The sequence below is a fragment of the Balearica regulorum genome, chromosome 2, assembly GCF_011004875.1.
Source record: "Balearica regulorum gibbericeps isolate bBalReg1 chromosome 2, bBalReg1.pri, whole genome shotgun sequence".
Classification (NCBI taxonomy): domain Eukaryota; kingdom Metazoa; phylum Chordata; class Aves; order Gruiformes; family Gruidae; genus Balearica; species Balearica regulorum.
This window is the reverse complement of record NC_046185.1, coordinates 65,645,552-65,717,640: the sequence shown is the minus strand read 5'-3', so window position 1 is coordinate 65,717,640 and position 72,089 is coordinate 65,645,552. Positions and strand designations below refer to the sequence as shown.

The window sequence follows — 72,089 nt, the reverse complement described above, 5'->3', positions numbered from 1 at the left end:
TCAATAGTTTACATTTGTTTTTCAGGACATTTCTAAAAAGTTTATTAGTAAGCTTAATACCATAAGCTGGGAAGTTGCAGGAAAGGAGTGTTTTGTTTCCCCAAAGCATTTGCTACTGATGACTGATGGATACAGGTTACTGATTTAGATTATGTTATTTTCCTCATACCTGATCCTGACCTGTTCTTGATTTTCAAATAAATTATTAGCTTGTACATAGTCCTCTAATAATTTAGACAAGTTAATGGATTCCATCTACTGTTTTCAAATTATTTAATTGATTACCTGTCGATAGCCAATTGTGGGAGGAAGCGAGGGTCTTTGTCAAATACAACACCCAATATTTTCTTCTTTGATGATTTAACAGAATGGTGGAATAATGAATTACTTTCAGTGAAGGAATAATGCGTAACATTCTTCCAATCCCATTGGCATCCATACTGAAACCCCTTGGATTTAGCATTGCAGGTATTTTCACCAGTGTTTCAGAGTATTCTGCTCACTTAATCATAATTATGACCACGCAAACCACGGCTATCTTACTCCTCTGCATCTTTCTAACCAATTGTTGGCTGGCTTTCCCTGCTCACTACGCCAAAGCTGGTGCTACTTCAGCTACTGCTAGTTTTTAATGGTTACACACAATGCCAGTATTTTTACAATCTCATTGCAAATACTGATGGATTCTGAAGCCCTTTACATAGGTATCATACAGGTACAGGCATGGCCAATAGTAACGGTCCAGTATTTATTTACCCCAGGTTTATGAGTCTCTTGCACAGTCACTTTTTCCTCTCTCTTGAATGGGTCAGTGCCCTACTCCAGAATGAGACCATGGGACACAAATAAAGCAAACTCATTCTCAAAGAAGGTATTTGATGTGGAACAGTCTGCTGCAGTTCAGAGATGCCACTGGAAAGACAGTGAAAAGGTCCACGAAAGTACACAGAATTAACTCACCAGAGAAGGTGACTGCTAAGTCATTAAATTTTTTTTCCAAAGATTTACAGCTAACAGTATTTGGGAGGAGTTAATTGGAGCAGCTAAAGGCAGAGGTTAGTTAAATTGATCTTCCAAATCTCATTTGAAACAGGAGAAGACCAGAGGGTCTTAGGAAAAGTTGACCCACTTTTACATGTTTTTTACAAAGTAATTTAGCTCTGAAAGAGCAGCTCAAATGTTTAAAATCTGCCAAAATCACAGTCTTACAGGGGAGAGTGATTGCCAGCTTTAGAAGCAAGTGTTTCCATCTACCTGTAATGATGAAAAAGCTACAGAAGGGAAAAAAGTCCATAAATCCGTAGCTGCTTCTGCAATGTAGTCAAAAAGTCCTTTTAGATTCTCTGAAACTAAAAGTAAAATCCGGCAGTTGTTTTAGATTTTTAATTTTCACTCCTACTGAAAGATAATACTTAGCTTTTATAGTATTTTTATGCACTTCAAGGTCTCTCTAGTGCCGTGAAGTACTAAATTAGAAAATCTCTCAAATAGTCACTAATGAAATAGTAGTGGAATGTTTCACGGAATAACCTTTGGTGCAGTTTATATCTAAATTAGAGAAGGCTCCAAGAAAGGACGGGGGATGTACCTTACGTTTTCCTCAAGTTATAAGGTCACATACAAACACTGCAGAGCAGCTGGTTACAGGGGTAAACAGCTTTTCTAGTAGTAGTTTGTTTATGTACCATACTCTTACTCACATCAGTCTCAGCGAGTATCTCCTAGATAGCTTAGCAGCTCAGGTTTCGATCTTTTGTGATGTGGTAATTCTACTCGATCTTCATCCTTGCATCTGCTCTGTTCCTTTCACTACTGACATATTTTGTTTCTCTAACCAGTCAATTCCCTTTTCAAGAGCCATCGTTCCATAAAGCTAAGCTTTGCCAGTTTGCAAATGTCATTGTAAGTTCCTAGATTTATTTTTTTAGACTATCCTACAAAACTCACCTTCATCCTAAGAATAATTAAGCTGTTCTCTGTCACCTGTGAATCATAACTTAGACAAACTGTATTTCTCTCTCACTCTTGAGACATTTCTTTCAACTTGCTAGTGACCCTTGCTGCTGCTTTCTGAAATGTCTCCGATTTGATTAAACCTCTTTTTTTAGCAGTTAATTTGACTTATCTCAGCATTTGACTTTTTTGCTGTAAAAGTCGCTGTCTGTAGTTATCTTTCTATTCTTTGTCTTAAAACAGCTATGTTTGTATCTTAAATGTCTATTGGTGACTTTTCCTGCAGTAAGCTTGATGACATGTATAAATAACATTTATTTCAACACCTTCTCCTTTCTTTGTGATTAGTGCCCAGTGTTCCCCCAGTGAATCCCTGCTGTTGGTATTCTTTTCATTTCCCTGATTTAAAAAAAAGTTCATCAGACACCCTCTCTGGGCTGCTTCCCAACATCCCGGGTGAGCCCGTGGCAGCAAGCCGGGATGAATATTCCTTACGCTTCCCATTTGGATGCAGTAGCTCTGGCCACCGTGAGGCAAAGGCAGTTTTCTTCATAGAAACCCTCGGTTGCAAGTTTAATTAGCTCACTGCAGTAATCCTAGTCCCCCCTGCTTTCCCCCTGACACGTTCCCTCATCTGGGTCAGCAGTAGGGACTCCAGACCCATACAAAGATGCAGCATGAGAATTTCCGGTGAAGAAACAAAGGATCAAGCCTCCCACACCAAGTCTTAGATCTCCTCTCCTCCAAAAAATGTTTCTCCCCAAACAATGGGGTTTTGTTCCCATTTTACTTCATTTTTACAGGGTACTTTTATCTGGTCTGCCTTAATGAGGCTTCACTGACTTGTTTCCCATAGTAGTTCCCTGAGTACAGCTGAAGTTTTCTACTGATTAGGTTATTTAATACTTTTATCATACCAAAATCCATTTTATGCCTGAGATGGATGATAAAAAATTTCCAAGGCACAGATAAAAAAATGTAAGTCTTTGCACAGATTTTGCTTAGATAATAAAATATAACATGGATTATGTTTAATATTTGACATGATTCTTTCGAGATCTATTAAAGCATTTTCGTATGACATGAGGAAAAGCAGGAGAGGTTGGTATTTGCAGCTTCTCTTTTTGGATGTAATTCCCAGGTACAGCTGTAACCAGAGTACAAAGAAGTAGGTTAATACTGCAAAAGCTATAAAATTGCTAATGATACTGAGAAGAACCCTGCTTGTTTCAGCCTCGTCAGTAGATATTCAGCAAGAAAACTGCATTTGCATTTCTAAAAGATTGCCTGCTTTCACAAATGATTTCCTGTTGGTAGCGTATTAAATTATAGCCCGGCGTTGTCCTTCCCCATCTGTATACAGAACTTCCCTGGGTAGACAAGCAGCACGTCCAACTCCAGGCAGAGGAAAACACGAGAACTGGGTGAGTTATGCAGGACGCAGAGCGTCCCACTGCCCAACAAAGGAAAAGCATTTTCTCCAGTGCACGCCGTAAGAAGACTTTAACAAAACCAAACAGATGTACAGAGTCTCCCTTAGCAGTCTGAATGAGGATTTATGGAGCCCGAGACAGTTCTCGGCTGTGGGATCTATCGGGACAGTGCTGGCATTGCAGAGCAATGGAAAAGGACTGCTGGCAGCAGCGGGCGGTGGAGACGGGAGGGATCAGGGGATACTCCGATTTCTGCTCTCAGACTCTCCTCCCCCATTCCTCAGGCAAAACTCTGGATCTGAGCTGCTTGCTCAAAACAGCAGCTGAGACCATTTGTCATTGTGAAAGTGCTTTACGTGACTTGATTGGTCTTGGTCCTTGTCCTGGTTTCAGCTGAGAGGATTGATTTTTCTTCATAGTAGCTAGTGTGGTGATACGTTTTGGATTTGTGCTGGAGACAGCATTGATAATATAGAGATGTTTTTGTTCTATGGACTTATTGTTGAGCAGTGTTTACACGAGGCCAAGGCCTTTTCTGCTTCTTGCACTGCCCTGCCAGTGGGATGGCTGGGGGTGGACAAGAAGTTGGGAGGAGACACAGACAGGACAGGTGACCCAAACTGACCAAAGGGGTATTCCATACTATATGACGTCATGCTCAGTTTATAAGGAGCTTGGGGGAAGAGAGAGGGGGGGCGGCGGCGTTCGGAGCAATGGCGTTTGTCTTCCCAAGTAACCGTTACGCGTGACAGAGCCCTGCTTTCCTGGAGATGGCTGAACACCTGCCTGCCCATGGGAAGTGGTGAATGAATTCCTTGGTTTGCTTTGCTTGTGCGCGCGGCTTTTGCTTTACCTATTAAACTGTCTTTATCTCAACCCACGAGTTTTCTCACTTTAACTCTTCTGATTCTCTTTCCCATCCCGATGGGGGGGAGTGAACGAGCGGCTGCGTGGTACTCAGCTGCCGGCTGGGGTAAAACCACGACAGTCTTTTTGGCGCCCAACGTGGGGCTCGAAGGGTTCGAGATAATGACAGATTTGATCGGAATGTGCTAGATTGAATTTATAGCTGCTATTAGCTATTTAGTATTAGCTGTTTAGCTATTAATTGGCAGGCTCCTGTGCTTGCCATGGGGCTTGCTTGCCTTACTGTCTATTAGAGTCTAGTGCTCATTAGTGGCTGCTTTGTGCTTTCGCTGCTCACTGTACTGCTGTACTTCTTATCATTTTACTGTGCTGTGCCTGGGAACATTTTGATAACAGCAATGGCGATGCGCCTGGGCTGGCAGGTGGCCAGGGCATCGCTGCTGTTTTTGTGCTGCTGTACTGGACAGGCTGGAACTCCTATGTGCACTCGAGTCGAAGGGACTGTGACCTGTGGATGATTCCACGTCGGAGCAGGACACCCCAAAGCGTCTGTGGCTGTGGTTGCATCTGTGCCGCAGCAGGTATATCTCGAAGTGTCTGGGGCCGTGGTTGCATCTGTGCCGCAGCAGGTATATCTCGAAGTGTCTGGGGCCGTGGTTGCATTTGTGCCGCAGCAGGTATATCTCGAAGTGTCTGGGGCCGTGGTTGCGTTTGTGCCGCAGCAGGTATACCTCTGGAAGGACTGTGAGCCAAGGATGAGTCCATGCTGGAGAGGGTACACCTCGGAGCATCTGTGGCAAGGATAAGTCCATGCTACAGCAGGTACACCTGGGAGCATCAGTGGCTGTGCATGGGTCATACTGGAACATTTCAAAGTGTGTGGCCATGGACGAGCCCATGATAGGGCAGGTTTATTTCTGAGAGGACTGAAGCGACTGTGACTGTGGGCAAGGCCACACTGGAGCAAGTGTATCTATGAAGGCATTGTGGCCCATGGAGAAGGCCACGCTGGAACAGGTGCACCTCGAAGTGACTGTGGCTGTGGATAAGTCTATGCCACAGCAGGTGTAACCCTGGAGAAACTGTGGCTCATGGATAAGGCTCCGCTTGGAGCAGGTAGACCCCTAAGGGACTGCAGTCTGAGGATAAGTTCAAGCCGGAGCAGGGGCAAGGGGAGGTGTTCATTGCAATGGTAAACTTGATGGTCTGACTCGAAGGGACCAGGGGTGGAGATTGTAATGGAAATACCTTTAAATTGTTGTAACCCATGATTTGAGTTGCATGTTACAGGAATTATTGTAGCAGAAATCACCTGAACCAATGGAGAACAAGCCTTACAGGGGGCAGCGCAAGTGCAGCAGTGGACCTGACCTGAGCTGGTTTTGGTGCCCAGTAACTCCACGTCAACCACCTCTCCTGTCCTGAGTGACCACCATGGTGGATGGAGCCCAAGGTTGTGGACCAAGTGAACCCAATGGACATTTTGTGGACATTTATGGACATTTTAAAAGGGTGGTCCACAGACTAAGGGAATGATATCAGCATATTATATCAAGGGATGAAAAGGGTGGTGGTGCTTAATGAGGATGTATTGAATTGTGTGGGACCTGAGCATGACGTAAATAGTATGGAATAAGGGGTGGATAATGTCCTGGTTTCAGCTGAGAGGATTGATTTTTCTTCATAGTAGCTAGTGTGGTGATACATTTTGGATTTGTGCTGGAGACAGCATTGATAATATAGAGATGTTTTTGTTCTATGGACTTATTGTTGAGCAGTGTTTACACGAGGCCAAGGCCTTTTCTGCTTCTTGCACTGCCCTGCCAGTGGGATGGCTGGGGGTGGACAAGAAGTTGGGAGGAGACACAGACAGGACAGGTGACCCAAACTGACCAAAGGGGTATTCCATACTATATGACGTCATGCTCAGTTTATAAGGAGCTTGGGGGAAGAGAGAGGGGGGGCGGCGGCGTTCGGAGCAATGGCGTTTGTCTTCCCAAGTAACCGTTACGCGTGACAGAGCCCTGCTTTCCTGGAGATGGCTGAACACCTGCCTGCCCATGGGAAGTGGTGAATGAATTCCTTGGTTTGCTTTGCTTGTGCGCGCGGCTTTTGCTTTACCTATTAAACTGTCTTTATCTCAACCCACGAGTTTTCTCACTTTAACTCTTCTGATTCTCTTTCCCATCCCGATGGGGGGGAGTGAACGAGCGGCTGCGTGGTACTCAGCTGCCGGCTGGGGTAAAACCACGACAGTCCTTCAGGAACTTTTTTCCTTGAACAACATAAGAGAGAATAGTTTATTTTAAGGAGAATAAATAGTTTATTTAGAAGCCAGATCGAGGCCAGATCAAAACTCAGTAATTCTCTGAATCCTTTGCTAAGGAGTTCCACAGTAACATTATGCCAATGGGAATAAAACGAAAGGAGGAGTGGTTTTCTGGTTATTTGAGTATGCGGCCACAAAATTCTAATGTTAATTGTCGGTATTGTGAGTAGTTTTATTTACAGCTGGAGTACTCTGCTTGCAGTTCCAGTTGCTCAATATGATGACCAAATACTGCTATCACAAAATAGTAAGGATAATTTAGCTCACCAAAGGAAGTATCTTTGGCTATCTAAACACCCCCCCCCCCCCAAACTAATGCTAATAAAAATTCTATTAAATTTGTTTATTACAGAGAAGAGACATCTAATTTTTCTTTGTTCTATGCTCTCTATGTATCTTTTTTGCTTCATGCTTTATAGTGAGAACACATCACTTGTTCCAAACGATTAACATCAAGACAGTATCTCCAGGTATTAAATATAAAGTATCTCCTATGTCACATAGGTAGGTCGGATTATCCAATTACCCATAAACATTGTTTTGGTTTCCATGGTTACTCAGGGGATGCTAGCGTTTTTCTTCCACACCATTGGTTGCCAAGGCTACAACAAGTTGTTAAAAAATATAGCAGTTACAAGTGAAGATTGCAGGGGTGTAGTCCTTCTGCATTCGGCAATTACTTGTAGTAAACCTCGCTTGATGCAGCGTTTGAATCCTGAAGGCATTCTCAGGCGGCATTCTTCTTTGGGCTAACCAAGTTACTAAGTTTGATCTAAAGGGGGAAAATGCTCACCGCAGCTATCAGACATACAAAGTGTACGAGGCGGGCATAGCTACATTGCCTGAAATAAAGCACTTGGATACCTCTGGCAAAAGATGGGAATGTGCTGATCCTAATTACGTTATTCTCAAATAGAATCCCAACCCAAATCAATGGAAATTGAATCACAGCAGAATGTCTTCTACACTTAGGGCCCATATTACCTTACCAACAGGAATAATCTCGTGCACTGTACAGTAGCTACTTGTTACAAAGAATTGCAAGTATTTGCAAATGTCTGCTGCATTATGCAAACTGACAAAATGAAACAAAACAGCCTATAAACACAAAAAGGGATAAAATAGGTTGTGCACTCAGCTAGGTTTATGTTTTCCACCCACAAAATGCTAAAGACAATTTTAGGTGGATGTTTGTATGTCTAAGTGTCTGAACTGCAGGCAGAATACACAGAAGTAACTGAACTGTGTTCAGAATCTGAACTCTTAATGATTTACATCTGATTGCATGTAAAAATAGATGCTAATTGTGATTTTTCACTTTAATATATTAAAAAATAAAATCCTATATTTTCATTACAAAAGTGTTGTCTAAGATCTAAGTTTTACACTTAGTTCAAATTGGAAGAAGAAAAGAATAGCTGTACTTTTCAGACACATGTAACCCCATAAAAACAAACAACTTGCTGAAAATAAATCAATTCATATTGTGTAAAAACTAAAAAAAATATTCAATGTGCTATAACACGATATGGCCCTAATACATATAATATTTATTTTTAAAAAAACAAAGCAAAATATAATTAAAAACTACTGGTTTTAATTGGGTTTTTTACTGTTTTCAGACAACTATACTGTTGTCTGAAATGACAGAGCACATTTCTCAGGCATAATATGACGCTGAAAAATCAAAAATAGCTTACCTCCCATGAAAGAAAATATTTTCTTTTTTTTTTTTTTTGCCTTTACAAAAAGTTCTAGAAAAGCTAAATATCAAGTAAAGTAAAGTAAAATCCTGAGTCATTTTTGTTCTGTGTTGAGATTTTTTTTGAAGTGTGCTTGTCAATGGACATCTCTTTATCTCCTTTGTAAGATACTTCATTTAAATTTGATGGGACAATCTTTTTCTTTTCAAACCCAGACAGGAAATTTTCAGTCATTTCTTCATATTAGTAACAATTTCTTATTGACAATAATTTTTTAAATGCACAAAATGTACACAAAAATTAGAAAAAAATAGAAATAGCTTTCTTGATTTCTGAAACACACACTATCCTCCTAAACTCAGGTACAGCTAACGTACAGCCTTACCATTGCTTTGAAGCTTAATACAAGAATAATTTCCAGAGACCAAGAATTTGCCTTCTAAAGTATTACATTGCAATTTTAAATGCTTGACTATTCTCATGCTAAGACATTACAGAATCTGTGACAGGAGTCTCATTATCTGCAGAACAAGAAAGGGTTTTGAAATATGGTTATGTATTTATTTTTCTTCTGTCCAGTTGCCTGCTTTCCTTCTTGTAAACTGATTTCATTGACCCACTACAGAGTTTGCATTTTCAGTTCATTAGTTGATAAAAAAGGCCAGTAGCCAGCTGATTAAACAACTGCATGAAGAGATTTGCAAATTCATAGTCATCATATTTTATTCACGACTAAATTCAATTTCAGTTGAAATTTAAGCAATATTTATATTGTATTAACTGTAGTTGGGGACTGACTTCTTACGCTACCAGTAGCCTGTAAACCTAAGGCATTAAAATAGCCTCTGGAATTCATTAGAAAGTTGCAAGCTTTTTGCGGGACCTGGTCCCCAACTGACCTTGAGCCGAGCAGAAAACGTTCTGATGACACTGTCAAACTTTTTAATACGAAGTATAGAGCTAAATCTTTGCTATCTCTAGGATTTTCCAGGACATGAAAATCAAATCTGAATGTTTAGCTGTGTCAGAACTGTGTTAGGATGCTTTTAAGTCCAGGATTTTACCGTGACCCATTATTCAAGGGCTGTCTGAAAAGAGCTTTGTGGAAGAGCTGCCCTCCAATTCATGAAACGCGCTTCAGTGCACCAGAAAATAGCGGCATAGACAATATTTGAGATACCGTAACAGAGATAAGGTACTGCAAAAATTCAGCAACACTGTAGAAAACTGCACAGAGCAGGAATACGCTGCACAGTGTGGGTGTTTAGGAAACCAGACTTTTCTAGACACCTTTTTTGAGCCATTTCTTTGAAAATGCAATGTTCCGACGCTTTCTATCAGCTCCCAAGTTGTGTGAGTTGGCAGCTATCGAGCTGTGCGCCTTCGTACCGATGGATTGTATGGAAACTAAGAGCTAACACAGGGTGAAAAGGAACCTGCGTATTCACGGACTATAAATACGTAGACACCACAATCAGCTCACGAGCCCTGGGCCAAAGGCGGCTGGATGCCAGGCGAATGTTAAGGCTATCACGTACACCTCTCCACTGCTGTCTGCTTTCGGCAACTATACGGGACGGGATGCTGCACTAGCTGCACTTCTGGTTTGACTGCGCCTTACGTAAGAAATATCTGAAATTTGATTCTAATAAGGAGCTCTCCAACATAAAGAAGGGTAAGAGTTTTCTATGAAAGATTCTGCTCAAGATAGGATTACACGGTGAGATATAAAACCCCTTGAAACTCTGGCTAATTGCAAATAGCTTGGATTTTGTGTTCTGGGCCCTCCATCACTCCCTATAACTATAAACAATACAGTGATATGGTTATAAAAATGAATCCTGGTGACATAAGCCTCTTTCACAAACCTCTATCTGCTTTAACGCCCTATCCCAGTTGGTTATTACTTTTTGCAAGGGTGGCCTACCAGGGTGATTTCTGGTAGAGTATCTATGTCTGCCTCCTTTAAGCCTGGACGGAAGCTCACGGAGCCAGCTGAGAAACCAGACAGGCAGGGGGGCCTGTCATTGCACTATAATTAAATACGTGTAAAGTGTGACAATGTGTTTAATTCCTCAGTTTCCAGAGGTGACTTATTTTTAAGGACTTTAATGCTATGGGAATTAACTATCGCAGGCCACGGAGGTGGATGACCACAACACAAGGAAAAAGCCTGCTGCAGAAGGGGACAGAGCCCCCATCCCGCCCCTGCCAGCGCTGCACACTCCTGTCACCCCCAGCTGCCTTGTGACCTCAACGGTCACCCAGGAGGGTGCTAGCACCCTGTCCTGCCCCCATGGCAGCCAGCACGCCGGGCAATGCGGCTTCCCACCGCTTCCCCTGCCCTCACCTGCACCGGGCATCGTGGCCAGGCTGGTACCACCACGCTTGGGGGGTCATGATGCTGGTGAAGCAAGGGGTACACAAGCCTCCTTGGCGGCATTTCATCAGACTTGGTCCCTGGGTGCCCACGCCACGCTGAGCAAGGGGCTGTGCCTTCCAGGTAGGGTGCGGCAGGTTATCATGCTCATGTCACAGGTTACCCATGCCTTAGGGCTGTGGGGCCGCATGCCTCTCTGCTGGCTGTGACAGGTAAGTGAATGTGTGAGGTCACTGACAACGTTCAGATTTAGTCAGGGTGAAGCAACTCTTGCTCTTACATCAGGAGCCCTGCTTCCCTCCTGGCCTCAACAAGGTACTCAAGCATAAAGAAAAGCCACATTTAAACACAGCTCTTCATTATTTTTGGCTTTTTGAAGGGCCACCATGATATGACAACATCTTAAAATATTGCCATAATATTTTAAAGGAACTATTCTCAGCATGCCCAAAAAGCTTCTCAGCAGTAATGCTGGGCTTAGAAACATCAACATGAACTCTCATGAAAGCTAAGCCAGAAAACTTACCACTTGATTTATTTAGTCATGTTTCCAAAAAGCTGAAAGCTCATAAAATCCTTAAGTTACATGTTGCTTTTTATGGAAAACTCTCAAGCATACCACCAGAAGAGAGTATCTGGGGTGAGTGTTGGTTTTTTTTGAAATTTGGAAATGTTTTTATGTTTGCCTAGACTCATAAGGGAAATGATGATAGAGAAAAGTGGGGTTTCACCTCTCTCATGGTTTCCCACTTTGCCATACCGGGTCTTTTTTTTTCTTTTTTTTTTTTTAAACATAGTGGTATTTTATACAATGGATCACACAGAGAATTAGCAAGAAGTATGTCTTTGACCTCTGCATGTTTTTACAAGGAGTGAATCTGAGGTTAAATTCAATTATTCCCCCAATTTTAAGTGATTGGGAACATTTCAGTGTTAAGTTGATTGGACTGAACTTTCTGGAAGGAACAATGTTTTCTTTCAGCAGCTAACAAATACTAACTCTGTAAAAAAGCTTGTTAAAAATGAACTAGATATGCCAGTACTGATCCTGTATCTCCAAGTTTGGGAGCGTTGAGATTCAGAACTTTCGTTTGTTGTAAAATTCAGTAGCCACACTTCTGAATTCGGAAATTCACACTTGCATCAACAGAATTCAGGTAATAGTACAAGTTTCCTTTCTCTCTTTCTTTCCAAAGCGCAGAAATTTCAAAAGATGAGAAGAGTTGGTTTAGTTTTATTTGTATGAAATATATGAAGTAATGGTGTGCAGACTCCTATTTCATTTAAAGTCATGACAAGGCATTGAGTTTATATCTTAATCGAAACATAATGCAAGTAGCTATTTTTGCTTAAAACAACAGATTTTTTTTAAAGGTTTCCCTTTTCCTCCAAATAAAATGATGCTATTAGCACCTGACTTTTTCCATTATTATGAGCTCTGTACACTTCCAATGATTAAATATTTAAGCAAATGTTTGTTATGTCTCAATCCAGTAATGTTTGCAAAGAGCTGCTTCTAGGATAGATGCACAAATAACAATTTAATTACAAAAATTACCACGTTGACATGTCAAACATATAATTCAGGAAAAACAAACAATTAGAACATCAGCATCAGTCATTAATACCATAGTGTTTAGTCCATTAATATCTTAATCCAGCAGAAGAAAAATGAATATCATTGAAGTAGTAAAAACTCAAGGGTCTTACCTACCTAACAGCATTGACTTAGCACTCGTCAGCAAAAAAGTGTTCTGGCACAGACAGTGCAAGGTGGTAGCACTGCCAGGACAGCATGCCTTCTGATTCTAAAGTTACCTGAGTATTTGTGCAATACTTTCTCTTACCTAATAACGATACAACCTTTATGTCCTTTGCTTCTGAAAGGTGCAAGCTTCCAGGATAAGGTTGTTTGATTCTTGTATTATCAGTTCTGTAATATTTCACAGTTTTTAAAAGATTTAATCATGGAATCACAGAATGGCTTGGGTTGGAAGGGAAGTAAAGATCTTCTAGTTCCAACCCCCCTGCTGCGGGCAGGGACACCCACGTTGCCCAAAGCCCCATCCAACCTGGCCTTGAACACTTCCAGGGAGGGGGCAGCCACAGCTTCTCTGGGCAACCTGCTCCACTGTCTCACCACCATCACAGTGAAGAATTTCTTCCTAACATCTAATCTAAATCGACCCTCTTTCAGTTTAAAGCCATTACCCCTTGTCCTATCACTCCATGCCCCTGTAAACAGTCCCTCACCATCTTTCCTCTCGGCCCCTTCAGGTACTGGTAAACCGTAATTAGATCTCCCCGGAGCCTCCTCTTCTCCAGGCTGAACAACCCCAACTCTCTCAGCCTGTCCTCACAGGAGAGGTGCTCCAGCCCTCTGATCAGCTTCGTGGCCCTCATCTGGACTTGCTCCAACAGCTCCATGTCCTTCTTATTTTGGGGACCCCCAGAGCTGGACACAGTACTCCAGATGCGGTCTCACCTCAAGAGCGGAGTAGAGGGGCAGGATCACCTCCCTTGACCTGCTGGTCACGCTTCTTTTGATGCAGCCCAGGACACGGTTGGCTTTCTGAGCTGCAAGCAAACATTGTCAGCTCATGTTGAGCTTCTCATCAACCAACACCACCAAGTTCTCCTCAGGGTTGGTCTCAATCCATTCTCTGCCCAGCCAGTAGTTGTGCTTGGGATTGCCGTGACTGATGTGCAGGACCTTGCATTTGACCTTGTTGAACTTCATGCCCTTTGCAAGGGCCCACCTCTCAAGCCTGTCAATGTCCCTCTGGACGGCATCCCTTCCCTCCAGCATGTTGACTGCACCACACAGCTTGGTGTCATCGGCAAACTTGCTGAGGGTGCACTTGATCCCACTGTCCATGTCACAGACAAAGATGTTGAAGAGTGCCGGTCCCACTACCAGCCCCTGAGGAACACCACTCGTCACTGATCTCCACTTGGACATTAAGCCGTTGACTGCAACTCTTTGAGTGCGACCATCCAGCAAATTCCTTATTCACCAAGTGGTCCATCTGTCAAAATGTCATTTAATACCATTTTCCTCTTTTTCTTTCCATATATATTCATAACTTTGAAATTTTTTTTTTAATGTTTGATTAAGGCCTTCTGTTGCCTTATTTCAAATAGTTTGGCCTTGAGTTACGATTCTCTCAGGGAGACGGGATTTCCTACAGTCGTATCAGAGGAGCAACAAATTTTGCGGGACAGTGCTTGATGGGTTTGTCTCTTCAAGGGACAAGCTTCTGAATAGCCCAAAACCTCCTACTTTTTTTCTTTGGGTTCCACGAATATACAAGTTTCACTTTTTTTGATGCATATGATCACTACATGAACTAGAAAAAGTTATTGTCTTTATCCAAGCTTGAAATTATTTTTCCATCGGTGTGGGACACACTATAAATAGATTGCATTTACTGCGAGTATATAGAATAACAATTACAAGGGATCTAGAGATTTTAGATGGCTTTGTGGACATATGGAGCCTATTTATTATTGGCTGTTTATCTGCTACTTTCATTGTCAAATATGTCCAAAACCACTCAAATTATAAATAGGTTATTTGAAAAGTTATTCCAAAATTCTGCAGAAAAGATTCTATTTCTGCTTTGTTAAGCAAACCTGCATTCCTGGTTGCTTTCTGTGCTTTTTCCTGATATTTATAACAAGACAACGTGGCTGGGAATAGATTCTTTCACTAAGAGAATTATACAGCACCTCAAAATACCTTTGTACTTTGCAAATTAACTATTTTGCAGTCATATTTTCTTTCATAGCCTACTATGAAATAAATCAGTTTCTTCATAGCTACTTGCTTATTATGTATGTTTTCTAGATTAATTATTTAGTCCCAGAACAGTTTCAAGTCTGGCTTTGTACAGCACAATACAATAAGCCTACAAGAAAAAAAGGAAATTACATTATCTGAACTTTTATTATAGCTCATCATCTCTGCATATGTAAGTATGTGCATATTTGTGTATATGGTTAGAAAACATTGAACTATCCAAAATATCTTAATGGATCTGTAGCTGCGTGTTCAGATTTAGTCAATAAAAATCATCATAATAATGTAAAGTACTGATGGCTGGATCTGACATAGTCATTCGTCAGTAATGTACCAGTGGCCACTAATGATTGGAAAGTCATGATTTTGTTGTCTCAGACACTATGACAGGCAAACACTGCTCTGACACTCCATTAGTGGCTAGGTTTTGTATTTACGTGCAGCTTGAATACTTCTTTGCCTAAGGCTCTGGCCATGGTCAGAGGCACTATGGCAATTTTCCGTGCCCAGAGCTGCTGTAGCATCGCTGTTATATAATAGAACTACCTGCTTGGGAACTAAACTAGATTATGCCTTTCTCGTTCCTAATTTCTAAATAAGTATGCAATGTGTCCATCTGACAAGAAGGCCTAATCTACCCTTTTTTAAGTGGTCATATTCATTTGAATGGGAGTACAATTGGATGGTGAACTTTTTTAAAATTTATTTTTGTGTTGGTGGCAAACAGTACATTAACCATATGTCCTGTATTTACCTGTAAAAAATGATTAATATTCTGTATGATGAAAAGGACATCTGCTGAATTATTTTTTGGCTGTATACATTGATTGCTCTGTACGAAAAGGCAAGAACTTTCCGGTAGACATTAATCTAACATTTGCAGTATCATCTTATTAACACAAATTAATTACATACAGTTGTCTAGGAAAGCACAATGAGAGAGTGCTAAATCTAATAAAGCCTTCCAGTACTTTACTGCTGTGTACTGTGTTGCATTTTTGCATGAAAGTATCTGGTGTTAAAGAAACCTAATACTGCAAATACTATTTTAGAAACAGTTTCCTTCACATTCAAGGCTCTCATGTGATCAGGTACCTATTTAATGGACAAAGAATTTGTGAGTCAATATGGACCCCTTCTTTCTTCTCTTTATCTCCTACCTCCATTTACGCATATTTCTGTGATCTGCCTCACCTTCAGTATTACCTTTCTAAAAGTTGAACTACTTCGGGTTTGATACAGTATTTGTTTGCAACAGCATCTAAGCAGCTTAGGTATTTATGTGTATTTAAGAAATACTGTACAGAGAATTTTCCAGTATATAACTGGAAGGAGCACCATGGGTGATTCAAAAGTGCATATTGCAACATATTTCTTCTTACTCTTTGACTGAAGTTTAGTTGCCTCGAATCTTACACAGTGACTTTAAAACTATATTTATATCACATGTTGATGTAGAAAAAATAAGGGCTAAGACCGTGCAAAGTATATGCCACCTCAAGTATCCTTAACAGTATGTTCTGAAACTATAGTAACCAGGATAGGGTCTCTCAATGGACCAAGTATTTAGAACAATAGGACCCTTCAAGGTATTCTTTCCCTATTGTAAGTGTATATAAAATATATCTAGCTTTGGAAGAGTATCAAGAAATACTATATCCTCAACTCACTTGTATTGATTTTAATAATGTACACCCCTTAGTGAATAATGTGCATGCTAATTAGAAGACCTCCCCAAATGTTTGAAACATGAAGTAAAATGCATATGTATGGTGAAGGCGGGTGAAAGGTGATTAATGAAGTTTAAGAACATCAATCAGCTACATTTTGTTATTATAAAAAAGGCATGGTTGATGTATTCAGTGTGACGGCTAGTGTTAGATGCCTGGCATCACACAATTCTGGCCAGAATTGAAATAAACAAGTATCTTGACTCTGTGTGTGACTGACTCTTCACACACCGGGTGTAAAACCCAGATTTGGGACAACATATTGAAACCCACATGCACAGAGGTTGTTTCTGGATGAACTAGGGAATGTTAAAGTCTTGCAAGTGCCATGTCAGAATTTGCTTTGCGCCTTTTCTCTAAAGATAGAAGCTGTGAAGTTGAATCTCATCAATATACTCATGTGGCAAAGAAGGTAAAGGTGAAGTATAAGGTGACATTTTAAACATCAATCCTTTGGAGTTTTTTTCAGAATAGCTTTCAGTTATGCAATTGAGTCTTACCTCAAGAAAAAATAGCAAAAAAGAAAAAAAAAAAAGTGTGAAAAAGTGATGAAAAGGTTTTAAGGGTTTATAGCCGTCAACAAGAAGAAATAGAGGAATAGAGGAAAGGCCGAGAAGATATTCACTTGAGTTTGTACAATGTCATTAAATTAAATTTGCTGACATTTTTGTTTTGTTTTGTTAGCAAACATTAATCTGTAATTCTGGCACCTGTGAGCACTGCTTTGGTTGCCCTACCTGAAGGCACAAGGAACTCCTATGAGGAGTTTACAATATTCAAGAAAGCAAACAGGGACAGCCATCTAAGGACTTCCTAAAGCAGTCATGTTGATTCATCCTGCACAGAAGTCCCCAAGTCCTAACCATATATCCATGGCCAGGAATTGTCTCTACTGCCATTGGAAACATGTTGGAAAATGAACAAATATTTTTAGCTCCTCTTCCCTTCCCTGTCTCCAGGTTACACAGGCTAAAATCTGAATTTTATTGCGACTGGCAATGTCATCCTGCCCTAAAGTGGGGCAACCTTAGTTCTCACATAACCTGAACCGCAGGCAAATTGGTGTGGCCTCTGTCACCATTCAACACAAAGGAGGCAATTCAGTTTAAAAGAGGGGCCTTTACCCAACAACCATCCACCTCCCTGGTCATCTTAGTTGAAGACAAAGGAATTAATTAAGCCTTTGGCTCTCAGACTGGCCATTGTAATTAACTTGTAGTCATCTTCTCTGGTGAAATACTGAGCCATTCTAAATGAAACAGGATCAAGGCCAAATTATTTAGAGCCAGGAAGAGTAAATACAGATCAGGAACCTGATTTCTTCTACCTTTTCTCACGTCCCACTTTTCCTTTTTGTGAGCTTTTTAACCAGCAGTCTAAAGAGTATATTTAAATACTACTATTTCAGAAAAATAGTTTTCTCCTTATCATAATAATGTTCAGTAGAGGCTAAATATATGAACTGTCAACAAGAACATTTTAAAGGAACTTGGGGTAGACAAACAAACTACTGCTTCCACAGATCACAGATAATCTTTCTCTGTTCTTCTCACCCGTTCTTGGAGATTATAAAATATATACTTCTCAGGCTCATGAGTTCTTCCATTTTTAAAAAATAGTAAAAATATTTACTATCATCTGTCTGTTTTTTCTCTAATGTAAACTAATTTCTTTTTCTTAAATTTCTTTAAAACATTCCATGTATGTCGAATATCCCTTAACACACTGAATATTCTTCATATGTTATACTCACTTAATACTACATGTTATTTAACTCATTTTATCTTGCCTCTGTAGCAGTATTGGCTTATTCATTTTTTGCCAGACCTCAGTAAAATGGGATTTTCACGTATAACAGACTGGCCTGTAGCATACTCTGTAATGAGAGAGACTAGTAACAGTTAAATTGGCGTAGGGCCTCCCTCAGTGTTGGTAGCTTTATATTTGCTCTTGAAATCAAACTCATTGCAGAGATGTTCTAGGTCTAGGACATTCAGTCCCTAATCATACTTCATTTCTCAGTACTACCTGTCAAGAAAATTTTAATTCACTCAAGAATTTCTCCATATGCATGACTTGTAAGACAGACTACATTGCCATTAGAAAGCCAGATCTTTCTCCATTTGTAATCCAATAGGTTAAGTGATTTCAGAGCAACAAGGATTCGAGACAACTAAAATCAAAGGGTTTTTTAGAGGTTCTGCTTCTGCTGTTATCTATACTCAGTGGATACTGTAACTGTAAAAATAAACATTTTGTTATCTGTCAGATCCAGACAACATTATTAGAATCATTACTGGTCAATTGCTGAATTTGGACAGGAGAAACAGATTTAATGAATCTGTTTTTCTGAGCCACTGGCCAGAGAGCTTAAATGTCAATAGATAGAAACTTTAATGCTACTTTTTAAAAGACCTTTTCAGGGAAAATCCATAATGAAGTAATGAAGGAAACATTCAGCAACACTAATAATCTGGAACATGTTTTCAGTAGCTATGTCAGGAGAAATGTAGAATTTCCCCGTATTTAGTTCAGTGGTAGAGACAAAAAATTTTAGTAGAAAGACCTTTTCATAATTTGCTCAATATATATTCTAGTTAGACTTGATTTTAATTGAGTTTTATTTCCTTCTATTGGAAATCTCTTTAAAAATGTGATAGCAAAACAGATACCACACAAAAATTCAGAAGACAAAACAAAGAGAAGGAGGATTTCTGGTCAACTAATTACACCGTGTCTAAGCCTGCTTTTAAAATACTACTCCTGGGACAAATGTAAAATCCACAGGTGTTGTTTTACCAATCATTTACACCTCCTCAGGTAGGAACCACTTTAAATTACATTAAATCCTGTACTAAGTCTTTCTACATCTTTTTGCACAATAATTAACTTCACTCTGTTTATCATACATAGAAAACTCATGTGAACTTTGTCTTTCATATCCTTTTGCTGGTAAATGGTAACCAAATTGTCAGCAACCTCATCAGTTTTCATGTGTCTTGTGAAGCAAAACATAATCTTAAAACTTATGTTTTATCTTGTTTCTCAGGTATTTTAAGATGTTGTGGTGAATTTAAATTTAATAATTAATTTGATAAATCTAATGAATTCGTTAATTAGATGAATAGTCAGATTCATAGCCTGGTTTCTGGAAACAGAGAAGGCAGGTTTCACTAGGCTATTTTAATATGCTCTCCCAGAAAGAGTCCAGGACTTATCGTTACTGTCTCTGGTAGAATTAGATGCAGTAATACAAAGCACACAAAACAATAAGCATAATTCCAATAATGTGGAAGATAAATATGATTTGGGAAGCCAACTACTTAGTAGTTACTTAGGTAAGTAGTACTTAGTAGTTACTTAGGTAATCCTGGGCCATCAATTTATCTCTGTTGCACTCTTTGATATTTACAATAGTAAAATTAAACTTACCATTCCAAAAAGGTAGCAACAGATATTTTCATAATAATTTTGCACAAATAATTCTATTCATCACATTGTCACTCAGGTACTCGCCAAATTAACTTTGTTGATGGGAAAGTACTGCAAATACTCCCTTATAGTAGCACAAAGGTGCAAAACTCTTTCAGTGACACATCTTTAGGAAATGCTAAGTTGTGGTACTGAGTGCAACACTTCATTGCAGTGTCTCAGCTTCAGCATATAAAAATGGAGGGATCAAAATCATGATAATTTTTAAAAAATTAGACTACATATAAGGCAGTGTAGACAAACTCATCAGGCTTTTACATGGATTTTATTCTGTTCGTATTCAAGTAGAAGTAACACTGTAGTGGGAATTATTCCATTTCTATTCAAAGAAAACTCCCTTTGAAGACAATGAATTCAAAGAAATCAAAATAGCCTCTGGTCTTAAGGTTTGAGATTTTAATTTGTGCATAAAATAGTTTATTTAAGAAAATTACTCTATAGGATATTTAAAACTGATTAAAAAAGTCTGTGATTGAATGTGAGACATTCTTTTACTAAATGATCAAACAAGGTATGAAAGATACATCAAGACTACGATGCCAATATTATAAGCAAGCATGAGCCGGGATTTTTCTTCAGGTTATATTGTATTTTATTAGTCAATTTGTCAAATTATATAGCTTCAGCAAAATATTTAAAGCAGAACCGTTTACAGCAGTTTGTGCTCTAATGATAAGATCACATTTGAAATATATAAATTCCCTAAATTTTGCAAATATTTAAGTAGCTGTGCCCATTTTCAAACATGTGTTCCTATCAGGGACTATTAAATTGCTTCTAAATCTATTGAAATGTGTAATGGTGAGCTAGGAAAGAAATACAAAGTTTCTTAAAAAATTCTGGGAGAGTCTACCACTATTTGTCATTCTAATTTACTGGGGAAAAATATGAATGGTGGTCATATGGCAATTATAGCAAAGAGAACAGAATGTATTTGCACAGGATGGGTACTTGTGATTACTCTAGGCTTTTGCGTAATTTGGGGTAAGGAAAATTTAAGCCACAACTTAAATTGTTTCTCAGAAAAAAAGAATTGACTTTTTTCAACCTGAATAAATTATTTTTAGTAACTATTTTATAGCATTGTCTTGAAAAGCCATGAGCTAAACAAAATTAAAATTAATAAGCTGTCCCAATTAGTGTGAACAATTTTTTTGGTCAAATCAAACTATAAATCTGAGTGGATACCTATTATTCTGAAAATAATTTGCATTATTTCATTGTTGATTATTTCATGTTTGAAAATTTTCATCTCATTGATTCAATTAATATTTAACAATTTTAACACCAGTGACAAAACTTTTCAGTTCTTGGGGATATAAAGGAAATGAGATTTGGGCTAGATTCTTCTTATCTCTAACTTACAATATTTTTCCCCATGTCCAATGAAAGATAAAATACCTGGGACAAACTCTTAGTTCCAGTTCAATACAATTTCCACCAATGTCTTGAAATTTCACTATATAATGAAATTATACATAAGGGATAGTAATTAGTAAATTCTGTACTGCTGCTTTATGTGTCATTGACACTATCTTATGAATAATGAAGACTTCACATAAGAAGAATTTGTCTATAGTTGAAACTTTTTAAATTAAAAAGATTATTATTTTTAAGAAAAACATCTTTAGAAAGTTGGATTGAAAAGAGATATGCCATGTCTAGTCCTCGGGACACTACGGATAAAATATTAAGGAATTTGTTCTGTAAAGTGCTATCCTATCAAAGTTTGGAATAGATCAGAGGTATAGTGGTATAATTCATATTCTGAGAAAAATCCTTGAGGTGCAAAATATACGTCTTACTGTGTGGATGAGGTTAATCACACCAAGACAAACTTACTTCCACTTCATGTGATTTTGGAGATAGCTTCAACTAAAATGTCACTTACAATCATTTGAACATTCAGCTCAAAGAAAATGAAGTCATTCAAGAAAAAAATCTCCCTAAATCTTGAAATCCTGAAAATTTAAATGAGCTTAATATTTTTCTGTGCAAAGTGTCTATAAAAAATACTAATATAAATATATAATTATTTGAAATTTTAGAAAAACTTCATAAATAGTTTAACTGAAAGTTAAATCAAGTGCTGCTTTGGTGGAGGAAATCTTTTCTACAATTGCAGTAGGTACTTGTGGCTGGATGCTACTTCCAGTTTCATGAATGACTACTATAAATCTTAAGTAAATTGAAACAAAAGAGTAGTTCACAAATTGTAGTTTCTTTCACACAGAATTCTTATATTTGGGAACCCATAAAAAGATATAATGCTTTAAAAAGAAGTAGATGTGAAGCACTTTTCTATCTAATACTTTAAAAAAAGATGTGAAGAACAATTGTATCTCAGTGACCTGAAAGATTTATGATTTTTAACTAAGCATATTGAACCAAAGTAGGAAGTAAGGTGGAAAAGTGAATAGAAAATTATATTTAATTAAATTTAACAAAAGCTGAAAAGGCGAACTAATGTGAAGACAAAAGACTGAAACAGAATAATAGATAAAGTGGGATAGGATAATCGGGTAATAGAGTAAAATGTTTTAATGCATTTTCATATTGAAAAGGTTCCATTCAAATCAGTTTCTTAAAATACTTGGCAAGGGAAAAATACTTGTCAAGGGAACATATAATGGCCAATAGGATATTCACATTGTACAATACAGGTAATACATCTTATTAATAACTTGGACTTTTAATGCTATGAAATTTAAATTTTCAAATACTTGCATATTTATGATGTCAGAGGATAATTATAGGAGATCTTTGATCTATATTACAGTATACATGAAAGCTCTGTGCTTGCTGACAAGAATGTCTTTTTTTTTTTTTTTCAGTACAGAGGAGAACTTCTTTGTAATAAGTAGTTCCAATAATCCAAATTTAACATTGTTCATAAAAGTCAGAACACTAATGAATCTTAATTGTGCCAATGGTTCAATTTAGTTAAGAATCAGATTAGCTAAGTAGTTAATAGAAAAATATTTATAGATTTTAAAAGGTATTTATATTACTGGCTGCAAAAATTATGTACTTCTGAAACAGAACTATCCACTAGTACTCCAGATACCAGTACTAGTAATAATGTTCATCTAAGCCAGCATATAATTCAGTGTATTCCAGTGTTCAAAATTCATAACAGCATAGAGGGGTCTGTAATTATACTGATATTGCTTTGCCTTTGTTGCAGTTTTAAAGTATCAAGTCATATACCATTCTTTCCAGCAAGGCAATGGCATACATTTCAAATATGGTATTTTCCCTGCAGTTGACTATCGCATTTATTCAGAATTCTGAAGATTCTTTCTAGGAACTCAAAATCCTGGTTTTGAAACACGAAATTCTTTGGGAATTTTGTTTTTGAAAGAAAAACACTGGTAATCTGCATAATCTTTTGTATTATTTACATTCACTTTCTGCTCTCTGCTGGTTCACAGCTGTTTTAATACGATTGTAGAGCTTAAAGGCTTCAAGGGAAAGCAGAACTTTATCATACTAGTGTTGTGGTTTAATCCCAGCCGCAGCTAAACACCACGCAGCTGTTTGCTCGCTCCCCTCCCAGTGGGATGGGGGAGAGAAATGGGGAAAAAAAGGTAGAACTCGTTGAGATAAAAACATTTTAATAGGACAGAAAAGGAAGTGGGAAAAAAAAATAACAACAACAAAACAAATTATGCACAATGCAATTGCTCACCACCCACTGACTGATGCCCAGCAGGTCCCCAAGCAGCAGCTGCTGCTGCAACATCAGTATTAGTCAGGTGCATTAAGGATTTCCCAAGCACTGCTCCTAGCATAGATTTGTTAGATCCCCAAGACCAACTCTTCGGTGTCCATTCCCACCTGGAGACATGAAATGCGTGCTGCACGTTTGCCTTGGGAGTCAGTCAGGGCCCAAAGAACAATCCTGAGCTGCTCTGGGGAACGAGTTTTCCACAGACTTATACTGATTTAACTGAAATTGTACAACTTTGTGAATCAAGCATTCAATATTGTTTAAAACTTAACACGTGAGCTAAATCAACAATACCAGCATAAAAGCTGTTCAAGTTCAGAATGTCAGTGTTGACACCAGTCATCACACAGACAGCAGAAGAAAAACCTTTCGCCAGTACTTAGTAAGATAGAGAAAGACTTTGATAACCCATTAGTAAGACAAGCTCATGTAGTCAGACACATAGAGGGAAACTTCAAGGCCTCTAGAAAAAAACATAAGTTCATATCATTCTTTTCACAATATGACTAGTTTCCAAGCGTCGATTTGTTTGTTCTTTTATTTCCTTCCAGAGATGTTAGAAGTTAAGTTATTGAGTAACGTAAAAACAATGTGTCAGCTTGGCTGTGAAGAAAAACAAAACGTTACAAGCTCAGTTTTGCAGTTTGTGCAGGCATACCAGTTTTAGGGGCTAGCTTTCATTAGAAACTCCATTTGCCTACCTACGGCAAACTCAAATAAATGCGCAGAACAGAAATATAAAGGAAACCTAATAGAAAATGAAACTTTAAAGTATAATCCCATAAAAACCCCAATGGCTGGATAAACAGAAAAATTTGAAAGTCAATGTCATGTTTCCAATGAGGTTCTTGTGTTCTTGTCGTTCAAATAATATTGCAAAGGTCACTATTGAAATTTCATGCCTGAAAAATCTATATGCATTTTTTCTTGCTAGGTTTTAGAAAAGGCCTTCCAGTCACCAAAATCAAGTTATCTTAAGGTCCCATGCTATCTAAACAGTACAAATTAAAGTAACTGGAAATATGTTTTGTACTATTGTAAAATACAACAAATATATAATAAATACTCACAGTTGATACCAAATTCAAGTCTTTTGAGTGAATATACCAAAAGAGATCTGTATTTACAGATAGAACAAATCATTCACATCAAATGCATTCTCCTTTTGAAGATAAATACCTCAATAAGTAAGTAGGAGACTATAGAGATAGTGCTTGAACTGAGGTCTGATAATCCACAGACTTGAATTCAATGTATAGGGGGCATGATCTTACTGCTGTTCTTTTCTCAAAGTGAAGGTCAGCAACCTTGCTTCCCCTAGGCCTACTATAACCCTACAGTAGAAAAGAGGGAACATCATGCACCCCAGATGGTAAAATGCTCTTAGTGATAAAAATAGTTTTCATCTTTTCTAGTGATGCAGCTCAGACAAAAACCAAATCACAAAGCTAAAAGGTTTTGAAGAAGTCCTTAGTTTGATGAACAATATCTTTCACTCTGAGAGGAAAAATTAGATAAATGCAACCTGCTACTCATCCAGGATCAACAGAAGAACAAACCCATCAAGATACTCATCGAGTATTTTCTCGTTTGTGTGATGCTGTAGCCTAGACATTGAACTGGAGAACTGTGTGTTGAAATGTGGTACCTGCTGCAAGACATTTGTGCACAGTAGGGCTTTCGTAAGCCTAAGAAGCCTTGCAGTTTTAAACAGATGCCATGCACACTCTTCGAGGAGAACTGAAGAAGGGGTGACTACATAACGAACATACTTCCAAAGAGGCTGACTAAATAACTTTAATGGAGGCTGAATGTGTACTGACTGCAACAGCAGTTAATGGAGAAGAGGAAATTGCCTCAAATATTCTCAAGCCTTACCTTACTTAGTAAAGTAAGTGAAGAGGCCATTTGTATCACTTCTCATGATAGACACCTGCCTTCTGAAGGAGTCATTTTGACAGACTCTGAAGAGAGCCACACAGTTATTCATCTTCAGCAAAGCCACCTATCTAGCCAGCTTCAGTGTTGCCGTGATTTTTAAAAAGAAGTGATGAACCCAAACCTTTTTCTGTTGCTAAATAAACCATGCAGATTAGTCTTCTGAAGAAGCCTGAGTATATCTAAAACAGGTATCTGAAATCAGTTTAGCTTGAAAGTCAAATATGTTTAGAATACACTGTCCTTGGCAGAGAAAATCTCCTAGTCAGTGTTTTATGTCTATCACAGCATGGTTTCAGTATCTTTTGAGATCCTCTGGTGCTTCTATACCAGAAGTTAAGCACCTGCCAAAGCACAGTAGTATTCGTAGAGAGAGAGATGGTTCTTTAAAAGTCAAGAAAGAGCAAATCTTGTGTCTGAGCTCCAGATCTGAAGTTGCTACTTTCAGTTATGCAATGATACCCTACTATGTCAGTAGGATTTTTTATTATTATTTCAAAATTCAGTTTCATTCACTATCTCAAGCTTCATGAGTTTCCAAAGGATATTATTTTCATCAGTCTTAGTGTGCAATATACTCTGTCTTCCTTCATACTGGCTTGTATCATCTACTTGTGTGATTAGAAGAAAAGAGGTTGAAATTATTTCTGTATAGCTACATGTGTCTTTGATTCATGGGGTATCTTTACATTACTGCTGGAGCATGAAAGGGCTTCCTAAAATTTATCTTGAAATACATAGCAACAAAGGAATAGAGTTTTAATGAAAGGATGTGAAGTTTGGGCTATTTATTGTTACCAGAAAGTATATCCCAGTGTTCGATTGTATAGATCAGACATTGCTCTATCAAGTATTTAAAGTTAAATCAAGTATATAAGTAGCTATAGTTACTATACAGATATAAAAATCTAGATTATGAAGGTTATATAGACAATATTCCCAGGAAGGGTGAGGAAGAAATTATCTGGACGAAACCTAAAAAATATCTAGAGGTTTATAACTGAGATTGGTCTTGATCAACTTCTGAAAAAGAAACCAATAAAAAAGATGTATCAACTCCTAGTAAGTCAGAAGTGTTAGACAGATGGAATTTTTCCTAAAAACAGGTGTCTGGTAGAAGTGCTTCTGTAGATTATTGATAGTGGAATTGTTTTTCTTTTGCACTGCAGGGAATCATGCCTAGTTTTACAGAGCAGAAAGGAACTGTTTAACATGTACTGCAGATTCTCCACTGGTACTGATGAGCATGCTGAGCTGGAAATGTAACAAATTATTCCCTTTGGAACTAATTGAAGCAACTTCCTCTCCCTCACCCTTTTTCTTCTCTCCTCGTTCCTTTTCTTCCCTTGAGACTTTCAGTTCATCTCTATAAGAAGTGACTGAAAGAATCCATTACCAGTTATTTCAGAAGAAATTGTGATATCATGCCAAAAAAATAGCTCTTTATACAGAAACGTAGGAATCAGAAATTAATTGTGCCAATACAGGGAAAACTCAGTACTTCTGGTGTGGTAGAAATGTGCTGTCTCAGGGACAACATCAGGAAGCAACAGCCATAACACATTGCTGCGAGCTCTTGGATAGCAGCCTCCTGGCTTCTCTCCACTGAGGCAAATTATCATAGTGATTGTAATAATATTATTATAATTTTATCACTGATTTTACCTTGTTCTTATCCAAATGGAAGGGTGCGTGTGCAACCCTAAACATTGGATAACGTCCTATAATATTCAAACACAGAAATAACCTGGGAAAAAATTATTCTAGCCCTTGAAAAGGGGTAAGTTTTACTATAATTGACACCTAGGGATAAAATAGGTAGCAGCAGTGAATAGAAGGTATTAGACATAACTGTTCACTAGTAATCTGTACATTAATAGCCCCCTCAAATAATCACATAAATTAGTACACAGTGAAATCCATTCTAATAGGCAACGCTTACAACTAGCATTAATTTCTAAACTGAAAGCCACTGAAAAAATCCCCACAATCTGCCACAGATGTGCTCTGAGCAGAAAAAGTTTGAATTGCTTCATTCACTTCATTTTCAATATAGTTCCATGTTTTATTACAAAAATAAAAAACAAAGAACAGAATAGAATAAAACAGAAAAAAAAAGGAAACTACCACAGGAGCAGTTCCGAAATTCAGGATCAAGGCTTTCAAAGCTTCAAATAATCTTCAGCTTATGGATATGCAAAACAGAAGTGTCTTACAATTTTCCCTATTTTAATTTTGTATCTTCCTATTAAAGACCAACTGCAAGACCAGGAAAAAAAATAATCAAAACAGTGCAAATCAAACAATTAACACCCTGGGTGAAGCACGCTAGTCACTTCTTTTTTTTTCAGGCTTTATATAACCAGCCAAAGAAATAAAATGTAACGTCAGAATGTACAGCAATATAGAAACAGACAATACATCTGTTTCCCTGATAAAATACCTTATTGTCTAATTTATAAGGAAATATATTTACAGCTGAGAACATACACCCATAAATACCCAAGGTAATACTATCCTTTCATCATTTGCCACAGCAAAGATCAGTTTCCAAAAAGCAAGCATTCCATTAAACTGATAGCTGTGTTTTCCTTTTCAAAATCTGATTAGCAAAAGGAGGAGAAATAAAACTGCGGTTGCCTATCGTTTGAAATACTGCTTTTAAATAGGTCCTGAAAAATGCTCCTGTTTCTGAGTGGAAAAAAAAAAAAAAAAAAGCTGATAAATCTGACTTTCTCCACAGTGAAATTTCCCAAAGAGACAGAGACAGACACATCACTGAGACAAACAGTGGGACTATTCCCAAAGGCAGAAGATAGAGATTGATGTGCACCTGACAGCCTGCGGTGTGGAAAAGACGTGACTGAGAAGGCTCTGTTTTGCAACACTTCTGATTTTACTACAAGCTCCGCTACATACAGCAATACACATCTCTGTTTTCAGTGCCCGCTGAGTGCTGCTGTGTCAGTCAGATGTAAGGATTGTATCCAGGGTCCTCTTGAAACCAGCGGTACGAAGAGGTTGGGAAAAGGGATGCTGCCTCACTGGTACTGTGAAAAATCATGTCTTTGTCTCCAGACTGCTATCATCTGGTTGCCTCATGGCTGCCCAGAAGTGATGACCCCATTCTCTTCTTGTACTGAGGAGGATGAATACATGCAAAGTTTGACAGACTGACAGCTGATGGATTTATCACTTACCACAAGGGTTTCTTCTTTTATTCCCATTTCCAGCTTCATCATGATCACTCACCAAGGCAATCTAGTTAGGCCACCAGCTCTTCAAAATAACTAACTTCCGTTACTTTTCCATGCACCAGACTCAAATAAAACCTCATTGTTGTCATAATACATATCATCTAAATTATCTGTCTCAGAGTCTGAACAAGACTTTATTGTACTAATCATACACTACCTTTGTGAAGCAGATTAATCGCTGAATGTATATTCTGTAGCACTTAATAACTGATTGCAAAAAAAATTATTACAAAGAATTCCATCTAGCAATTTTTTTTCCTACCATAAACTTCACTTTTCAGCAGTCAATAGAATACTTTGGATACACACGACAGTGCAGATAGACAGTAAGGTGGGGGAGAGAGAGGGTAGTGCTAGCCCCAGGAGCTATGCAGTTTATGTGAAACACACAGTAGCTTTTTCTGCACCTTGACAGGAGATGGAAAATAACTCATATCTAATAGAGCTGTCTTGGTCTGTCTGGCACAGGCATCTATGTACTCAGCAAAGCTTCAAGGAGACCCTTTCTAACGAATCACATAAATGATTACTTTACAGCACTTCTATCATCATTCTTAACCAAGTACTTGCTTCCAGGTCACACACATGGCAACTTGATCAATGGGGAAAAAAAAAAAACTCGTACAGAGAAGTTACCAACCTATCATCAGCTCTGTATCATCTTCCTCCCATTCATATGGTCAAAACTTCTCAAGTGTGGTACAAAGAAGAGCGACAGACTACTAGACCCTTATGTCTGGCAATCCTACTAGCTGTGTATTTGCTATTTTCTGATTACAAAGGCGCTGATATCACAAAAGGATTCAGCATAAAACCCACTTGTGATCTCTATGGTCTCTCAGTACAAAACCGGCTTGTCAAAACAAGAGAGAAAAAGTCTGAAGTCTTGGGTGCCATGGAAACCGAACAATTAATAAATGTACTTTTTCTTACTTCAGCTGGAATTGCACTTGAGCCAGTCTTTTAGCAGAAAACTGTTAAACATCTCTCTGTGACTTAAGTAGTGGTAGGGTGGAGCAAATGGAAAATACAGAAGAGTTATTTGGGAAGCACAGGACAGTGGTCAGAAGCAGCAGGGCAAATGACTCAGGAAAGGAGGGGGCCTGGGGGGAATTTCAAGACTAGAAAGATCAGCAAGCAGACACATCAAGGGTTTGAAATAAAGCAACACTCGTTATGATTCAGGAGTGTATAGAAAAGGCAGGGACACAGGGGAAGAGGCTAGGGACTGTAAACAACCTTTTGTGTGAGGTGTTTTTCAGCAAAGGTCACTGTCTTTTCCATTGGCACAGTACAATACTTTCAAGCAACTCCCGTTCCACAGAACTCTGAAATAACAAGAACAGGACAGCTTCTTCCCACAGACACTCCTCAGCTCCGGACTCACTGGCAATAGCTTCTGGGACTGCCTCTGTCAAGTAAACTAAACCAAGGGCTTTCTGCTTTGTTTGTCATCCTCAGTCACACACCGTAGTAGCTGAAGATGAAGAAAGCCTGCAGCAGTACGCAGCTCCGTGACACAGGACCACCCTTGCAGCTTTGGAGTACCACTTGAACTTTATCGACAAGTCTGCACTGCTATGGCGCATACTGAGGTTTGTGCTTTCCTTAGTGTTTTGGAGAATAACAGAGCAATGCACGCCTGCTTTATTGTCCCTGATTCTGGTAATCTGCAATTTAGGGATCTCCAGAGGGCCAAAGGCTGAATGGAAGATTTAGTAGCCTTTGCTGCAGTCGGTCAAATACACTGAAGAAAAAATAATTGTGCATTACAATGTACATGGAAACCACATCCAACTCTTCAAGTCGCCGAGCTGAAAATAGGAGGAGGATGCAAGACTACCAGAAGGAATTACCATAAACCTGTCCCGATTCTTATATTATTTATTAAGCATTCGCTTTTGGCCACTGTGAAAAATGGGATACTAGGTTAAGTGGCCTTTTGATGTCACCAAGAGAGTCTCGGTTAGTCTTCCAACCTCACCTAGCTGCTGGTGCTGCTGGGGTGTTTGTTTGCTAGGCCAACCCACAGAGGCAAATACCTCTCCAAAACCAGTGCATTTGCATTGATCAAGATACTACTAAGGAAATGTTTCATCCGTTCTGGCAGGCAACAGTATGACAATTGCTCTGGCTAGTTAAAAACCTTATGGATGGTCAGGTAGGACTCAGGAAATTTTGTAAGGTTCTCCACAGCTCCCACAGTTACTATTAATTCAGGATGCTTTCCACAGTATACCACAGGGAAAAATTCTACAATCAAGAATTTAATTAAATGTTACATTTTAAAATCTCAGATTCTTCACATATAAAATTGGTCATTGCCTAGATCTTTTGCTTTATTTAATCACTAGCCAAAGTCTAAGTACTTGCATTTCTAAAAGTAGGCTTTTTGTCCTTAGCTGTGAAATATGAAAGAAGTGACAGGATATATTTTTCTTCCTTGTATGTTCTAGGTTTTCATTATCATGGATGTCAGGCAAGCTGATAAACTCAATAACTTTTCTGCCCCCTCTGCTATCATAAAGGCAACATTTATCTTTGTGGACAAGATTCTCTTCAAATCCATCTTATATAACTATTTTATAGGAAGGCAGGAGACTGACAGATTCCAGTTTATCTCTGCATGATAGTACCCCTTTATTGCCATTCAGATACTCTAAATCTTTAAATCTATCTGCATGTTCAAACTAATAGGCAATACATACTACTACAGAAATACCTTCCCCATTTTCAGGAAGCATTGGGTTTGCGAACACCTATTACTAGGTCTTCACTCTTCTGTTTAGCCCTACTGAATTAATGGAAACATCTATTACTACTAGAGAGTCCAGTGCTCACTGCATGAAAAATAAAAAACAGTATTTCATACCTGTGATAAACAATAAAGCGTTACTTTAGATTCCCAGCTTACCGGAAACAATTACATGCCTACATAGCACAGTATAGTCCTTAGCCTTGGCCAAGCCATACAAACAGCCCATATGGCTATGCTGCCTCCATTTTGTAGGACTATCTCTCTTGAAACTCAATCTGATGTTATTCCAGAGCTTTGCAATGTATAGTGTAGACGTGTGCTGGGTATATCTCAATATAGCTCTGTCACTATGCAACAAACTATTTGAACGCACACTTAAATCCTACTAAATGCTTTATGAGCAGACACTGAATGCCAATAAATTTACAGGATTAAACTTCAGATTTATTTTTGATTGCATTCCATAAGAGCAAGTTAAAACTGCTGCCTTTACACATATAATTACTAGTGGAACTAGGCAAGATTTTGTTATCCTCTTGGCTGGCTGATAAGAAATGCAGTTACTTGCAAGTTAATGACATTTTATTGTCTCATACTAGTAAAACAGCAATGACATCTATATTTTTCACAGCCAAGCTTAATCATAAGTACATCTGTCAAGATCTCAAAATACGCTGAAGATCTCTTCTGCTTCATGTGCGACTTTTCTCAGTTCCTCCTTCCCATTCGGCCCTCCCAAGTGACATTTAAAAACTCACTTTCCTCCCCCCAGATCTAGGTCTGAAAGGCAATCGACTGGTCTTCCAGGAGTCAGACACATGCTTTTTTGTACTAGCTGTTAATTTCAAAGATGCTGCAGTTTACAATTGCTTTGACATTTACTCTAGAGGATTTGTGCTCCTGAATACATTTACGTAATTTATTTATCCCCAGTTGTTTTTGAAACCCAGATAAAGGCAGCGCTTGATCATTACAAGGCATTGGCCTTGAGTGTTTGTTAACTGCTTTGAGTATCCCCGTGCTTCTCCCACCACTTCTGCAACTACTGTGGCACTTCAGTCATCCCTGGATGCTTAATAATCTTTAATATGTCTTCAATGAGTTTAAATAGGAAATAAATAAATATGAAAACATATAATCTATATCTAAATGTATAAAATACATCTAGTAAAATGTATAAAATACATCTAATACACGTCTATTTATTTAGTACATCTCTTATATACTCCAAGTAATTTTCAGCATAATATAATCAAGTTAAACATGAGAATTTAAAAGAAACAAAAAATTCAACTACCTAAACACAGTATCACAAGGAAAATCTTTCAGGCACAAACATTCCAGTGGATGAGAAAAAAAACCCTTCCAGATTGTGCAAACATAAAAAAAGAAAGAGTGTGAAAGTAAGCTAGGGGAAGGGAAAAAGGGAGAGACCCCCAGAAAGAGAGACAGATCAGAATTAAGGAAAAAGATTTCAAATTAAAAGCCTGCAGGCCAGCAGTAGACAAGAAGGCACTGCATAGCTCCTTTTCTAGTAGAAAACAAGCAGACTCAAGCTACTTAATAACAGTGTGATGATATTAACCCATTTGCTATCTGAAAAACCAGGAAAGCATGGAAACTTTAGGAACATCCAGCCATGGCACAATAATAGCTTCTGGCAATGCAGGATGGAAAGCAAAATAAGCTCACAAAATATGCACTTACAGGTAGATAAATTTAGATAAATACTTAAATCTATAAACAGTAAAATAATTTAAATAATTATTCTTTTTTCATCTTATATTTCTATGTGAAGATCCCTAAAAAGTACATTATTGAATAATACAGAATCGTAGAAACGTTTGAGTTGGAAAAGACATTTAAAGATCATCTAGTCCCACCCCCTGCCATGGACAGTACATCTTTCACTAGACCACGTTGCCCAAAGCCCCATCCAGCCTGGCCTTGAACACTTCCAGGGAAGGGGCAGCCACAGCTTCTCTGGCCACCCTGTTTCAGTGCCTCACCACTCTCACAGTGAAGAATTCCTTCCTAACATCTAATCTAAATCTACCCTCTTTCAGTTTAAAGCCATTACCCCTTGTCCTGTCACTCCATGCCCTTGTAAACAGTGCCTCACCATCTTTCCTGTAGGCCCCTTCAGGTACTGGAAGGCTGCTGTAAGGTCTCCCTGGAGCCTCCTCTTCTCTCCAGGCTGAACAGCCCCAACTCTCTCAGCCTGTCCTCACAGGAGAGGTGCACCAGCCCTCCGATCATCTTCGTGGCCCTCCTCTGGACTCGCTGCAACAGCTCCATGTCCTTCTTATTTTGGGGACCCCAGAGCTGGACGCAGTACTCCAGATGGGGTCTTACCTCGAGAGTGGAGTAGAGGGGGAGAATCACCTCCCTTGACCTGCTGGTCAGGCTTGTTTTGATTCAGCCCAGGACACGGTTGGCTTTCTGGGCTACAAGCGTACACATTGATGACTCATGTCCAAATTTTCATCCACCGATATCCCCAATTCCTTCTCCTCAGGGTTGCTCTAATCCCTTCACCCTCCAGTCTATACTGACACTAGGGATTGCCCTGATCCAGGCACAGAACCTTACACTTGGCCTTGTTGAACCTCATGGCAAGGGATGAAGTGGTGAAATGTGTTTGTGGTGTTTCTTTGGACAAGTAAAATCATTGTATTTGAGTGAGGGTTGTTTGGGTTTTTTTTTTTTAATATGCTCTAGAAGGTGTCTGAAGTTATGAGACTACTTAGTACATGCATTGTACCTACATTTTTGTTTGGTTTTATAATCTAGATTGTGACGTGATCCAAGCTGAATTTGGGAGTAACATAAAAGGATTGTAGTGAACTTTCCATGGTGAGTGAAAAGGTTGCTAAACTCTCCTGGTGTACTCTAAGACAAGACTTTGAAGAAGGCAAATTGCATTTCTCATTGGGCACCAGCCAGCCTCTTCAACAGCTCCAGTCAAAAAGCGTACTCCATCTTTACACCTGCCCATATTTTCAGGATATATTTTTGATATCTCAAAGTTGCTCGTTTGAAGACAACAGTAAAAACATTCTATATCATGATTTTTTTTTTCTGTGTTTGTCAAAGTTAACATTTCCACTAGTCAAATAACTCAATAGTTAGGTTATTTTGTTGTTCAAAGATCAAATAAACAGCAGGCATAAAGGAGGGGGGAAATAAGGCCTTTTACAACAAAATAAGAAATAATAGAGAAATACAACATCCTCATCATCAGAAAACATACCTGCATAAAACATTTCCTATCAGCTGTGATTAACTTCAAATATCCACATAAGCAGCATTCTAGTTATTGCATTTGCAGTACACTTGATGTCAGTACTTTTTTCTCATCTGGTCTAGGAGCTAGATATGACTATTTACAGTCTGTCAGAGTAACCTGACAAACCAAAGTGCAGACTGTGATCATTGGTATACTGACAGCTTGCCCCCAGGTAAGAAGAAAGGTTGTGTTAGACCCTTACATCCTTTTGCAGACCCAGATAAATGCAAAAGCAAGTTGAAGATGCTCTTGCTGTATGCTAAGGAACCCTCGGTCTGAATAAAGCAAAAGGCACTGAATTGCCTACATGGAAATGGATTGGAAATGGATGGAAATCGCTCTTTCTGCATCACAGAAGACAGGACAGGAGATGGCATTGAGCTGATTGCTACTGCAGTTAAATATGAATGAGATGGGATATTTTCTGTTAGAATTTTAAGGTTTGAGGATAGAAGCAAATCAGTCCCTTGGGATGAAAAAAGGATAGATATATTTTATATACATCCTTGCAGACAAGGACGATAAGAAAAAAATTGTCACAAGCTAGGAAGATTTAATGTTAATCATTGCCCTTGCCAGTGGACATTTCTAAGACATCTCTTAAATCTAATGAAAAGCTGTAATTTCACAACCACTTTATGATGACATAAAGCAGGCACAGCTGTCAAAAGAAACTGTCTGTATCTCCTGCCTGCAAGTGCTCACCCTCCATCTAGTATCACCCCATGTTTCTACTGGCACAAGGAGCATTCAGGTTAGCTATATGCTAAAGCGCATGAAGAATCTGATCAAGGATATGCTAGTTTAAGGTAGCCATGAAACTCCCATTACAGTTTTTACTGAGTAAGGGAGGACCTGGCCAGCAAATACTAAAATGAAATGTATATACATCTATAACGAGTTGTGAAAAGTAAATCCTCTTGCTCTATCATATATTAGTGATCATAAAAAAATGTATATCTAGAATTTTTTTCAGTGTGGTTGTATATCCATCTGTTCCTCTCTGAAAGGCTTGATTTTTTTATTCTCTTGTGCAGTTGGTATATCTATTTATTCACTTATCACACACTTTTCTGTAATTGCCAACATTTGCCATTCTAAAAATGAAGAAAAGATCTGAGAAAGGCTTTTTCAAAAATGGTTTAAACTTTATAGGAAGTACAAGATGTTGTCTCTGCTGTATATCCTCTTTTTCTACTTCCCATATGTTCCTGGCAAAGGCTATTTACATTTTTTTCTTTCCTAGTTTCTCATTATCTTTGTTCAAACAAATAATCCCTAGAGAAGATTTACAAGAAGCATAAACTGGGGGAGATATCCACATCAATGGTAACAGGCAGATTTACAGCACCTGTGAGCCTGTTCCTGTATTATCACTACATACATTTGAAGTAGAATCTGACATAGAATATGCTTCTCTTTTAAATTTTCTAAACCAACTAATTTGCTAAACAGCAGCAGTAACTTTTACCTACAATCTATCTGAGATTTCAGGATCGCTTGATCACAGTTGACAGTGTCCTCATGCTTGCTTCAGACCAAGAGTCACTGGTATTTTCTTAAAAGTTCTTCAACTGGAGGAGAAAGGAAAGGAGGAGTCTGTCCTGGTTCTGGCTGAGATGGAGTTAATTTTCTTCCTAATAGCTGGCATGGTGCTGTGTTTTGGATTTAGGGTGAGAATAATGATGACAACACACTGATGTTTTAGTTGTTGCCAAGCAGTCAAGGACTTCTCAGCTTCTCATACTGCCCTGCCAACAAGAAAGCAGGGGTGCCCAAGAATCTGGGAGGGGACACAGCCAGGACAGCTGACCCATATGACATACCATTTGTCATCATGCTCATCACACAAACTTTGGGGAAGCTGGCTGTGGGGCCACTGCTGCTTGGGGACAGGCTGGGCATAGGTTTGGTGGTGGTGAGCAATTGTTTTTCATTTCCATCACTTGTTTTTCTTGGGTTTTATTTGTCTCTTTTTTTGTTATTTTCCTTTTCATTACAATTTATTGTTGTTATTATTATTATTATTTTATTTCAATTATTAAACTGTTTTTAACTCACAAGTTTTCTGTTTTACCCTTCTGATTCTCTCCCCCATCCCACCGGGAGGGGGCAGGGGGGAGTGAGCAAGTGAGTGTGGTGCTCAGTTGTCAGCTGGTGTTAAACCATGACAGAGTCAAAGGTAGAAGAGGCAGCCAAATGCATTTAAACTAGAAATACACAAACTAGCAAGGAGGAGTTGGATGCTACACTCTGATTTCTTCGGGCAAAGGTTGGTCTTTTGATTTGATTTCTTCATATCAGGGTTGGATGCCTTTTCTCGAATATTGATTTTATTCAAACACAAAGTTATTGACCTCAACAGAAGAGCATGTGGATGCAATCCCAGTTTAAACCATCAGTATACAGCTGCAACCACCTCACATCAGCTGGGGCCATGACTACTAATGTGCAAACTTTCTCTTCTCCCATTCCTGCCCTTTCCTTGAGAAACCTGCAGCTGAGGTAGATGAGAGTCTAAAATTGGTGTCATAAAGGAGATCTGTCAAAAGAAAATGATAATTCTCCTCTGATCTTAAAATGTATTCATCTATAATTAGCCTGAGCTTTATTAACTGTGCACAGTAACAAATATGATATTCAATCAAAACAACATTGTATGCTTTATCTAATATCAAATGCACAACTTTAGTCATTATTAAAATGCTGGCACTCTCCTTCTACCTATTAATAACTGTAGATTGATATTAACAGTCTAGTAGTAAACAAAGCTGCTCATTTCTTTGCTAGAACCTCTCACTCTCACACAATAGCATAATAAAGAATGTTTGGTTTTAATGGCATCCTGGCAAGGAAGGTGGAAAAACAAGGAGCTCTGTCAAATACCGTTTCAAATATCAAATCTTCAACATCAACTTCAACATACTCAGAATTTTCAGTAAATAGATTTAAAACCCTGACTTGTCTATTTAGAATTTACTATTATGTGTTTTCTAAATTAGTTCTGTTGTGGTGTTTGGATTTTTCCTCTTAAAACTTGTTTTGCAAGGTAATACCTGTAATCTTGGACAGAGGTATGCAAAAAAGCAATGCAAAAAAGCACAGCATGCAAGCTGGCTACCTAATTGAGGATGCACCATTTTGTCCCTTCATAGATTACCCACACACCACTTGCAGTCCCTAGAAACGGCATTAGCATTAAGCAAATACAAAATACTATACAAGCTTAGGGCATCATCTGGCCTTAAGTGTGCAATTTATAGAAGATTTGACTCTTATATCGTTTGGATTATTTTTTGTGAATTGCTGTGTTGTTGGATCAACCAGGACAAAGTTTCAATAGTTTTGGTGTGTAAAGCATATTAGCTTTAGCCAGTGTTTTACTTAGTTAAGCTTTTTTATTAGATTGCATTGTCTTAAACTGCCATTGCTGTCAGTAGAATTTGCAAAGGTCTTTTTTGCTGTGAGCTTTTCTGGTTTGAAGAGGCAGTATTTCTCTTTCATGTCTCCTATTACGGCACTACCTGGTTGCTCAACTGTTATCATTTGCCTCTGGGCACTATTCAATCACTCAGCAACACAAGTTTGATCCCTGTTAGATGTGAACATACAACTGCGAATCTGTTGAAATGCTAGAGTACACAATATGGGGTTTATGTCAGCTTATACTTTTATGCGTGTTTTACACAGTTTGCAGAACTTTATTCAGCACAACACTTTCTTGTAATGAGTTAACTGACAACTTTTTCTGAAGCAGAGCCAACAAAATGCGTTTTTATCAGACCAGTGCTTCCTATCATGAGGCTGCGGACTTTCTGATCTTGGACTATGAGCCTAACACTAGATTTTGTCATCAGATCCCACAGCTACAGTGCTCTTCAGATGACCTTGTTTATATCTATTTTATGCTTACAATAACATGCGATATTCCAAATACCCAGTTCCAGTTGCAACCAAAATTCATGAGATAGAATGTATATGCGGAGCAATAGAAATTCAAACCGCTGCTGTTATAACAACATAGTTGAAAATGTGTTTTCACATGATGTGTAAGTCATCAATGTAGATAAATATAACACATTATGAAACCCAAATTATTATTATCTGCACCGTAGTAAAAAATTGGATGCATAGCAACCTATTGGCTCTCTAGCTCTATTAATAATCGTGTTATTTCTCACCCAAACCGATAAGAGTTGAATAATCCATAATCCTCTCATATTAACCTTATCTAACTTTTATTACTTCCTATGTTCCTGCTAGGAAACAAACAAAAACATTGCAAAGATGATTAGACAAATATTTTCCTCAGAAACATGCCCTTAGGCTGATCTAATGGATAGTGATATAGTCTGGTACGTTTTGTAAAAAGAGACATAATTTTACAGTATCCCTATATTTATGGACTACACGGGAAATACTACCTTGCACAATATAGCATATTTTGTCTCTTATATGCTACAATTGCAAAAATACAGTCTTGTCTTATATATTCAATTCCCTAAAAATTATTTCTCAGCTCCTAATAGATAATGAATATTTGGAAATTTCATATGGAATAAACACCTGTAATATCTAACTTTCTGGGCACACCAGACTTATCTGCTCTGTCACCATTGCAGAAGGTTTATATGACATTCCTCCAAAGTTGTCCAGTCAGCTCCGTATCATTAGTACAAGTTAATTACTGGCTCCATCTTATGGTTAAAGTGTTGATGAGTTTGTAAATAAAAATGCCAATTATTTATCTCAGGGTCCCAAGAGCACCCACAGCTCTGCCTCTCCCTGCTCACCCCCTGGGCTTCCCCCCACCTGCCAACAGCCCAGGACCCCATGTCAGCCCCCTGGGACTGTCAGCCCCTGCCCCAGTGATGCTGAAGCAGGGCCGGCCTCAAGCTCCCCACAGTCCTGCCCTGCCCGGCCATGGGCCCCTGAGCCAGGCCCACCCGCTGGCCCACATCCCAGTCTGGCCTGAGTCTGTCCCCATCCCCACGGCCATGACTGAGCACCGAAGCTGCCATAGTTGCCTGCCCCATGCAGACAGGAGGGGTCTGTGCCTAGCAGGCAACACGAAGCAGATTTCCACAAGGCCTCCCACACTGCCCTGCTGTTACCAACTAGGCCCAGCATCCTTAGAGAAGAACTACTTTCCTCCATGGGAGGAAGAAGGTGCCTTTGCGCATGCCCGGGACACAGCTTCAGCGGTGGCCTGGCAGGAGGAAAATGCCTTTGGCTGCATCACCGTGTATTTGTGTGTCTGGCATGACAGACACGAGGCAAACTCATAGCTGAAGAAGGAATCCTCCATGCTCACGTAGACACATCTACAGTGAAGTGCATGGTACACCCAAAGGTGCCACAGAGGAGCTGTAAGGAACACCTGCTCTCTGCCATTCCCACCACCTACGGGGCAATCTCAGCCTTAACGCTGTGCTTCATGTCTTTACTCACTGATTCACTTCAGAAAATGGCTTAGTCTTGAATCAAAACCTTCCCCAAATCAAGAACCCCAAACCTGTTCAGACTAAGATCTGGTAGGAGGAGTATGAGCAGAGATTTCTACTGAATCCTTTCAGGCTGTGACTTTGGCATGTTAATTAAAATGATGGGCTCACTGATACTCGCCTGATGAATGCCTTATGTCAATTGTTCACCGCGTTAGCACAAGACATTGCACAACTTTCTCTTAGAGCCCTTTTTTTTAGGCTTTTCTGTGTGACAAATCACTCTCCAGCCAACAAAAAAGCTAACTATTCATGATCATAACATGGCATTCTTTCATCTTTTAGTTTATTACTTGTAATTCAGTACTAGTGAGAGAGCTAGCAGCGCTCTCGTGTCATCCACCTAAAGGAAAAGGTCCAATTTAAAGGTGAACAATATGACATTTTGAAATATATCTGACCCCAGCATTATTTAGTACTGCTCTAATATTTATTTTCCTTGATTATCAGGTTACCTTTTTAATTGTCTTCTCTGATTTTAGCGCTACTACAATTAGGATCATAGGAACTTCTGAATGTCTGTATTTGGCAGCAGAAAGGAGGAGTGAGTTAAAATTAAATATACAATATTTGGGAAAGCAAAAGATAGATGTTAATTAGATTTAAGAAGTAAAGGGTCTGTTTAATTCAACTCTTTAAGGGTTTCACACAAAATTTCAGGAAATACACTTTTGGGCCACAGAATTTTTAAAAAATCATGGACATTTTATCCACACTGAGCTAGTATTTTCACCATAGAGATAGTTTATTCTTCAAGCACTTTCCTTTCTACCCTAACCTGGTCAATCCAGAGCCAAGGATGCAGATATTAACTTGAACAGGTCTCAAATTAATACATGCGTGGAAGAACACCCATTTCCTATCATCTACTTGCTGAAGAGAGGAAGAGAACTGTAATGATCGAAATAGGAATCCTTGGGATCATGGAGAAATTAATTAAAATTAATTTATGTAAATGGAGGAAATGGGCAACATACTCCTCCAAGTCATTATTTCAGACTTCAGCTGAATGTGGAGTATTTTGAATACTCCCTGGCTATCTGACTCTCAGAGAAGACATTGAGTCAGTAAATCTTTCAGCTCAAATTCCTTTGAGTAATGGCTCAAAGGAATGTAATGACTTTCAAAAAAAGTAATCTTGAGCTGTTGCCCATAAGGCCAAATTTGGCATTACATAGCAGCTAATTAGGGGTAACAGCCCTCCATAATATACCATTGTGTGTTTCTAGATGAAACAACCGGCAAAGTTTCTATGGATCGACTCCAAGGCTTATTTCTCCTAAATAAGACTAAAATTCTGTAAAGTATTTCATCAGATTAAAAGGAGAATACTGAGATAACACAAAAAGTCCAATTAATAATCTTGTTTCCACTTTTCACTTCAGTCTTTGTACAGAATGGAGGCAGAGGTGCTTTGTACACAGCAAATGAAAGTGGGCTTGTATGCAGCTGGACTTGGTGGGAAAACAGAAAAAGAGTGAGAAAAAAACTCAGGTATATAGTTTTTCCAGAATGTAGCCACTGAGGGGGGTCAGGAAAGGGGAAGTAATGTTGATCAGAGAAGAAATGGGAAAAGAACAGAACAAAAAATACTTTTTTTGCATAGAGTTTGATTACTAGAAACAAGACATGCTAGTAAACGATGACTACTTGATCCTCCCATCTACGGCATAGGTAAATCATCATCTGCCGTTACTTCTAAGCTACCATGAAAGTTTCCCATAGTCTCCAGAGTACTCTGTTTATCTCAGAAGGAGATTAATTTGCCACCTTTATAAATTGTTTGGCATGTATGTGTGTTCACCAAGACCATGCTTCTTAACTCACAACACTCATATTAAAAACTATGTATGTTTTTTTTTTTTAAAAACTACTATGGCATGTTGAAATAACCTGTGAAACTCTGTGAAAAGAACATTCCTTTTGCTCTATCACATATTTATTTAAATGTCAGAAATCTGACCTCTGTCCTTGTTCCTATCTCATTTTGAGGTTTCTCTTTAGCACTTTTCAAAGTATTTGCTTCCAAAACATTTTTAGTCATCTTCTCTGACGCTGTCACTTAGCTGCTGAGCTCATAAATGTGAACAGTTAGCCTGTCAAACCAATGAATAACTTTGCCAAAAACATAAAATGAGTTGCTGAAGTAGGAAATACCAGTTGTACTGCTAATCCTTTCCATTATTTCTTACCCCAACTTTCTTAACTTTGCTGGAAGAGTTTGGCAAAACATATTTTTTCCCTCTGGAAGGACAGCATTAAGGACTGTGGAAACCTGCTTCTGGGTTTCAGGAGCACTACTCCAATAAAAATAACAAAACGTATTAGACATGCTGTTTAGGATGTGCTGTGAGCTAAACTCGTACAGAAAAAAATTTCAAGACACCCCAAAATTCTCAAAACATGCCAAAAATGATGGGAGTGAGGAAGTACTGGCCTGCACCAGGTAACTGGGAAAGATCAGTGACTAACAGGAGTCCCCCACAGCTGCGGCATTAGAAGATGCCATTCCAGTACCTGGTGCATGAGATTGCCCAGGACTTCGATAACGATCTGTACTGCCAGAGCTCTGTCAGTGGGAGCCTGAGTGACAGGCAGTAAGACACATCTCATGGGTCGCTTAGAGGACGGCAACACTGTGTCTCAGTTACAAGAAGTGAGGGATGATGTCAGGGGACATGTCATCTCCAAGGACATCCAGGTCCTGGTCCAATGGTCCACTATTTTCTTGCTGCTTTTTTCCTACTGAAAGCCCCTGCAACGAGTGAGGACATCTTCAACTAGATCAGGTTGCTCAGAACCCCATCCAACTTGACTTTGAATGTTTCTAGGGATGGGGCATCTACAACTACAAAGAATACTATCTTTATCATCAATAAAATCAGATTTTGACAAACAATAAGTGGTTAAGATACAAAACAATAACAAAAGAAGAAACTCCAAAGAAAGCTATACCAAAATAAGCTTTCAGAATGCAGCGGGTACCTGCTTTCAGTGATTTAACCAAAGCAGTCTTGCAACTGCAGTCATGGAGGTCTTAGAGACAAAACCTTGTAACACAATTAATTTTACTAAAAACCTCATTAGAAGCAGTGAGGATTAAGCATGACCAAGTACAGTAAACAGACGCACAGAGCTACATAATGTTTTAGACACCTACTCTAGCCTGCCTGTTCCTGGTTTAATGGAACAGAATGTCTCAGAGATCCTAATGACATGATAATGTTTGCAAAATGAGATGTTCTGGTGACATCTGTTTGATGTCTCTGTGGAAGCTTTATTTGACGTAGGCTGGTCACTTACATTTGGATAAACTGATAGTTTCTCTTGCTTACACAGTGTTAGAGCTGGTAACCACTTCAGCATCATTTAGGGATAGTTGCAATCAAATGTGCCCGATTTACTACTAATACTCCCTGTAAAAGTATACTTCTAATACAATATAAATATACCAGACACATAAATGACCAGTTCTGTAGAACTGTGATTTAATAAAAATATGACTCATACAAAGAAAGGAAAGTAAGCAGGAAGTACAAAGTAAAACCTGAAGCAATACTAAGATAAAATATAGAAAACAGGGAGAATAAATGTCTTCCACTTTCTGCAACTAGACCAAAAAGTCTGATTAATATGTGTTGGATGTCACTCTCTCCAAATTTTTTTCTGTGCACTTTAATTCCTTAACTGAATTACAGATGGTAACATGCAAGGGTTGGTTTTTTTAAACAATCACTTTACTTGTTTTTTAGAATAAGCTATGCTATATGCAGTCTGTAATAAACAATGTAATGGAATGTTTATGCATCATCTAGATACTTCAAATGTATCATTATTCCACAAATCCATGGCCTATAACAAATGAGATCATCTTTTTCTTTTCCTTTTTCTTCTTTCAGCAGTAGGAATTCAAGGGAGTTTCAGGGATGAATTTAAGCCCTCAATTTTGTACCGTTCAAGAGATGGCAAATGAGGTCAAGTCTCATACTGATAGACATTGCAGCTTTCTTGATATAAAGGTCAGATTTCATGACATCGAAAGCTTATCAGGAGATTTTCCTCTTCCTTAGAGCATACTTGATTGTGTGTCTTCACAAGAACACTGTTCTGTAGCATGAAGAGAGACCGCAGAAGCAGCAATTTGAACACTATTTTGCAGTGGGAGAGGGAGTCAGATCTGATTTCTACTGAAATAATTGGAAAGACTCACTAATTTCCTGAGAAGATAGATCAGATAAAAAAAAAAAAGGGGGGCAAAATAAGTGACCGATCATAACAGAACTATGGCTGGTAGGAAAGTTTACTGACCTGCTAAATCATGTAATGATCCATCCCAAAAAATTGCATGCTGGAGAACTTTCCAACTGCCCAGTGATAGTTGGCATCCCCAGTATCCTACTTATTTCTTTCAATATCTTTTACTATTACATATTTATGGTTTTATCTTTTGCTTTCCTTCAGTAAAGTCCAGATGATTAAATTAACAATAACTTTGATTTTGCTCAGGTGAAGCACATTAGAAGTTACAATACAACTAGAATGATAACAGAATAGAAGAAACAATGAAAACTGCTCCTGCCAAGCAAATTCTAATGAAAACAAGGGATGCACTTGACTTAGTCATCTACATAAATATGCAGCTGCAAGAGATCAGCTTCACCCTTATTTGCACTTTGCTAATTTACCCTCTTGCCTCTTAGAATGATGGGCAATACAGTTCTTGGCTTTAGAAATAGTCTTAAAAGTATTCTCCCTCTTCTTTCTCTCTCATGTGCACTAATTGTTGGAAGGATAAAAGTAATTTAAAAGCAGTATATTTTTCAATAACAGTGGATGGTTTTTTCCCAGATTAGAAAAGCAGGACATGAACAGACATTCAGTGCTATGAACTTTAAATTTGATTAATACACACTTTTATAGAAATCTGAGTCACCAAGCAAATAATACATTCCATTTGCATCTTTTTAGTCAGGCAGAATTAAATACAACAAATATCACTCATAGATAAGAAGAAAAAGATTACAATTCAAGTTTTAAGTCAAAATTTAGAAACAAAATAATGTGCACAGCATAGTTCCCCATATAATTATTTCCTTTTCATCAGCCATGAAGCAGCCATTTTATTACCATGTTCTTTCACACTGATGGAAGTGATTTCACTTAAAATCACACAAAAATCAGTATTTCAGAATGAAAAGTGGGAAAGGTCTCTCAATAGTATATTTCAGGGTGGGTAAATGCTATAAGATTCAGATTATAAGTAGGAGAGTCTATTTACTTCCATTTATACTCAGCTAACCAGTGATAATATTGCTGTCATAAAAAGAGGAACAAACTCTTGCCTTTATATATTAATGGAAACTATTGAATAAATAATTTAAATACAAGATTCTATTTCATTTGGCACTATAGAAGGCTTCTGGATGTGGCAAAATTAGCAAAGCACCAAAAATATTTTAATGAGAGTTCTCTGATTACAAATCACCCTAAACATCATCATATTATTTCATCCCTAGCAAAATGATCTTGAGCTTTTTATCTGGACAGTATTTTCTGTCCATATTCATGGTATAATTCTGAATTACTTTTAGCCTAAGAATTTTTCCAGCCTGGGATCATAGTATAAGTATTCTTTCCAAACAAGTTTCACACATGAACACCAGCTGAAATACTGCAGGTGAAAATTAAGTCCATATTTGAACCTACTTGCTGTGTCTCATTCTCCCCCTGAGAATCATTTCAAGTGTTACTGAGTTATTTCCCCTGCATGTTTAATAGTGATTTATACATAAATGGTGCCTTGCAGTCAGTTATCTCCAGAACTGGAGGTGAAATAAACGTTTTTTCCTTAAGATTACTACAAGAGTTTGTTTGTTTTTTTTTTTTTTTTAAATCTTCATCCATATGAATGCAAGAACAGTTGAAAATACATCTCAGGACAAATCTGTAGAGCAACAAGGGACAGTGTAATAGAAGTATGATTCTGAAAGGTTTATTATAGACATGGAGAGATAAATACATGTAAATAATAATGACCTACGTCTGGAAGATTCTTCTCTTTCCTTGTACTGACAAATTGCCTACAAACTATGAAGTATTGCCTAGGTAGAGGCTGAAAGTTGGAGCCCTAAATATATTCCATTCACAGACACTGATGGTCTTCAACGTTTACTCCCTCTCCTCCTATCCTTCCTTTTCCTCCTCTGATGTTAATAATTAAATACTACTTTTCATCCAGTGCATCAGGCCGTGTTCTCAGGATACCCTTGAATCTATAGCAACACATTTTGTCTTTACAGATATAGAACTGTGGGATTAATTTACCTGAATAGCTAGAGCAAGATGAATTTCACCTAAGGTGGCAGCTGGCCGAAGATGGAGAGGAAGAGAAAAGACATTCCCTGTGACTGCTATGATATTGCAGGATGACAGATTTCAGGGTTGAAAGTTCAGAAGTGGTTTCCTTGATGCTCAAGATCCCAGTTAGGCTGCTTACTTTTGAAGGACAAAAGAGTCTCTTTGCTCCTCTCTCGTAGTACTGAGGGTGAGGGGAAAACAAAACAAACCACAAACCCCTGCTCTGTAAATACTTTAGTAGGGCGTACCCAGAAGTCCTGAAAACAGGAGAGCCCAATTTCACATCAGCCTTCCCACCTTGCCACCCCATAGGACATGGCAGGTAAGCAAGCTGGGAAGCAGCAGATCAGTGGGACGAGATGCTGGCCTGACCACGTACCATGCTCAGCAAAGCCAAGCTGCTGACAGCAGGTTAAGGGGACACCCCCCCCAAAGTGACAGGATGCCATCATCACAGCACTGTAACACTCTTGCAAGTGAACGGAATTCAGGATAGGAGCAATTCTGAAGCTATTTTTTCTTAAAACTCACACAGGAGTTATCTACACCCAACCTGTATAAATGTCCCCATAACGTTGACTGCTCTATCCGAAATGCCATGGCAAACCATGTGTGTTCAGTATAGCGTGAGCTTTTCCAAGGTTTCATATAAACCAGGCTGAAATGAAAACATTATTGTGAGAGCCTCTAGCCTGTAAAGATTTCCAATACACTTTCACAACAGGTTGGTAAAAAGCTTTGACGTTGACTTATGGAGTGAAATGCCATTATCACCAGGTGTTTCAAATGTGCTGGCAACCATCAGCTCATAGTTCTCATGAAAGTGATAAATTGCTATGCAGAAGTAATGCAGAGTGATTACATTTAGAGTAATTATGGCAAAAGTAATTGATTAAAATGAGAAGAGCACACAGCATCATTTTACTTCTTTCTCTAACAATGGCGGTCCACATGCCAGTGATTTCAATTGTATTTCTTAATCATCGTAAGATCTTTTCAGAATGTAGCCCACTTGTGGAGTTATTCTGGATACATCTTCAGATGATCACTTCTAGACTGAATAACAGCTCAATCTTGTGATGTTTTTTCTTCATATTTGCATAGCTCTCATATATTATATGAGTGAGAATGCTTAAAATAAGCATTAAAATAAAATAAGAGTAAGTATGCTAATAAACTAAGGCCAGAAGGGACCACTGTGATCAGCAGGTCTAAATACTCCATAACGTAAGCTGTGTTTTTTCCCCCATAGCTGTGCTACATCCTCATCCATATTTTGAGATTTAAATACGTAAAATCTTTTGAGAAACACCCAAGTGTGATTTGAAGCTAGAGGAATATATCACATTTGTTCATTAAGAATTCTAGGATTATTTATACCCATGGCTTAATGAAAAGGTTTCCACTTCATTTACAGATTTAACTGTTAAAGTTTAATTTCACTGTACTGGATCTTGCTAACTCATCCATCCATTTAAGAGCAGAATAGCATCAGGTATTTCTCTGTCTTTATGGCTACAGAGCTATGTAGTAATTAAGGCACTTCTTAACCGTATCCCTCTAAGGTGAATTGCTGACTGTTTTGGATTTTTTTTGTGCAAAAGCCCCCCTGTTTGCAGCAGTGCTTCCAGTGATACCACCCCAGGTACTGCCACATGCTAAATTAACAATTCCAGGCGTTATGCAAGTCCTTCAGTTACACAGAGTTGAAGGTTTTGTTTAATTAAACTGACAATTTCAGAATCACCATTTTCCAGTATAATCAGTATAATAACCAGTTCTTAAAGTTTTCCTTATGTTCTTCATTCCTAAATGTATGACTTTTCATTTTACTATATTAAAACTACCAGTTTGCTTGTGCTACAGTGTGAAATTCAATGTAAAGCAATACTGTCATGTCATCACCTCATCTATAAATGTCACATCTACAACCCATCAGCAAGAGGTTTGTATTTTCTTTAGGAATCCTTATATTAAGCTTAACCAGGCTGATAAATTCTCTACAGGTATTGCTAGAACCATCTATGTAGCTCAGATGATTTGTTACTAAAGGAGAGACTTTATTTTTCTCAGCAAATTTTAAATATGGTTAGATGATTATCAGGGCATGGAATAACCATGCAATGGAAATGGTACAAAGTTTTCCAAGGGGACAATGCTGCACTTAAGGAAACAGAACTATAAAATGAGACCACAGCCTTCATCCAGCAAATGTATCTGGCCAAAGTGTACTAATGCATCTACAAACGTCAAGTACACATGCACAGTAAAATTGAGAGATTAACGTGCACGTCATTTTAAATGCAAGATGTAGCATTTACTTTTGTTTTTAAAAGTACATCCATTAGGTGTAGGACTGATCGTATTCTGGTTTCATGCTCATCTAGCTGTTTTTACTGTATTGATGTAGCCATTGCTCATTGTTGATGCAAATCTATACACACTTACACACCAATTTAACAGCCTTCTTCCAACAGTGGAGCCGCATCCAGGCTTTCATATAATAATATAATATAATAGGTTTGGATTTCACATCATTGGAGAGCTTGGTTTCTCTTCACATTCAAATACATGGATCTAGCTCTGTTTGTATGCCTCTTCAGCAACACGTAAATTACAGAGATTTAAATTGCACTTGAATAAGAAATCACAATGAATTCCACCAATTTCAATTGACTTCTACCAGCTTGAATGAAAGGAGAACCATGCCTCCTGCACTTGAGTACTTCAAAATAAGAATGTTTTTTCTATCAGTTAGATTTTCAAAAAGGTATTTTCAACCTATAATGACCTCTAGCCATGAAACTCTATTGAGTTTTGTGTACACTATTTTTTCTGGAAGTTTTCCTGAGGGCATTACTTGTTTTCAAGTATTATGTAAACACTTGGTAAGAAAAGTCATTTGTATTTCATACTATAGAGATAAGCAGAGACGGTACAGACCTATTAAAACAATCACTTGAAAATTCATGCAAAGCACAGTGTATCCTAAAACAACTGCATGTTATTTTACATTCATTATACATTGAAACAAACACAGTATTTTAATTTTCTGGTCTTCAACATTCGTACTTGTACTGAATACATAACACTAATACAAGCTCTGTAAGCTAGAAGCTGTTCTTTTCTCTGCTTTTATCCTATCCCAAAATATCACAGGTATCATTAAGTTCAATGTGACACATTGTACAGTGAAGCAACCGTAAATACAAAAAACCTAAAGCAATGCATTCACAATATTATTTTATATAAAGATCCCTCCCTTTCCCTGCAATGTGGGTTTTAAAGTAAAATTTACTTCACTGCAACATTAAATATACAAAGCTTAGTGTTTATCTCTTGGAGACAGTGACATTATTTTTTTAAAAATGAAGATATAATAGATTATGAAAATAGTAAGATTTTAAGAAAGAGGTGCACGCATGCAAAGTGAAAGTGAATACAAAGCTCAAAGGATCATCACTTAAAACACATCATTAAAATGTCTTATCTTGCCAAAAATTAAATGGTTCTGAAAATATGGGGGTTTTCAATGTTTAAATTTAGAAAAAGACTTCAGAAAAATATGTAAATAATCAAAGAGCCAATTAATTTGGATCAAAATATTGAAAGAATATTAAGATTGCAGGTGGGAACATTCAACTACAAAATTAAAGCTTGTTCCTTATAAAGTCATAATAATTTTTACATGCAATTTCAGGCAGTTTGGTCATATCTTTGTCATCTACTATAGCATATGATTTTGTTACCTACCTTAGACATATGAAAATTATTAGGAAATTCTACATTTTTGATGCAAGATAGAACTTTTAGGCAACTCTGAATGTTTACATTATTACATATCATAAATGTTTAGCACATACTTCTGACTGAAAACTACATGTAGTTTAATGACTCAGAAGTGGTCATTAAGTGTTAGCTTCACTTTCAACTAAAATGTTTACCTTCTTCAAAATTAGTTAAACGGGTGATACAATTACCTGTGAAGGAAGTTAGCAGAGCTGAACTTACAGGCGAGCAAGTCCCATCATTTTTCAGGGTGTTTGCATGTGGTGAACAGTATGTTGTTTAAGTGCCATTTAATTTTTTTTATTTTCCATTTTGGATATGGATCCTAAGGCTGATTTATGTGTAGTAGTGCACAGTGTGCACCTGGATCCACACATACCTTGGAGGATGCAAAATGTATTTTAGGCTTAATGAGTTGAAGAGTAGCACTGCTGTAATCGTTTGTGTCATACCTCAAACACCGACCCACAAATAGGCAGGGCTAACATTGCACAAAAAACCCTGATGGAATAATTTATTGAACTCTTTAAACATCAGTTTTTACAATTTCAAAGTTCCATTGGTACAGTGTTTTAATGAAATTTCTGCGTGTTTTAAAGCCAAAAGGTAAAAACCAGAAAACCCAAAATAGAAAATGCAAAATTGACTAGAAACCTGCTTCAATGTCCTAATGCAACCTCAGAAAACGGACAGAACTGAGCTCCTTCCCAGAGCCTGCCATAAAGGAGCCCTCTCACGTTAGCATGAGGTGCTACAGAGATATTACCTCTCCACAAGTCTTTCATCCGCTCTGCAGAGAAAACTATGACAAGGAAAGACTTCTACATTTCTCCACTAGAACACAGTTTTAAGATGGACTGAACAACTACTACTCAATGTGATGGGATACACTACTTCTGTCATCAACGTTGAAAGTGCATTGTATGTTTTAAACTTCAGGAAACACTTGTGAAGCAGCACCAAGAGGCAGGATACATACAACAACATTTTCGGCAGTTTATAAAAAAAAAAATGTGAGTAACAGTTTCTCTTGGGGTTCTCCAATTCTCTCAATTTATGAGAAATGTAATTTAAGAGAAATTTAAGTATTTGCTTAATTACACATACCTTGCTTTAGTTCAAGAGGAATTTGAGGAACCATTCCTGTTGCCTATTTTGCTTTTTAACAATATTTTCAAATTCACACAACAGGGTGGAATTGAGTAGGATTATTTATCTTTCTAGGAGTGGAAAATTCAGCCTTAGCCAGAGAAATATTTTTTAACTTTTACTTCAGCATACACTGAAATTAACCTTTCTGGTTAAAAAGATGTTAAAAAAAAAAAAAAGCATATTGGGCAAACAATGTGAAACTTTTGTTTCACCCTCCACCACAAATAACAATCCCTACCAACAAGTTCAGAACTCGAAAGGAGATAGTCATTTGTAAGGGATCATTAGCACCCATTCCCTGATTTTCTGCCTAAACTAGCCATTTTTGTGGCACGGCAGCTTCCTGCCCAGCTGTCCAGCTGCTATGGGGTTAGACGCAGTTCACAGCATATGTTAACTAACACTGGTTATACATTCACAACCTCCATGTCAGAGCTGAGTATGTCAAAGTCACGCTAGAGACACTAATCAACAAAAGCACGATTTAGGCAGGAAACTCACCCTTAGCCTGTCAGCTGCTTCTCAAGGTTTTTCTGAAAAGTGAAGTGGAAGTTCTACTGATGCTTATCAGGAACCAGGTGGGGCCTTTCTATCTACTTATTACTGCAGTTGTCTCCTCCCCCTCATCCTTAAAATTTCAAACAGATGTAGGTCCATTACTATCAAGCCCTTGGGTTTAAAATTACGTACAATTAAGAAAGAAAAAAAAAAAAAAAGGCTTTTGCAGTTGAAACAATAAACTCAGCATGTTAACTTTATACAATTACATATTTACACTATAATTCTTTATTCAAAATAATGAAATCACAAGCAATTTTTTAAAAGGAAAAAATATAATTTTCAAAGCTGTAGAATCTCCTAGTATGTTATAAATTCAGCTGAAGTCTGATAGTGCTTTAATAATTATAGTGATTAGTGGGTGATGAGGATCTGAAAACCCAAAGGAAGTTCAACATTGTTCTAGGCTGTGTTTCCTAACCTCAGTCCTAACCCAGAAAATGGTTTCCTGCAGAGATAAACCCTTCTTCTCCAATCGAGGGGTTTTTCATATATTTTGTGTTCCTAGCAATACTATCAAACTGTCTCTTCATATGAAAGAATGGACACAAACACCATGCACGCAATAGCATGTCTTCAATATTCTTTTACTGATTCCAGGCAGACAATACTGACACATAAACATTGATATTTTGATGTGAACTAACCCTCCATAGTTGATGTGGTTCCACCACTCTGAACTTTTATTTTTTTAAAGCAAGTTTGCAGAGAAGAAGGAATCTGACAGAGCCAATACTATTTAGCATCTTCAAAGACCCAGACGAAGGTGCAGCACTCTCTCAGCAAGTTTGTACGATACCAAACCCAGAGGAAGGCGTGGGGGAGGTGCTGGAGAGCAGGGCTACCTTTCAGAGCGCCTTTGGTAAGATGGAGGAATGGAAGTAACAGCTATCAATCGCATCAAGTTCAACAAAGCCAGAAGCAAAGTCCTGAAACTTGGACTGGGACTCAGCGCAATTCTGCGGAAAAGGACACGAGAGTGCTTGTAAAGCAGAAATTAAATATAAGCCAGCAGTGTACCCTTGCAGCAATAAATTACTGTAATACTGGGCTGTATTAGCAAGAATCAGCCAACAGGTCAAGGGAAGCAATTAGTCTATTCAGTTCTTGTGAGGCCGCATCTGGAACACGCTGTTCAGCTTTGAACACCCCAGTTCACAAGAGGGATGGATGCGCTGGAGAAAGGCCAGTGGAAGGCCACTAATGAGGCCAGGGAGCCGGTCCGCAACAGACGAGGAGAGACTGAGAGTGATGCATTGTTTCAGAAGAGAAGGCTGAGGGGAAATTTAACTGCCATCTTAAATTACGTATTAGATAGAAGACTTAAATACACAGCAAAAAGACAGAAGGCAACAGTCGCGAGCTACATCAAGAGAAATCTCAACAGGGGATAAGAAACAAAATATTTCAGTGAGGGTGATTAGGCACTGGCACAGGCTGCCCCCCAAAAATTGTTGAATCGCCATCCTTAGAAATTTTCAAAACGCTGAGGCAAGGAAGTGATCCAACTCTAAGGGTAGCCCTGCCTTGAGAGGATGTCCGGAGGTTCCTTCAATTTAATTTACTCTATCAGTCTATGGGTCATTAATAAAAAAGGTAAAAGCATATCTTACTCCAGCTACTAATATTCTCAAAGGACTGAGTTCCCTGCTGCTATTTCTTTAGCGGTTTACCACTTAAAGATATATTAAGTACTTTTATAAAATTTCTGAAACTACTCATCTTATTTAAGAATTTGCAGAACTGTACCGCTTACCTTATACACTTTGTATTGATTTAAATGCATCCTTCTGATTTTTTCCAATTTAGAGCTACACAGTATGAAGCCCCTCCTACAACTTTTAAGGGAATGCTATTTTTAAATGCTTAAGCATTGCCCAGAGTTGCTTTATGGAACATAATATTTTAAAACATATGTATGCGTTGCACATATAAAACTGTATCTTCATCTCAAAGTCTATAAAGTTAACAAAACATACACATGCACATGCAACACATGCACAAAAGCTTCCCTCAGATAGATACAAATCCTCATTTTGGTACAACTACATACAGGCCATAAACAAAACCTTATACAGCATACACAAAAGTTCTGTGTATACAGTAAGGCAGGCATATGAAGTGGAAAAAGCTCCATCATTATTCAGTATGTTACATTAAAAAGACAGCTAAACAGATAAAATTAGCATTTCCACTCTAAAGCGATTACCTCAAGCTGTACACAGGTTATTTCAACTCCAAATCAGAGCCCATCTTTACTTTAAAAAGGGAAAAGGCATTGTCAAAACAATCTGAAGACAGAACAAAAGTTTTCCTCTCTAAAATCATAGTACTACGGTATTTAATATCTGTAAGACACAAAATTTAGCCATCTCTTCACTTCGATGGAGTAAGATGTCAGAAAGTTACTTGTCTGTATCAACATTTCCTTCTTGTATATTTGAATGTTTACACACCACGTGCTTAGTGAGTAAGAATACAGACGTATCATCTGCAACATTTTTTTCTCAAGTATCTTTTAAAGGTCGAAGCGCTTCATTTGACAAAGCTATCCAAGATGCAAAGGATCAGCCCAGTTTTCTTTCATACCAGTTTTACAAACTTTTGCTACAAACGCAACCTCAGTACATTAAATACCAATTAGCTTTATCAAGATAAACCCAGGATAAAGCTCATTGTGCTTTGTTTTCTAGGTGTTTAGTTCACACAGATGAAGAGCCAACATGCAGGACTTTTCACAGTTCACACATGCGTACAGTTGGTAGATGGTGGTGTATCTACCCGACTTCTATTTTCCTTAGCATCGTTCAGAGGTGACTCGTTACCTATCTGGCATTTGAAGACTTGTTTGTAGGCCTTCCTAAAATTTTCAGAGAGAAATGCGTATATAATCGGGTTCACAGAAGAATTGCTGTAAGCCAGGCAGTGTGCAGTTATTCTGAAGAGAAAGGAGGCTTGAGTCAGCGGGAAAACTCCAAATTCGGCCCAGAGATGAATCACGTGATGCGGCAGCCAGGAGATGCCAAAAACCACTACCACCACCAACACAGTCTGTGCTGTCTGAGACAGGGAAAGGAAAACACAGATGTCTCATGAGCACTTGAAGAATCAGCTTTAAACCTGCTTCAAAACCATTATTTGAGGGGGGGGGGGGGGGGGGGGGAACAAAAAACAAAAGGTGTACGAAGAGAAAACACAGTTTGGAATATTTATTACTGATTTTACTCCATTACCTATATGGGCTATATTTTGCATAGTGAACTGCTGCAAGGAGAACCTTCGCCGTGAAAATGTCAATGTAAAAGGCACATGCGTAACTTTGCTCAAAGGTAAAGATTCCTGATTCCCTACACATTTCTGAGGTGGCTGGAAAACAACGGCAACATGGGTCTTTGGGAAATCTCATCCAAATCTAATGATCTATATTTTAGTGTGGTGCACAAGGATTTCTGACCAAAATTTCAAGACACATCTGTTATACATGAAGACAGCTACTGGAAGAGCTTACAGCAGTCAGACAAAGACTTTGCTCAAGTGTCTACAAAAGGAACAGGGGCTTTTTTGAAAGTCTCTCCTTTAAACATAAAATTTCCACAGGGGGAGTCATACAACAACATTCTGGGATATAACTAGGGGAAAAAAAAAAAAAAAAAGGAGCTTGAAATTTCTGGTGGTTGCACATTGTCAAAACCAATCTGGAAATTAAAGCTCACCACCAAACACTGAATTCAGAAAAATGGCACAAAATATCTTCAGTGCTGCCTCCTGACACCACTTTCGTTATTTATGAGAGGAAGGGCCATCAAGCTCGTTAGATCCATCCAGACAGCTACAGTATCTGTCCATACAGACCTTTCTGCCAGGGCGCAGTGGAGTTTGACAGTCAATGTTTTCTTTAGCTGTCACTTACTTCAGAAACAGCAGTTAGTGCTTTGCAGTTGCTCAACTAATTCATGTCTACTCCTCTAACAAGTATGTCTTTCAACAAAATCACTCTCCCCATAAAAGCCTAATATTAATTACAAAACATATTATGTTATGGACCCTAATAATTACTATATTAACACTTTACAACACAATTTTTCAGATAACTTCAGCTCTTCTTCACAGGCAAAACTTACCCAGTGGCCACAGAGTGATAAATACTGCAGCACAGAGAATATCTAGACTTTTTGCTAATTTATTGAACTTGGTGTATACTTCTTGAATTGATTAATGCTCAGTAATAATTGAGACTGACCTACCCAATCATAACTTGACTTAACTTACATAAACTTACAGAAAAAAAAAGTTTGATTTCAGGCCAAAATAACTTGTAACAGATACTGTTGTTGGTTAGCAAAATCTCACAATAGAAGCCAAAGGACATTATATCTGTGGTAAATATAATTTGTTTAGTCTCAAGGATTCATCTGTTTTCACAAGCCGTCTCTTTCAGGTCTCATCAGGAGAATATGTGCTAACAAGAAAGTATAAATTAAGAGCAGTTCATTCTCTGATTCCCTTCAACGTGTTAATATTCCAAGTGAAAACAGATTGTCTGGATACTACATGCACAATTACTTCAGAAGAGGCAGATTACTTCAGTTTGTTTCAAATTCTAAAAAAAAATTTCACCAGGAAAATCACTGACTTTCAATAGACTGTATAGATGCACCTGAAAGCAGAGGTTGACTGTGTGTCTCTTGTAACTATTTTACTTAAGGTATTTCATATCTGCAGAATAAGTAGTTTTGCATTAGGAAACCTCACAACATCTGTTTTATCCCATTATTCCTCCTAAGCCTAATTTCAGAGCTTACCTTTCCAAAATCATCACTATGCCTTGCAACCAAGGTAACACTGAAGGGCAGCTCTTGTTTACCTAACAGAGGCTTGCTTAGGGTTTCTCATTAGCAAATAAAAATCACCTGAAATACATGATGTTAATATTGATTCTTTATGACCAAAAAGCACGAAAAAAAAGCACTTAGGCACATTCATATTTTTCATTAACTTTTTTTTCCACATATGTAGCAAATTAATTTTAAGATTCTACTACTGAAATTTTCATAAAGGTTTGAATAAAGCTAGAAATGTATAATTAAGCCTGAAATGCATTCTTAACAAAACAGTACAAGGAAAAGAAGAAAGATACAGTAACCAGAGAGAGACAGCACACTAGTGATAACAGAATCGCTTTGAATAACCTGAGTTAGGCCTTAGGATCAGAAGTTTATTTTCTAAGGCAAAAAAAAATTTGGGCTGGTGTTTTTTTTTTTTTTTTTTTAATCTGTAGTACTTTTCCCTGAAGCTATGAAAGCTAGCTCTTAGCCAGATCTGATTTTTACTTGTGATTTTTATGAGTTAGTGTTTAGAGGATATGCACAGATATTTCCAGTTTAAGAATAATTTAGATGAGAGTAGAAACGGTGATGTACAAAATGCCTTTGAAAACTACACCCTTGGCCCTGATGACATTAAGTGCAAAAGTATATATGTTAAGTATTTTACTGAATCAGGGCCACAATGCTTTTAATTCTAGGAATTAAAATCTATGGACTAGGATACTGTTCCAAAAAATAGAGAATGCATAAATAATAGATTACTTATTCCCTGTTGAGCCCATGTATATCTCATTTACATTGCAGACAGTCTGCATGCCCATATGGTAATAGTGATCAGATCAAATGAAGAGCTATAGCCTAAGGGTTTTTTCTGACTCCACATCTATAAACTGAGAAGTAAGTCAAACGATTACTGTGGTCAAATCTGCTCAAAAATCAGAACCATATTATATTAACTGACAAATTCAATATATAAACACATCTTTCAAATATTGTTCTAAATTGCAAAGCTTATATTCTGCTTTAAAGGCCTTTCACGATTCTACTTGTAACCAGTATATAACTTCAGTCTTGAACATAAGAGAAAAAAAAAAGTTTGTGGAATATCAGTAGAATTGCAGAATCATTGAAAGTCTCTTATTAGAGTCCTATCACGAAGCACAATAAATCTCATTTTAAAGTCTTATCATATAAGACAGGAATTCTTCATGAAACATTTAAAAATTCAGCTAGTTAAACAAATAAATTAAAAAAAAAAAAAAGATTGTCAAGTTAGGGAAAAATGCCCATGAGGCAAACCCCCCCTACATTTAATATTAGAGACAGGTTGTCTCTCCATGTCTAAATTTCAGATGCTCTGAAGTTCAAAGTATGGGGATCTCAGGTAATGGCTTGATGCACTGCGACGGAAAACTTGGTTCAGATTCCAATCCTGCTAAGTTCAGAGAGACACTGAATATGTCATTAAATACTTCATTTCAATTCCTTCTCTCCATTACATCTTTGGCAACAAGCAATATAGTAGCAAATTCGCTTAGCCATAAAACTAAAATATAAACAAATAGATATTGGTAATGAAAGCAATCTACCTTTTTCTTGGATGCTTCTGACTTCTTTGACATGTTTCTCAACTTCTTATGCAGATGATTAAGAACCTGAAAAGATTAATTTGCATCTTGTAGTTCACCATTTTCTAAAATTCAAACCCATGTATTTTAGAGTGTGCTCTCCAGTACTGCATGAGTCACCTACAAACATCGCTGATCCAATTTACACCTTTCAAAAGAGGACAGTATCAAATCCGAAGGAATTACATATCTGCATCTGTGTGAATCAACAAACACGAAGCAGACCACAATTGAATTCTTATATAAACAATCAGATGTATTACATAATAAATACATATTACAAATGAGCAAGACAACGCATGGAAACCTATCATGCACCTAGAATTAGCAATCATTCTTCTTCCATAAAATTGTCAATGCTTGTTAATTTAGAATGACCTTTACTGCACATAACATAAAAAGTGTATGTTTTAAGTCAGAGCTTTTCTGAGTCACCTGCATAATTTGCTTTCTTCAGATGGATGTTTAGTTAATATAATCAGGATGTTGGCACTATTTGATCTTCAAAAGAAGCTTACACTTTCAAAAATTTATACTAAAATGTATCTCACATGAAGCATGACCTTTATCAATAATTTGATGATACCTGTCATGTACCTTTCACAAGTAATTTTTAAAAATATATCTCAAAAAGGCTTATCATCCAAGAGCAGGGTCCAAATTTTAACATATTGATTTACGCATAAGATTTTGGATAGTAGATGCACAGAAGTGCATGCCCTACTTTATCTGCAGTCATTATTAACTGAATCTAATATATTCATATGGCACTATTTGTGGGCATGGGGAGCAGGGGTTTAAATAAAATATGGTAACAGGAATTTTTTAGAGAGAGTGTCAGAGTGTAGAGCTCAATTTGATGATGATGATATTAGGTTGCACTTTACATAGCTCTAAGATGAACTGAGAACAATTTAATAGGTAAGATCATCCAGAATTAATAGGTAAGATCATCCAGCATTAAAAGGATTTTTTTAAGGTATATAACACTAAATTTTGGGGCTTATAAGGAGACTTCTTGAGATGGGAAAAAGGGTATGAATTTAAATTCTCTTGTGTCATCTGGGGATGTTTTCTCTATTTTCTTTGGGATGCACAGCTAACCACTACCAGGACAGACACCAGACAAGATGACCTATAGACTTGATCCCACTCTGGCATTTGAGTCTCCGAAACGTACATAATGAATTAAAAGAAATAAGATGGTATTTGGGAATAACCATAGCTCATCAGTGGATTCCACTTTTTTAAGTATCTACTCTTAGCTACCAGTGAACCACAAACAACAATAAAAATAAAAATGACTTGTAAACACCTAACATTGGAAGTGCAGTTCATTTGTGCTTATCTGTGCACTAACATGTTTGTGCATGAAAGATTCAGGCCTTTACGCACTCCCTATTCTGAAACACTAGCCAGGCTGCTGCCAAGGCTCACCTGAGCTCAGGAAAGGCAGGGGAAAAATAAACCATGTTCTCTGAGAAGGTTCCATTTTGGCTTCAGCTCTTCTTTCTTCTCCAGGATGAAGGAGACCAGAAGAAAAGGACAGAAGAGCCCCTGAGGCCCAGCAGAAGACCAGGGAGATGACCCTCTACCCTCTGGCTCACATACTCCTTACTCACCTGCCGTCACTGTGTACAAAACAGCTGAATTGCTTAGTCCATGGGTGAAAAATGTAAAAACAAAAAAGAGCATGGGATAAATACCGTGAAGTTCACTTCCCATCACTGCTGCTTCACTTATCGTACCCCCTTCATATCACTTACAACGATGGGCAGTTTCTACCAGACCTTTGCAAATCCCATCACCTGCCACCCAGAGACTGTACTGTACAGTGATTTTCCCTCACAGCCCAAAACGAAAGCCAGATAAACTCCTCCCAGAAATCAGAACTGCAAAATCTTCTTTTAAAGTTACAAACATTTTTTTCCTTTGTTCTGAGACTTTTAGCACAAATTTTTGCATTGCATCTCTCTCCAGTCCAAAGAAAGGTGTTAAATTGGATACCTGGACATGGGGGGTGGGGGGTGGTAGAAGGATTTGTTGAAGGTTTAGATTATACCCTTCCACTGAATCCTTCTCAACTTCCCCTCTTTCAGACTAGATACGTATTGCATTAAATAAGCCTCTGCAGTGAAAAGATGCTGGCTCTACGTGGTAGTGTACCAGATGGTATGCAAACCAGCAGCAAGAGAAATAGGCAGGATTTAATTACCTATCGACAGCAGTGGAACAGCACTCAGAGACCTACACAGAATGCCGTGGAGGGACATTAAGAGCCATGTTTATGCACAAACACTACAAAGCAAATCAAAGATACCTCTCCTCACTGCCCTGTTCAAATTATCTCTTCTCTGGGCCAATGAATAATCAGTTGTTCCTCTAACAGTCACTGTCACTTCACCTGAATGAATAATAATTCTACCTGTGCCCCTTATTTGTCTCAGGTTATTTCTCTGAAGGAAGTCTTTCAAAATATCCACTAAGACTCTTGCACATTGCAATTTAAACTCATGGAATGAAATACCCACCTTGCTAAAAAATAGGTCATGACCTGTTCTCATAATGTGTTAATTTTTTAAAAGTTCAGCTCTGTGGAAAAATTAACTCTTCACATGAAACTGTCCCAAGGAGGGCCACAAAGATGATCAGAGGGCTGGAGCACCTCTCCTATGAGGACAGGCTGAGAGAGTTGGGGTTGTTCAGCCTGGAGAAGAGAAGGCTCCAGGGAGACCTTATAGCAGCCTTCCAGTACCTGAAGGGGCCTACAGGAAAGCTGGAGAGGGACTGTTTATGAGGGAGTGTAGTGACAGGACAAGGGGTAATGGGTTTAAGCTGAAGGAGGGTCGATTTAGATTAGCTGTTAGAAAGAAATTCTTTACTGTGAGGGTGGTGAGGCACTGGAACAGGTTGCCCAGAGAAGTTGTGGATGCCCCCTCCCTGGAAGTGTTCAAGGCCAGGTTGGATGAGGCTTTGGGCAACGTGGTCTAGTGGAGGGTGTCCCTGCCCATGGCAGCAGGGGGGTTGGAACTAGATGATCTTTGAGGTCCTTTCCAACCCAGACTATTCTGTAATTCTATGAAACTTTTCTAACTCCAGTTTTCCTGCACCTGTTAATCAGAGATCTTATTTGGCTCTTGGGGAAGGAATAGCTTTCCTGTTTTGTGGAGACGAGGGTGGGGTGCTGTGGGAAGAAAGTTACACTGTTGTGAAAGAGAGTGTGAGACTTGTAGAATCACAGAAGTGTAAGTTCCAGTCTGTTCCAGACTGTACTACCACAACTACCAGTAACAGCATTTGGGAGGCCTTGGATTTTGCCTGCAGACTATGTGTTTCTTCCCCACCCACCCCCCCCCCCCCAGTTGTTTCATGGACTACATTCAAGACGGTTTGAGAGCCCAGGCTGAGGGACTATGACCCAACCAAGTTGAGAAAGGGATTTTTCCAATAAGGGAGAGATTAAAAAGTAGCTTAAACTATCTGTGCCTATTCACATAAGTCTACCGAACGCAGTAAAAGTCTCAAGTCTACACTGTTGCAAAGCATATTTCCTGTTGGGCTGTATATAATCATTCCATTGACTACACCTTTATTATCAGTCATTGAAAGTCATGCAGCAGGAAAACCTGCCCAAGGTCATTATCTAGTAAGAATGGACTGCTTCCTTAACAGAGCGCTAATACGAGCATTACATTCTGAACCCTATTTTATAGTACGAACCTGATTTAAATTCACATGACAATGCCTGCAATCCATTTTTTAAAGTAATGCTGCTACTTCTATTGTCACAACAGATTCTTCACCCTCTTTTGTTTAACAGTGTGTCGCTAATGTGTCATAGCCTTTATTTTTTCTTTTCAGTACAGTTTAATAGTTTTCCCTCACTGCTCAGCAAAATTTAAGATAGAATGTCTTAAGCCAAGAACCGTATAAACTTGTACTTTATGTTGAGGCTCCTACTTTTTATGGCTTACTTTTAACCAAGTCTATAAATCACACATGACTCCCATGAATTCAGAATGTTCAGAATGATAGATAATAATGGAAACATTCTTAAGGCAAGAATTTTAGTTTTTTAAAAAAGCTTTTAACATTACACATCTATAAAAGGAAAAGTTTGCTAATGATTTTAGGTGTCCAACCTAGAGGTTTGATTGAAGAAGGCCTGATTTTCAAGGACTGAATCCTCATAACTGGGTACTCAAAAGCAGAGGTACCCAAAATCAGTTGTCACATTGCATTGCCCTGGCAGACGGCAACTGTTAGAAGTTCACTGGGAATCATTTATCACTTTGCCCTTTAAGAATACAGTAGTGAGCAAACACTGTAGCAATGTTACAAAAAACATACAAAAAGTATTTTAAAAATATGGCAAGTAATATGATAAGCAATAAAAAAATAAGAATACAGGCTGTCTACAAGTATGCAGTGCTGTAACTCAACTAATAACTACTCCTCTGGCTGGAGTAGTAAGATCCTTTCAAGAGTAGTTCCGTGAGCCAACAAAAGCTGTTTTCCTCTGGATTTGTAATTTCTTGACTGTGTATTCCCAGAAAGATGTGCCTCCTCCATAAGTAGATGTTACATAAGACCTCCTCCCCCTATGGCTTGCCTGATGTTTAACAGCTGAATGCAAACTGACTCTCCTTGAAGGAGAAAGGATGAAGGAGACTCTCCACCTTCTTCATTGACTCCTGTTTTCACATACGCAGGGAAATATCATTCCTTCTGATATTTTCACTCCTCTGTCAAATTTGGTTGAAACTGAACCAAAGTTATCTGTAGGAGAGAGGAAACGGGTAGCTGTACCCACAGGACACAGAGCACGATCTCATTATTCTCTGCCTTAAGAGCACATCACGTGATATTTCCAGTTCTGGTTTTGTGGGAGGACATGGTTTCCAAACACCTAGCACTATTTCAGCACTTCCGTAGGTTGTAACAGTATTGCCGTCCACTGGGAAAATACAAATCTCTCCCAACGTAATTTAAGAGAGAGAGTGAGAAAGAACTCAGCTCCCTATTAGAGTGCCTAAAAAATGAGACTTTCAAAACTGAAAGTTCAATTGCAATTTGCTTACAGAAGAAACAGAACTGCCTTACAAGAGCCTGGAAAAGGCAATATATTCAAATAGAGAAATGAGTCTCCTTTGTCTTAATCTACTGTATCACAAGATTGCATTATTTAGCTGATCCAAGTTCATGAAAACTAGTTAAGTCCATAAGAAATTAATGCATTTAGTTTCATAATACTTCTGAAGCTATTACACAGCAGCGATCCTCTAACGCTGTGCGCGTTCGGAAGCCAAAATACTTGTTGCACTTCACAGTACTTTAGTGACATCAATAAAAGCTCACAGTGACCACTTTGCTTGAGACCCGTGACAGTAGCAATGGCTTTGACAAATCTAAAGCTTCAGCTCTGATTTTCAACTACTGTCATCCTTAATTTTTCCCTCACCCTGCCCCTCATGCCAAAATATTGCAGTTGGAGCTTTGTCAGTGACTCCTAATGAATGCAGGAATGAGCCTTTAGGCTGCAGGGTACATATACCACCAAGAGCCTTGTACAAGTCATGGCATTTTTCAGCTCTGTTGACACTGATGGGAATACCAGGTATATCTCCTAGGTATCTCCTAAAACTCATCCCTTCAGGTTGGATCTTTCGGCCTGACACGATGGCAAGCAGTATCATACATACAGGCTCAAACCACATCACCAAGCGGGGGTGAGATCCAAGCCTGGCAATAATTTAAGCACAAGATTTTAGTTGTAACTTCGAGTGGCCTTGATTTTATAAACTTGTTCAGGGCACGTATTTCACATAGGGTTGCTTTGTTGGTTTGGGGGTTTTGTGTTTTGGTTTTGGGGCTTTTTTTGCTACATATTCATACTAGTATTGAAAGATCTACTTCTGCAGTGGTGCTTTGTAACAACATGGTGTTATATTTACTATGCTTATATTTTGTTTAAGCACATTTACTTTCCACCCCTCCATACTATGCAGGACTGTCGCAATTTTGAAAGACTTGTTTTCAATCTTCAGTCCTGTAATTAGACTTTGAAGGCTGGTACTTTATGCTGAAATAGAAGATGCTTTGGCTTTGAAAAATGTAAGAATTCTTAATACCTAAAAAGCTCCCTCTGCACACATTCTGTAACATTCTCCCTGAAATATGTGATATTTTCTTAAAACTCTGATGATCTATGGCTACAGCAAGTTTCATCCCTCTCACAGCTCAGTCATCTTCACCACTGTAGATTAAACCACCAGTGTACACCACCAGTGTATTCACGCAGGGAAAACAGAATTCAGTTTATGCATGAAAACATGTATTTCTTCTCCATTTACCAGGTCGGACTTGTCTCATTACAAACTGTAATTTAGAAACGTTGTCCTTTGAGTTCCTTATAACTCAGTTTTAGCAGAGTTGGATGCCATTCTAAGCCTTAATTTGCACATCACATTTAAGCTGATGTAATACATACAAAACTGACCAGTAAATAAAATCATTTGTTCAAATGAAAGACTTTAATTACATCTATTGAACTTGCCAATTAAAGAACTGACTTCTCAACACTTAAGCAGTCCTTATTTGCAAGAGCAGACCCATGCCCTCGAATGTAAATTCCTGCCTAAGGAGAAATCCTGCTTCTGAAGGTTGCTGGCACAGAAACAGGAGCATCTCTGCCTAACTCAGTAGGTAGCAGCCGGTGCTCCAGATCCTCTCCAGCAGCAAGCAGTGGACCCTACACTGAAGGCTGCATTTAATATTCATAGACAAATGTGACCTTTTGCCTGAGCAGAAAAGTCCTTAAGTACCATTTTTCAGGCATCTTTACTTGATTTTTCCTACCTGGATCCTCATGCACTGCTCCCTAGCACCATCTGCCCGTGCTGAAGTCAGAGGTAAATCTCCCATCCACTTCAACTGGGGCAAGACAGGGCTCCCAGGGACCAGGCAGCGTGATCCACCTTTTGCTCTTAACGTGCTAACTGGATCAGACCAAACTGGTGGGTCTGTGTCATCTGAAGCCTAAACAACTTTGTTGCTTTGTTGTACTTTGAGTTAAACTCAAACAGCACTGCAAGAAAATAAGACAGTTGTGTTGACAGAGAAAGCAGCAGAGTACTGGGGCTTCTTAGCACTTTGCAATAAGGAAATCTGAGAGAGGGACCCCAGTAACTGCCTGAACAACGCTCCTCCCCGCCCCGTGCAATCCCTGTCCCGACCTTTCTGTGCCACACACGCATGTCCCCCCAGTCATCCCTCGGCTATAAAACCTGCCCTCTCCCTTTGTGCCACAAACTCACCGCTGCCTGTTGCCTCCTGGCAGTGCCATGTCCCTCCACGTGCCCAGAGATGTCCCTACAGCTCAAGGACACCCGCCACCATTGTGTGTCCCCCATCCCCTTTACATACCCTCCACCGCTACCCGCTTTGCCCCACCTTGGCATAGCAGAAGGAGATGAGCAGCAGCGGGAGCAGATATCCGAAGACGAACGTGCAAACCACGTAGACCTTCTTGTGGTGTGGGTTGGGCCAGTGCTCCCAGCAAAAGGTCTGGTTGCTGGCCTCGCGGTGGAAGAGGCGCTGGTGGTGAGCCACGGGTGAGGCCATGGCGAATGAGAGCGCCCAGATGAGCCCCACACCCAGCAGTGCGTTGCGGGAAACGCGCAAGGCCGAGGAGCGTCGGGAGTGCACGATGGCCACGTAGCGGTCCACGGACATGGCCGAGAGCGTGAAGATGCTCACCAGCATGGAGACGGTGAAGAAGTAGTGAATGAACTTGCAGATGAAGGCGCCCAGCACCCAGGTAGGGAGCACGTAGACTGTGGACTGGAAGGGGATGCAGAAGAGCAGGTAGGCCAGGTCGGCGATGCTCAGGTTGAGGATGAAGATGTTGGTGGTGCTGCGGCGTTTGCCTGGCTTGCTCCTTGCCAGCACCGTGATGACCAGCGAGTTGCCCAGCACCCCCAGGGTGAAGATCAAACCGAAGACGATCAAGGTGATGAAGTTCTCGATGCCGATGCCGAAGAGGGGCTTCCCCTCCGCCTCCGGCAGCCCGGAGAGGTTGAACTCCCCGCGGGGCGGCTCAGCCCCAGCTCGGGACCGGTTGAGGGGCACCGCCGCGGGCTCCCCCGGCTCCATCCTCCCCCTTGCCCGCCGGCCAAAGTTTCCGCCGGCGGAAAGCGGAGCCGCCGTTCCCCGGCACCGCGGACCGCGGCGAACCAGGGGCGGCAAGCCCCTCGCCAAAGCCGGGCGGCGGCGCGGAGGGACGGTGGGAGGGAGGGAAGGGAGGCGAGTGCCGCCGCGTAGGGTGCCCCGCCGCTCGCAGGGGCGCAGCCTGCGCCGCCGGGCGCGGAGCCGGCGCGGCAGCCCCGGCTGCCCCCCTGTCAGGCAGCGTCCTCCGGCCGGCTGGACGCGGGGCCCGGCGCCCCCGCCGCCTGCTCCGCCGGGGGAGGCGCCCCGGCAGCGCCCGCGCACCCCCCCGCTGCTCCCGGGCCCGCCCCGGGGAGCGGCGGAACCTCCGCGCCGCCCCGCGCTGGCGGCCGCCCTCCCGCCCGCTGCTCCGGGAGACTGAGCGCCCCGGGGATGGATGTCTCCCTGGGGAAAGGAGGGGTGGGGGATTTTTTTCCCGTTTTTTTTTTCCACCCCACCCCCGGTTTAGCGTGCAGTTGGTTCCGCAGGGCTGCCCGGAGGGGCCCCGGGGCGGCAGCTGGAGCGCGGGGAGCGGAGCGGCCCCGGTCCCCGCCTCAGAAAACTTCTTTCTGCTTTTTGCCTTCGCTCCTAGGGAGGCTCAGAAGTCGCGTCTTCCAGCACGGCTGGAGCGGCGCTAGGCAGGTCCAGCTTGGCTTAAATGAACTCTCTCGGAAAGACAGAAATAATTAAGTGCCTGCGTAAACCCGCCTCAACAGGTAGCCGGCAGCAAGAGTTAGTCCGGACTAAACACCGCCTATGCTCACTATTTTCACAGGTTTTCATTAATCATTCCGTAATACGCAGTAGCTCGCAGGACAAAAGGTGGCAGACATCTGGCCGCTTTTCACGTCGAAATGACGAAGCCCGTGTTTCAAAACTCCGCCGCTGCCCGCCTCCATCCCTGCTGAGCGCTGGCGGGCTGGGAGCAGGGCAGCCGCAGGCAGCGCCTAACGGAGCCCAAACGAGAGCTTCGGAAAAAGTCTTTTCAGAACTGGGCGGAATAGAAAACGTCCTCCAGAATATGGATGGCAGTTCATGTAAATATTCACGCACGCACATACATCTTCTGAATGAAACAGATTTTCCTGAGGGTTCTTGAAAATTTATTTTCAAACTGCCGGTCAGTGAGCTACGGCTGACTATGTTGCATTTTCTCTCTCTTTTCTGGGGATCCTGGCTGCTGATTGCTAAAAATGCCTGTGTGATACAGAGGGCACGCTGGGCACACGGGTGACGGTACAGGCTGGGAGAGATGACGGCTTTTTTCAAACAGCGTCCTGTTTACTCGAGAGCTCAGTGCTACTTTGCAGCCGTTTTCCTGCGGGAGCAGTAGGGACGAACAGAACTGCTCAGATGTGCTGCTGAAGGCGATGAGCTTTCGCTTGCTTATTTTGCAGTCCCCAATTTGACAAGTTTTTTCCTTCCTTTCCTTTTGCTACTCATACTGAGGCATCTCAGCAGCTGCGCATCAGCTGGCTGCAGAGCTATTGACTTCCACAGATCTAGATTTTAATTAAACTTATGTACGGTCTGGTCCATTATGTCCAAAGGAACACGTAATGGGAGAGGACAATTCAGTTTCTATAGATCTGAGAAACTTTTATTAGGATTGAACTGTTTTCTATGTCCGTTGTAACTCAGTTTAGAAGTTACAAATGCATTAAGCAAAAAATAAACTAGTAAAGATTCCTAAAAGACTTGTGGTTGCTTTTTTTTTTTATTTAGGTCCATACCTTCTCATTTTGTTGACTTGTTCGATTACCGTGCAAACCTACTAGTCTCTACTTCTGTAAGGGATTAGAGAGCGGACATTGTTAAACATTTCTAGAATAGATCAGATTTTGCGGACTTTTTTGGAAGTGCTCTGGGTACATTGTGAACGTGAATAGAAATCTCCATAGATTTCCTTAGTGCTGCTGATGCTTGTGTTTGCCACTATGCATTCCTTCCTATGGTGAGATACAAGAAATATTGTTGAACACCACAGATGTCTTGCTTTTGAATCACGTCTCATTGCCAGCCATCACTCTTTCCTAGGATGTCAGGAGTGCAAGCCTAGCCTTGCTGAAGTTAAGGCTAACATTGCATCGGTTGCAAGTCTCCATCTGAAATGCTGTGGTAGTCCTCATCGCTCACGCTTCTGTTTTCTTAAGAAATATTATCTTTTGAACAGTATAGCCTGAAAGGTGACCAAAGAATATTAGACTGGTATATAGACAATTAAGTAGAAAAAGTGGGTACGGAAACAAAATCAGTTTTAAGGGAAAGCAACCTGAAAATCACGTTAGTGATTTGGATGGGAGCATTGACTCTATTAGTTTCCTTAGATGTTTAATTGGCAGTTTTGCAGTTCAAGCTTTGCTTTTCTGTTACGTATATACTGTAAAGTACATAGTTCTTATAAGACTGCCCCTGAGGAAGGGCGGGGGGGGGGGCGGAACAGAGAACACAACTATATTGTAGCTTTTCTGTCAGACCTACAGGCTTCAGCTTTTACATCAGTGAAAGGAAGGTCCCCCATTGACAGCACTCATGATTACTGTTGTTATTAATTCAGTACAAATAACTGTAACACCTGGAAAACTGTGTTCAGTTTTGGTCCCCACTATACAAAAAAGACATGGACAGGCTGGAGAGGGTCCAGAGGAGGGCCACCAGGATGATCGAAGGGCTGGAAGCCTGCCAGATGGGGAAAGGCTGCGAGAACTGGGTTTGTTCAGCCTTGAGAAAAGAAGGCTTAAGAGTCACCTCATTGCCGTATTCCAGTACTTAAAGGGTGGCTACAAAGAAGACAGACACTCCCTTTTTACAAGGAGTCACATGGAAAAGACAAGGGTTAATGGGTGCAAGTTACTCCTGGGGAGATTCCGATTGGACACAGGAGGACAATTTTTCACAGTGAGAAATTTTTCACAGTCAGCCATTGGAATAAGCTCCCCAGGGAAGTGGTGGATTCCCCAACACTGGGCACTTTTAAGATTCAGTTGGACAGGGTGCTGGGCCATGTTGTCTAGACCGTGCTGGTGTCTAGACCGTGTTTTTGTCTAGACGGAGCTTTTGCCAGGAAAGGTTGGACCAGATGATCATAGAATCATAGAATCTTTAAGGTTGGAAAAGACCTCTAGGATCATCAAGTCCAACCGTCAACCCAACACCACAATGTCTACCAGACCATGTCCCGAAGTGCCATGTTTACATGGTTTTTGAACACCTCCAGGGACAGTGACTCCACCACCTACCTCTCTGGGGAGCCTGTTCCAATGTCTGACCACCTTTTCAGTGAAGAAATTTTTCCTAATATCCAACCTAAACCTCCCCTGGAGCAATTTCAGGCTGTTTCCTCTTGTCCTATCACTTCTTGCTTGGGAGAAGAGACCAACGCCCACCTCACTACAACCTCCTTTCAGGTAGTTGTAGAGAGCGATAAGGTCTCCCCTCAGCCTCCTCTTCTCCAGGCTAAACAACCCCACTTCCCTCAGCCGCTCCTCATCGGACTTGTGCTCCAGACACCTCACCAGCTTCATTGCCCTTCTCTGGACACACTCCAGCACCTCAATGTTTTTCTTGTAGTGAGGGGCCCAAAACTGAACACAGTACTCGAGGTGTGGCCTCACCAGTGCTGAGTACAGGGAGGCGCAATCACATCCCCAGTCCTGCTGGCCACGCTGTTTCTGATACAAGCCAGGATGCTGTCAGCCTTCTTGGCCACCTGGGCACACTGCCAGCTCATGTTCAGCCCACTGTTGACCAACACCCCCAGGTCCTTTTCCTCCAGGCAGCTTTCCAGCCACTCTTCCCCAAGCCTGTAGAGTTGCCTGGGGTTGTTGTGACCCAAGTGCAGGACCCAGCACTTGGCCTTGTTGAACCTCATACAGTTGGCCTTGGCCCATTGATCCAGCCTGTCCAGATCCCTCTGTAGACCCTTCTTGCCCTCAAGCAGATTGACACTCCTGCCCAATTTGGCATCATCTCCAAACTTACTGAGGGTGCACTTGATCCCCTCATCCCGATCATTGATAAAGAGATTAAACAGGACCAGCCCCAAGACTGAGCCCTGGGGAACACCACTTGTGACCAGCCACCAACTGGATCTATACATAGGTCTATGTATTTTGTACATTGTATCATTCTACAGGAATAAGGTGTTTATAATAGGACACACAGCTTCTTCAGAGAAGTGTTTCAGAAAAATCCTGAAATCCTTTTGGTTTTTCTTTTTTTCCGGATGAAGCTGAAGTTGAGGTTCAAGCCTCTGAAGTGCACCCTAGTGTCAGTACAGAGAAAGTTTTGAGTGCTCTTATATTAAAGATTATGAATAGCTCTGAAAATTTGAGAAATCTTTTGAGCAGTTAGCTGCAAAAATATTCTCCAGATTTGCTCACGTTTTCTTTACAAAACACAAGGCTGAAAATAGGCTTATTTTGAAGACTGATTCTCTTTATTTATTTGTGAAACAAGGTCAGGCACAATAGTCACATCAACCGTACCCGATTATTTTTCTTTATGACAAGTTTCTGGAGTAGCAATTTACATTTTGAAGGCAGATTTGAACTTTAAATATCATTCAAAAGCTAAATAAAAAAGTTCATGATTCATAACCCACCTTTGATTCACCTTCTATAAAGCTATTAGTATGGAAAAGTCAAGTATCTATAAGCATTAACTCCCTTTCTATCTATATACTTGGGAATAATGTAACCCTGAGGTCATAGTTGTCACTACATTCAGATTTCCACAGTGGAGAGGTGTCACTAATAAACTGAAGTTTATTTCTTCTTGCTGACATTTAGAAAGAAGTAAACATCTGCCCCTAGTCATTTGAGAGCCATTGCCATTCCATCCCAGAGTTTGTGCTGATTGTTTTTCTCCTAGTTCTCTGTTCCAGTTCTTAAAAATCACTTCTAAAATAGCCTTTAATAGCAGGCAATCAAAAGCAGAGAACTAAATTTGAAGCTATAGTTTCCGAAATCCCATCTGTATTTTGTGTTACAATTTATTGCTTTCAATTAGTATTCTAAGCATAAAACTTTAAAATTATGTATGAAAACTTGTACCCATACTTTATGCAATGACCATCAATTTTCTGTGGAAAAATGATGAAAGCTAATCACCATGGTCTAGCAACATGCGCTTGCATTATAGTTGTTGAAAAAAGTCACTTGTTTCACTTTCCTTGATTTGTGACAGTTACCCCGTGGGATGCTTTTTAATATTGGCTGCAGAAGCAAGTTGCTTGTGCATAAAAACACAACCGTGTTTTAAGCAGAGAGCATCAATACCTGATTTTCCTTGACTAATGGAATCAAGAGTATTTTGATTGATGCTTGTAATACAATATAGCACAATAGAGCAGGTCTTATAAAACTCAGCAGAGTGCAGCAGGCATCCAGGTCATGGGCACAGCGT

The 72,089-nt window shown here is 39.4% G+C and overlaps 1 protein-coding gene across 1 annotated transcript; it reads right to left on the bottom strand.

Annotated features, from left to right (window-relative positions):
* Positions 1-52,592: 52,592 nt before the first annotated feature.
* GALR1 (galanin receptor 1) lies at positions 52,593-66,892 on the bottom strand. Its single transcript, XM_010309143.2, has 3 exons — positions 65,931-66,892; positions 58,440-58,505; positions 52,593-55,084 (listed from the first exon to the last, which is right to left on the bottom strand). The coding sequence occupies exons 1-3, from the start codon at positions 66,630-66,632 to the stop codon at positions 54,767-54,769; spliced, it is 1,086 nt and encodes a 361-aa protein (XP_010307445.1). The 5' UTR covers positions 66,633-66,892; the 3' UTR covers positions 52,593-54,766.
* Between the last annotated feature and the right edge of the window lie 5,197 nt (positions 66,893-72,089).

Coding starts and splice junctions, on each gene's coding strand:
- GALR1 (XM_010309143.2), bottom strand. CDS start 66,632: ATGGAGCCGGGGGAGCCCGCGGCGGTGCCCCTCAACCGGTCCCGAGCT. Junction 58,506..65,930: donor TCTCCTTCTGCTATGCCAAG/GTGGGGCAAAGC, acceptor TAATCTTTTCAG/GTTCTTAATCATCTGCATAA. Junction 55,085..58,439: donor CAGAAGCATCCAAGAAAAAG/GTAGATTGCTTT, acceptor TCCCTGTCTCAG/ACAGCACAGACTGTGTTGGT.